This window comes from Salminus brasiliensis, chromosome 24 (genome assembly GCF_030463535.1).
Source record: "Salminus brasiliensis chromosome 24, fSalBra1.hap2, whole genome shotgun sequence".
Lineage (NCBI taxonomy): Eukaryota > Metazoa > Chordata > Actinopteri > Characiformes > Bryconidae > Salminus > Salminus brasiliensis.
The window spans coordinates 15,941,510-16,013,598 of NC_132901.1; the positions used below are offsets into that span (position 1 = coordinate 15,941,510).

General features: G+C 40.1%; 3 protein-coding genes across 3 annotated transcripts; all 3 read right to left on the reverse strand.

The window, feature by feature from the left end:
* Window positions 1-20,056: 20,056 nt before the first annotated feature.
* Window positions 20,057-26,774, reverse strand: LOC140546577 (caspase activity and apoptosis inhibitor 1). The gene is made up of 6 exons (XM_072669948.1): window positions 26,604-26,774; window positions 24,648-24,842; window positions 23,557-23,641; window positions 23,336-23,402; window positions 21,753-21,817; window positions 20,057-21,568 (listed from the first exon to the last, which is right to left on the reverse strand). Exons 1-6 carry the CDS (start codon window positions 26,715-26,717, stop codon window positions 21,171-21,173), a joined length of 924 nt encoding a protein of 307 aa, XP_072526049.1. The 5' UTR covers window positions 26,718-26,774; the 3' UTR covers window positions 20,057-21,170.
* Window positions 26,775-29,330: 2,556 nt separating this feature from the next.
* LOC140546653 (GTPase IMAP family member 9-like) lies at window positions 29,331-32,919 on the reverse strand. The gene is made up of 4 exons (XM_072670036.1): window positions 32,901-32,919; window positions 31,054-31,831; window positions 29,768-29,871; window positions 29,331-29,338 (listed from the first exon to the last, which is right to left on the reverse strand). The coding sequence occupies exons 1-4, from the start codon at window positions 32,917-32,919 to the stop codon at window positions 29,331-29,333; spliced, it is 909 nt and encodes a 302-aa protein (XP_072526137.1).
* A 176-nt stretch (window positions 32,920-33,095) lies between these two features.
* Window positions 33,096-37,866, reverse strand: LOC140546654 (GTPase IMAP family member 9-like). Its single transcript, XM_072670038.1, has 2 exons — window positions 37,815-37,866; window positions 33,096-33,910 (listed from the first exon to the last, which is right to left on the reverse strand). Exons 1-2 carry the CDS (start codon window positions 37,864-37,866, stop codon window positions 33,096-33,098), a joined length of 867 nt encoding a protein of 288 aa, XP_072526139.1.
* Between the last annotated feature and the right edge of the window lie 34,223 nt (window positions 37,867-72,089).

Here is a 72,089-nt window from a genome sequence, read left to right on the forward strand (position 1 = left end):
CTTATTTTCAGTATAATACTTTTCTTTGCAATGTTCATACAGTCTGATTTTTAAAGTGTAAATAAGTAAACTAATCCTCTACAGGAAATAACTGTAAATATGGTATTTCAATTCATTCACAATTTCACAGTTTAACATTTTGAAAAAGAATGATGACACATTAAATGTGCTATAATTTGTATGTGCCGGAAGTTGTTTTAATTTTTTACCACAAGATTTAATATTCACTTAAAACATCATCAGCACATCAACTTTTGTATACAGACGTATTTCACTTTTTTTAAGGTGTTAACTTTCCATTGAAAGCCTTCAGTTTTACTAATTCTTGGATAGCATTAAAGTGTGTAGCATGCATCAATATGTGATTTCACCAACAAAAGTTATGTCAAACAGTCCAACACAACAAATATACATTCAGTGTGAAGCGTGACACTGACAATATATATCAGTACTGTTTCCAGTATTTTTAAGTATTAAGGTACTAAAAAAATACTGTAAAAAAAAATAGGCCTTAGTTGAAGTGCTAAATGGTTTGGATAAGCTATTTTCTGAAAAACAGAACAAACCTATTGCAAAGTCTAAGGATATTACCAATGGATAATTGGTGTGTGTGTGATAGGGAGTGTGTAACATTAGAGCTAGGTCAACTCTAAAGCACAGGGTCACTAGAGGTTCCACAATCTGTTCTTTATCTATACATTACATGACTTTCTTCTGCTGACTAAAGCTTCAGAAGTCTTTATACACTTCTAACAAAGACATTACGGTCAGCTTTAAAGCCAGGCCCCTAAAGGTCTTAGCAATTCCGCGTCCCATTGTCCCAAATGGTTGCGGAAATTGAGCAAACATCCAGAGTCTAAATAGCTTTACCGCAAACCGCTGAATGTCACGACTGCAAAAATGAGAAGTCACACATGTTAATCCTGTGAACGTCCTCTCTGTTTCCATGGCTATCTCTTTGTTTCATCTCTGCTTTATCATTATACAGTCAAAAGGAGCGGGAGAAGGCACAGAATGTGGTACTGGAGAGACATCTCTTTAATTCCAGCCCTTATCTCTGACCGTCTTATCAGCTGACTTTTCAAAGGCACTGCAAAGACGGCAGAAAGCTTTTGTGCTGCTGGAAAATGAGTTTCACACCCAGTTCAGTCTGTGTAGGTCCCGGGTTTTAATTATTCATAACAGAGGCCCATAAACGCCCTACGTCTCTGCTGCTGAGGTGAACCCTGAGCTGACAGGCAGCAGATCTCTCTCACCTGCTTTAATTAGCTGAGACAGGTTGAAAGAGCATGTCTGAGGTAATGCAGGCAGGCGTGGATGACGTCCTAATGGCATGTTTCATTGAGGCGATTTAACAGTGAAGATGCTTTTGAAAATGAAAGTGACATTTCTATGTGATTTGCCATTCTGCTAGATTAGGCTACTACTTCCATCAAGGGTCTAAAGGTGTATGCTCTCTGTGATGTCTAGGTGTTCATGATTGAGGAATAATTGTGACTGATTGGTTTATTGATGGGCAGCACTGTGGCACCGCAGGTAGTGCATGTGGGCTGTGGGGGTTCCTCACTCCAGCCACTATCTGTGAGGAGTTTGGTGTGTTTTCCCTGTGTCCTTGTGGGTTTCAATTTCTAGGTGAATTGGCTATGCGAAACTGCCCCTAGGTGTGAGTGTGTGAGTAAATGGCTGTGCGGTGTAGCCTGCGATGGACTGGCACCCTGTCCAGGGTGTATTTCTGCCTTGTGCCCAATGATTCAAGGTTGTCCCCCCACCCTCCGACCCTGTCCAGGATTAAGCAGATAAGGAGATGGAGGGGTGTTTTATTATAAGTACGTCAATTTCCATTGATTGACTGATGTGTTGGTCTGTTGGTTGATCAGCTGATTGCTGGGTTAGTGGATTAATCAAATCTAATTTATTTATATAACCCTGTTGTCACAAAGCAGCTTTTTACAATCAGTAATTAGTCAAAGACAAGAAATATCTAAGACCGCCATTAAGCAAGCCAACGGCGACAGTGGCAAGGAAAAACTCCCTGAGAGCTTGAGGAAGAAACCTTGAGAGGAACCAAGCCTCCTCTGGTAAGAACTATTTATAAATGATGGCATGGGTGGTGGTGAAGGGGGCGGGCCTGGTGGACGGGCTGGTAGGTGGTAGCTGGTCTGATGCAGATAGAGGGGACCCCCAGGGGTCAGTCTTCCAGCAGGTCTTAGTTTGTTGACTGGTTGACTGGCAGATTTGGTAATTGGTTGGATGATTATTGAACTGTTGGTTGATTGATGGATTGGTCAGTTGATTGGTTACTTGGCTCCTTAGTTGCAGGGTGCAATTTGTAGGTTGGTTGATTAATCACTTAATTCATTGAATTGTAGCTTAGTTGAACATATTGTTTGCTTATTTAATTGATGATTTGGCTTGTTGGTTGAATGGGAACCATATCCAATAATAATCTAGTTGGTAGGTTAGTTGCTTACTTGATTGATTGGCTAATTAATTGATGTATTGATGTTTTAGTTGGTCGAGGGATTTATTTGTTGCTTGCCTAGTTGATGAAGTTGATGGTTGCTTGAGTGGTTGGTTTGATTAATTGGTAGTTTGGTTGACTCAGTAGTGGGTTAGATGGTGTAATTGACTGTTGGTTAGTTAATTAAATAATGTGTTGGTTGACTGATGTATTGACTGGTTAGTTGGTTAAGTTCTGATAATCAGCAAAGAACAAATTACATACACATTACTTAAAAGAAAAAATCAAGCCCACCTTCAGTAGAGAAAGTGCAACTGTGTGTGTGTGTCTGTGTGTCCGTTAATAAGCACTCTTTGCAGGTTTGAGCCTGGCCCACACTACTGGATTGTTATAATTTTTTTCAGACTTTGATTGTTGTTAGCCATCACCTGCTTCAACCTTCAAAACCTAGTGGGAGTTTCTCGCAAGAGCAGGTAGGAGTTTCTTGCAAAACGGATGTAAAGATTTTGCGAATGTCGGGAAGGGTTAATCAGCCCCAAAATGGGCCTGGTTATCCTGTAGCGTGGGCCAGGCATTAGTGTCGGTACCTGTGTGTAGGTGGAAGGGGATGCAGGACTGAGTTGATGTATGTCACTGTAGGGTCTATTATTGGAAGACCCTATTTGTAAATAGGTTTTGTGACAACTGTATAAAGCTAAAGCACTCGCTGCTGTCACACTCATCTCTGAGCACCCTGGCTGACCCCAGCCTCACATTGTTTGGAAATGAATGACTTTTTTACATCTGTTGATTTACATGCAGTGGGTTTATCTGTCATGTGTTTGGAAGGAGCTTATTTAGGGGAACAGCTATGAGCACTGGGAGACATTTATATATAAGGTCAGCAGAGATGAGAGAGTGTGTTTACCACACAGATGTACCCACGATTCCTAGCTCAACATAAACACACACACACGGACACACTGTCCTTTTACATTTGCTTTAAGGTAAAGAGAGAGAGAGATTGAGAGAGAGAGAGAGCGAGAGAGAGAGAGAGGGATGAAAGTTTCCTCTGTAAGTAGGTGTAGATAGCTGCATTAGATTTCTTGTTCAGCATGTACCCCCTACTTCCTACTCTGCACTTAAAAGAGAGAAAAAAATGGCAAACGGAAAGAGAGAGAAGAAGAGTGATAGCAGATTCTGGGCATTTATAGACTTTGTGACTCTGAAATCCCACTGAAAGCTTTTGCGAGTGACAAGCAACTCTTTCTCTCTCTGTAATGGCCTACGCTGAGGGACTGTTACTATGGGAACGAGGCACAAAAAGACACCGGCACGGCTAAAAGTGTCTCTTTCTAAAGAATCACAGGACCTGCTCAAGCTCAAGCTCAGTGTTGAGCTGTGAGTGTGTGAGCCAGAGACAGCAGAAATGGGTCTGGGTTGAGCTGGTGAACGGATGGAAGGATGGATGGAACGCTCAGGAATTCCTTAATGCAACAATTGGGATTCTTCACAGTAGCTTTGCTCCTGCCATTGGAAGTTCTATATCAGTATCCATCAGCAACACGCTGCTGCAGCATCAAACCATGAAACATGGCTGGAACTGAGGGAAATACACTCACCATTCACAAAACATATCGTCAGCATTAAAGCAGCATTATGTAACATTTTTACCCTAAAATAGCAGCTTCAAAATCACTCCACTGACTGCAATAGAGAGAATGGCATCTATCTTCTGGCTAATGCTAATTCTGGTGAAGCAGGCAGGACGATTCTTGCAAAACCTGCGTAACATGGAGTCACATTTGTTTACATTTCTTAAACTTCCTTTAAACCTTACACTATTATGTCAGTCTATAGGTTTCCTTCTCTTTCAGTGATGACTCTGCATCTCTCAGCTTGTCCATAAAAGCATGGGTACAGCATGTCCTTTAGGAGTGGCTGAAAGTGCAGTTGTTGTATTTGTTGTATTGAAAGGTTATATTTATACTTGCCACTTTGCTTGATTAAAGCCCTGGCACAGTTGCTCTGTTGTGCAGTTCGTTAGAGTAAGTGTGAACGCTGTCTTTCAAACTCTAGTGTGCACCTAACAAGCAGACCAAGACCATCTGAGCACCAAACCAAATGCAGAGTTGTGCACAAGCATGAGTCATTCCTATTTGCAAGATCTAGTATCAACCTTGGTCACTCTCTCCACCAACGTCATGCCATCCACATCTGCCATAAGAAGTCACATGTTCCCATAGGGTGCTTACACATCTACCTTATTTGGTCCAAACCTTCAGATCTTGCCTTGGGCCATGGATAGGACCAAAGGACCATCATTTAGCCCAGGCAGAGGAAGTGGGCAAAATAAAAGAAGAAAAAGAACAAGAAGAGAAGTAAAAATGAGCGACAGGAGCACACAGAGACCATTATATCTGCTGGTGATGATGTGGCTGTCGCAGAATTAAAAAGATCATTCGGTGAATTGGAACTAGTCTCGAGTTCTGTGCTTAAGGTTGGTCCTGCTAATATTAGCAGTTAAGTGGAAACCAGTTGAAGAATTTATTGCTTTTCCAGGAAAGGCGACTCTCTGACAGTCAACAGTCAATGTTGGTGTCAGGTACATGTCCCTATACAAACCAATCAATGTCAAGTATAGGAAGACCCATCCTATGTAGACAATGATAGCAGGACATAGGCAGGTTCAAGTCAAGTAAAGTCAAGTCAAGTGGGTTTTTATTGTCATTTTAACTATATACAGAGTACACAGTGAAACGAAACAATGTTCCTCCAGGACCATGGTGCAACATAGACACAGTGCAGACAGACAAAACAACACAGTACAGACAGAGAATAATAAATAATTATGGGTAGTGTGCAAATTATGCAGTGTGCAATAAATATTGAGTCCAGGGAAGTAGTAAAGTTATTAGTGCAAAATGCTTCCCATGTTGTCTGGGGTAAATGGTTGGTGAATGAGAGAGTGTGTGTGTGTGTGTGTGTGTGTGTGTGTGTGTGTGTGTGTGTGTGTGCATGGAACAGAAAAAAAGTCTGATGAGAAGTCTGATGGCTTGGGGGAAGAAGCTATTGCAGAGTCTGGTCGTGTTGGACCGGATGCTGCGGTACCTTCTTCCTGATGGCAGGAGGGAGAACAGTGTGTGTGAAGGGTGGGTGGAGTCATCCACAATGCTGGTTGCTTTGCGGATGCAGCAGGCAGTGTAAATGTCCATGACGGAGAGGAGATACCTCACACATCTGTATTCAAATCTGTTCCCCTGATTTCTTTACCTGTTTCAATGAACTTTGAGATCATACAAAATAATTAAATAATTAATAATTAAATTCTTAATATAAAATTCCATAGCATTTTTTTCTATTACAATAACTGAGGCACTATGGGCTAACCTCAGGTTTGGAACACACACATTTTTCATATTTTGGTGTTGACAGGCCACCTGTTCTTAACCTGCAGTTACAGTAAAACACAACCAAAGAGCATCATATTCACTCTGCAATCAGAGTGAAAGATGAGCAATCAGGCTAGACAGACAGAGAGACTGTCCCGTTAGTAAGTCCTCTCAGCTGAATGATCAGTCTGATTGCAGCGATGCAAAACAAAATGGGCCTCTTCAGTTTGCTGTTTGCTGAATGAAGGAACATGGCAGGTCTGCATAGACGAATACTGTAGATGTTTTGTCATATTTTAATAAGAAATGACTATCAGTGTTTCTCCCTGTCAAAACATTGTGTTAGCAGTGCAGTGCTACAGCAGGAGGTTAAATGTGCCCCTTTGTATTTTCTTATAGATGTAGGAGAGAAGAAGCATCTCAGAGGAGCTTTGTGTTTAAGCTAATGTTGACATTTAAACAGAGTGGCCAGGCGTCCTCTTTTTGGGATGTGAAAAATGTGTCTGGCTGGGATTTCTAAATTGTATAAAATGTCTGGGACTTTGCACTGATTTCACATCAGACCTGGTTCCTTTAGTCACCACATATTCAGTGTGGATTTTTACAGCTTTAAACACATCCATGCAAGCCCCGCCTTCTTACTGTCAATTTTCGTCTAAATTTACCTGCATCTACATCAACCATTGGTCAAACTCCTTAAGCCCTGCTTTTTCACCATCACCATTGGTCTACATTTACTCATATCTGCATCAACCATTGGCTAAACTGCTCAAGTCCTGCCTTCTTAACACCACTATTGGTCTACATGCATATGCATATACATCAACTATTGGTCAAACTGCTTAAGTCTTGCTGGTCTATATTGATCTATATTGGTCTATATTGATCTACATCAACCATTGGTCAAACTGCTTCCCACCACAGCCCATTGACCACAGCCTACAAATGCCTTAATGCAAATATAACTAAATACAAATCAGTTCAGTTCATTTTAAATTTCATTTATTTGAATATTGATCATTTGAAGAGCAGTGGTGGCTCAGTGGTTGTAGTGCTGGGTTATCTAACACAGGGTTGTAGGTTTGATACCCGGCTCCACAAAGCTGCCATTGTTGGGCCCTTGAGCAAAGCCTTGAATGCAATCTTCTTTAGGGGTGCTGCAGCATATCTGACCCCAGCTTTTCTGACAGTGGTGGCTCAGAGCACTGGTTTACTGATTAGAGGGTTGTAGGTTTGATACTCGTGTCTGCTAAACTACCACTGTTTGGCCTTTAAGCAAGGAACTTCAAGCCCTTTCTGCTCCTGTTCTAACTTAAGGCAGTTCAGTATGGGCATCTGTCAGTTTAAAAAGTGGTCCAGTGGGACCTAGGGTGCTACCCCAACAGTCTGAGAATCCCTGGTTCGAATGCCAGGTCATGCTGCTTGCCATCAGCAGCCAGACTCAGAGAGAGTACAACTGGCCTTGCTTTCAGGGGTAGGTTGATGGCACTTCACTCATACTGTGATTTTGTTCAGCACAGGCATCTGTTAGACGTTGTATCGGTGCTTGGGATTCAGTGCTTTCCTCAGAGCGTGCTGGCTACCTAGCAATTTGAAAAGAGGCAGTGGCTGGTTTACATGTGTTGGAGGAGATGTACTAGTCTTCACCTTTCATTGCTAGTGATAGGGAGAGTTCACAGGAACAAGGGATTGGGTAATCCAATTGGGTAAAATTAGAAATTGAACTGTAATTAGAAATTTAATTGTAAACGTGGTGCTTGGAGAAAACACGTTAGCCTTCACTAGGGCTGCAAGATATTGGAAAAAAATATATATAATATGAAATATATATAAATACAGGAATTTTCACCACATTGCACCAGAAGTCAATAATCCAGCATGTCTTGATAATAATAAGAATGCACTCCTTGTATGCAAGATTGGAGTACAATGAAGACATTTAGCAGACATAACCTGCATATGATAGATGTATCATGGGAAATGAGGAAAGTGTGGAATTTCATTTTGTATAAGCTGTTAAAAAGTGATACCATGCCAAGTTTCATATCATTTGACATTGCACCTGACATTGCACATCCTGCGATGTGACTATTGTGCATGCAGTCATTGTGATGTCAGTGCTAAAAGCATCGTGTCATGGGGGAGTCCTAGATGGTGGGTGGGAATTGGCAAATATCTCTCCAGTACAGCTTTTTTTATCGCATGAAAAAGCCTGTGGTGCTGAAATTCCTGTTGGTAATGTGCAACCAGATGATGAATTGCCTGCTGAACACCACTGTTTGCTAAGATGCTCTCCTTAACTTGTTTACTCTTCTCATATTCTCATATTCTCTGTATCTGGACTGTAAGCTGCCCTGACTGGAGAGGGATCCAAATCTGAGGCCATGATAGTATCTCGGAAAAGAAGGGTATGCTGCCTCCAGGTGTGTGTGTGTGGTGGTTGTGGGGGTTAAGTATCACAGGGTCTTGTTCATAAGTGATGGAAAGAGGGATCAGGAGAGCTATTGCATGCACATAAAGCTTAGTTACCATAAGACATATGCACTGTACATGAGCCACAACTCCAGCTCTACATGATGGAAATTTGAATGATGTCATGCTATTGGATGTGTTCTCCACATTTAACCCATCTGTGGTAGTGAACACACACACACACTAGTGAGCTAGGGGCAGTGAATACACACACACCCAGAGCAGTGGAGGGGAGCACGCCCAGGGAGCAGAGAGGGTAAAGGGCCTTGCTCAAGGGCCCAACAGTGGCAGGTTGCCGAGCGCTAACCGCTGAGCCACCACTGCCCCTATGTTAATTATACAATTACATTTTCATAGAATAGCTGGGTTAATTGCTTGATAGCTAAATTAGATATGAATTGGTGCTTAAAATCCAAATTAGGCTTATGGATCCCATGCAAAACTAAGAAACACCAAGACAAGATTGGTCAAGTGTTTGTTAGCAAAGTTAGCGTAGCATCTCCCATTCTAGACTAAAGAAGCACGGGTCAGACTACAAAGTTCTGGAAAGTTGCCGTATGTTGATTAGATATTTTGCCAAAATATTCCTTTAAGAGGCCCATCAAGATCTACATTTTGTAAAATTCTGCTTCTGATTGCCAGCAATGAGATTTATCATTCTTGCCTCATCCCTGCTCTGCCATTGCTGCCAAAGTGGTCATCACAATAGCTGTGTGTGTGTGTGTGTATGTGAGTATGTGTGTGTATGCAGGACTTTTCATCTGATTACACGCCTCTGATTGTGCAAGGTCATCTGCCGTCACTTCATATCCGTCAGAGGCGTCCGCCTTTACTGCCCGCCGTGGCCGGGGCTGAATATCAATGCAGCTTTATGGCATTACGGTCCATTTGAATGCAGCGCAACCCGCTGCAGGGGGAAAGCGGCAGACAGAGGAGGAATAAAACACACACTCGCAGACTGGTGGAGCCAAAAATAATATTTTACTACTACCGCAGTGATGCAGACCAGATAGGTCAAATAAACAGATGAACAACACACAACAGATTCTACAGTATCATTATTTATTTAACAAGAACAAGGCCATAATGCAGAAGTAGTGTGTGGTGTGCACCCTGCCATAGGAATTAAGAGGGTAACTAGCAGCCAGGTGCTGCTAAGCAAAGATTCTTTCTTCAACAAGGAAAGCTATAAGCAGTGATCTTAGAGAAACAGTTGTTGCTGTCCATCAATCTGGGAAGGGTTTAAGGCCCAAACAACGTGAAGCCCATCATTTTACAGTGTCAAAAGATCCAATCCTGCCAAGAGTGGACCTTTGAAGCAAATTCACACCAAGGTCAGACTATGCAATGCTCATGCATTAGCATGTTTATGACAGTACAATTAGGTAAAGGTTGAACAAGTATGGCTTGTTTGGAAGGGTTGCCAGGTGAAAGCCTATTCTTTTTCTTAAAAGAACATGGCAGCACAGCTCAAGTTTAAAAAAAGCTGCATCTGAACAAATCACAAGACTTTCCGTTGGACAGGCGAGACCACAGTGGAGATGTTAGGCCATATTTCCCAGCACCACGTTTGGTATATCATATCAGCATCAGCAACACCTCATATCAGCTGTCAAGCACAGTGGTGGGGTAGTGATGATTTTGGGCTTGTTTTGCAGCCACAGGACTTGGGCACCTTGCATTCATTTAGTCGACCATGAACTTCTCTGTATACCAAAGTATTCTGGAATTAAAAGTAAGGCCATCTATTCAACAGCTAAATTGGGCCATGCAACAGGACAATGATCCAAACCTACAACAGAATGGCAGACAAAGAAAAGAATTAAGGTGTTGCAAAAGCCTAGTCATAGTCCAGTCTAGACCATAATCTAATTGAAATGCGGTGGCGGGACAATAAGAGCGCTGTGCATAAACAAATGCCCACAAACCTCTATGAACTGAAGCAACATTGTGGGCCAACCACAATGTGTGAGTGTGATGTGAGAGACTGATAATGGGTTATACAGAAAGACTTTACATTATTATTATTGTTAAAGGTTCTTCTACAAGCAATTGATTTATGGGGTTTACGTATCTTCTCATTTTAAAACTTGCTTGGGTGTGTTTTTGCTTTTCCCATGACTGTATATAATGCTGATCCCGGGTATGGAACCCATAACCCTGTCATCAATAGCCCGGAGCTCGAACCACTGAGCCATCACTGCCCCAGATATAATCCAGATTCATTAAACTCAAGATGCATTAAGTGACCAGGCTTAAATGGAGTCAAACAGTTCAAACCAAAGATGTTTTTCCAGACCACACATGAAAATGCAGTTAGTATTAAATATGGTTTCTCCATTAGGGAAATGAAAAGAGTGTGTTATGCGGGTTAATTGAATGTTTTAGGGCATTGTGGATGGAACAGTGCAGTAGATGGACTAGCAGAGTCTAATGAAAACCAAACCCAGGCCATGATTCACTGCTCAGCAAAATCAATTCATTTAGTCACTCACCAGGGCTACATTATTTAATGCTTGTCAAAGCGTACTGGCCAGGCTATTTCATTTCTCCTAGTGAGAAGGAGGAGGGGGAGGGGGGGCAAGGTTCAGTATTAAATTGTACCAAACTTGCTCTGTTTGATTGTTATGTTGCGAAAGATTGGATTTATTACATAGTTTTGTAAATAAAGTATAATTATACTTAAATAAAATGTAAATAAAATAATTGATTATTTATTTGTGGTCAACTAAATAAAAATATTTAATAATCTATTTAATACTAATAAAAATATGATATTATTTGTATTTTCCACAATATTGACAGTTGTTTGTGATTATGAAATCTGTGTTTAATTAGCCTGTGTAATGATTACAAATACAATACAAAACGTAGAAGCAGCAGTGGAGGAATCCTGCTGGTTTATTTCGGTGGTAAATAAAAAATTTTGGTAAGTGGAATGTTTTCTGTTGTTACAACGTTTGGTTCTTAGAACATTTAATCTGTCAAGTTTTCTTGATGTCTCCAGAATGTTGTTTTTTTTTGTTTGTTTTTTTTAACATTCCTGTAATGTTTATTCCTTTATTCTCACAATGGAATATGGTATTTTTAATGTTTGATATGCATATTTTTAAAAAGTAGTTTAAAAAGTAAAAAGTACTTTCATTTTAACATTTTAACAGTTACTAATTCAATCGTAATCAGATTTCTACAGTAATCTGATTTTTCAAGTGGTCAAATGTAAAGAGAATACTGAAATTTCTTAGATCAGTAAAAAGGCCAAAAAATCTGATGAAGAAATCAGATAAACTGAGCTGGATTTTAGTGCAGTAATCGTATTTCTCAGTGCATGTAAACATCTAATTTCTCAGTCTGCACATGTTTGAAAACAGGCCATAGTGTTGGAAATAAGCAAGCAAAGTTTAACACAACACCCTTAAGATGGCATCAAAAAACTTCTAAGGTGACGCTGAAACTAACAATAAGATTGATGGAATAAAGAAATGAAATGTAACTTGAAGTTTGGTTTTACATCACTCCTTATTCTTGTTCAGTTTTTGTCTGGTTTCAAAGCAGAATTTAGATTCCTGCTTGACTCATGTAGACCCGGAGATTCCCTTTATATGATTACTCAAATGCATGTAAACTTGTTAATCGGATTGCTGACTAAATCTAATGTTCTGCAATTAGTGGATTATTTTTGTGATTATTTATCAGTTGTATCAAAGTTTTTTTTTCCTTATTCAGAATGTTACTTTATGAATCACATTTTCATAATGTTAGTGTTTGTCTATTTTTTGTAACATTACAGGCTAATCCTTCTGGATCCTGCAGAAATCTTATTTTCTGGGATCTTTGTTTACTTCAGGTGCTACAGTGGATCCGTTGATATACAGTACAACCACAGTGATAATAAACATAGTGTTAGTATATGAGTGAGTAGTACAATAGGCCCCAGAAGAAAATTCCACGTAAACAACACTGTTACAAACACAACGCACAAAGATCGGAGTGCTGTGGAGCACCATATAACTTACATCCACCACCTTCCAAGGACGAGAACATGCATCTGTGTAGGAAACCAAACATCAGAACTTTCTTACCCAGAGAAATGGTTTGGTTATGAAGGTCTAGTAAAGCTAATACATCTGACGCTTGTGAGTCTCTTAGGTTAACTCTTAGGCTAACATCTTACCTGAAAGCCTCACAAGCACCGACACGTCCCCTTCACTGGAGCTTCATAACATAAAATATAACATTAAATAGTCTGTCGAAATGTTGGGTTAACTAGCTACTTTATAATCAATGTCTGCAGCAATAGCCGACTGAATAATCAGAAATTCTAACACAAAGGCTGAGGAAACAAACTCTAGAAAGTGGGCGTGGTGAACTGAGAAACAACCAATCAAACTTTGGTTTCCAAAGGGTGGAATTAATGTAGCAAGAAAAAAACATCAGTCTAGTCCTTCTGTTGAAAATGGAAAACAGTGGGGCCCTGAGTGGTCCAGTGGAATAGGAAAAGGGGATGGCACTAAGGGGATGGTAGATGGCACTAAGGGGTGGGTAGATTCACCATGTAGGCTGGCTCCTTCAAGCATGGTGGTTGTCCGGTGATGTTGCATTGGCAGTAGCTCAGAAAAAAAGGCGAAGGCTGGCCGCACATGTCATAGCAGGCGTGCTTCGGTCTCCTCCCAGTATCAGGAGCATTCAATATAATGGGGAGAATATATATGGGTTGGGTAATTCGCAATCCAACTTGGAGGAAATGGGTACATACAAACTTAAATATATGCTAATATCTGTTACATATGATCTGATACTTTTAGCCTGTAGTGCCTCTGGCCTGGCTCTAACAGCCACAGTTGACCACTGAGATACAGGTGTAGAATTACAGAATTAACATAGAAGATGTGCTAAAAATAAATCTTGGGTTTTGACCCGAATCACTGTGTGGTCGAAATTGGTCAAATAAACCATTTCAACACTACATCTTTGAACTATATGTATCTTACAAGTTCTAAAATTCTACCCACAGCTTAGTGCTCTCAGTCATCAAATGTAATGGAAAAGACTTTAGAACTAGGCTGCGGCATCCCCTGTGTCATGAATTTCCTCTGAGGGAAACTTTCTAGACGTTCTGTGTCATTTAACACATTCAGACAGCTTCTGTTTTAAAAAAACACGCCATCACGTCTACTCTGTACTACCTCTGTGGAATCACACCAACAAACCAAACCAAACCTGCTGTTGTAGCAGTGAGTCAGCACTGCTGTATCTGTCTGACCCCTCTAATCAAATCTAAGGCCTTAATCTCTGCTCTAATATATATATACATTTCAGGATACTGCCATTTTGGCCTTCCATCCACAGCAGGTTTGGAGAATGAGAATTTAAGACAAACTACAGAATTATTAAGATACCCAATATTATTAGGATCCATACCCAGGATCCACACTTTCAGTATTTAGTTCTTTATATGCATTTGTTTGGAAAACAAGTAGCAGTTTGTGACTCAAATTAACATCATAAATGTTCTTTCAATGTTTGTGTCTTTAACGAATGCTAAAGTCAGGCATTATTCTTAAGTCTGTGTTATTTCCACAGTAGGAACTCCAGAACTAAGCTAAATGTCTATACAACTGGATTTCATGGGATTGTTATTGTTGCTGTCATTTTACGTGGACCAATGACAAGAGAAAGTTTCCCTTATCATCCCTTCTGAAAAATTCAGCCTGGTTGGCTCAAGCTAGTTAAGCCTTTTACCTCACTACATATTTTGGATGAGTTTAATACTTTTACTCTGTTAAATGTTTTATGTGCTGCATCGTTACTTGTTACAATTATAAAAATAGTACCAATCATTTCAAACCTACATTATCACCAGGCCAGAGCACTAGATGGCACTGTCACCAGGTTTGATGAAGCTGCCTCAACATTGAGCAGAACAAGCGATTAAGCCGTGAGCGTGAATGCTGCCATTCTTCCTTTCACTCCACTGCTGCAGTGAGAGCACTGACACTAGAGCTTATTTTCCAGTTTATTTCCAGATGGAAGAACCACCAGAAGAAACACCATCTTCACCACCTTCAAATACTTGTATGTGACCTAATGGCCTGAGATCTTTTAGTTATAGTTTTGTTTACAGAGAGTTAAGCTCAGTGTTTTAAGGTGCCACAAAATCCTCTGCCCTCACCTGGTTCAGATCATATCTGAAAGATCGCCATCAGTATGTTTATGTAAATAACAAATGCTCCTATCACACTAGAGTAAAATATGGTGTTCCACAAGGATCAATACTGGGCCCATTACTCTTTACTCTTTATATTGTACCGCTGGGTTAAATAATCCGTAAACACGGTATTAACGTTCACTGTTATGCCGATGATACCCAAATTTACATATCAGCTAAACTTCTTAGTTTTTTCTTGCCACTGTCGCTACCACTTCTATTGTGGTGCTTGTTCATAAGAGGCATGGACCTGGATCTCTGTAAAGCACTTTGTGACAGCATTTGTTGTGAAAAGCACTATATAAATAAACTTCTGTAATAACTACACAACACACCACATGTATTTTTACTTTCAGTACTTAAGTAGTACATTTTAGAATAAACTACTTGAAATACTTAAGTACAAAAAATGCTGAATACTTTAGTACTTACACTTATTACAGTATTGTGCTTAAAGAACACTTCTACTCCTCCCCAATCACTTTTTTTGATAGAGCACTTGTACTTTTACTATAGTCTGAGTCACTAGTACATTATACATGTCTGAAGCTGGTAGACCAGGCTAGTCAACCCATATGGTCAGGCTGGCTGAACACCATGACCAGCATGACCTAGATGTTTGACCAGAATGACTGTGCTAGCTGAGCAGTCTGACCTTGTTGGTCCACCAGTATGACCAGCTCAGCCAGTTTAAACAGTGTACCAATGACAAAAGTGGGTGGGCCATTATCATCCCTGCTGTATAATTCAGCCTGCCCAGCTTGGCTCTTGACCAGCATATCACATTTGTTTGAGTTTGATGGCTTAACTGGGCTAAAACCATGACCAACCTGGCCAGGCTAGTCAACCCATATGGCCAGGCTGGCTGAACACCATGACCAGCATGACAATGCTAGTAAACCAGCATGACCCAGATGTTTGACCAGAATGATCATGCTAGCCAACCAGCCTGACCTTGTTGGTCCACCAGTATGAGCAGCTGAGCCAGTTTAAACAGTGTACCATTGCAAAAGTGGGGGGCCCATTATTATCCCTGCTGAAAAATCCAGCCTGGCTTGCTCAAGCTGGTTACCCCATTGTTTTACTATAGTTTTGACCTAAAATCCATTCATGGTGGAAGGGTACATGTAGGGTGTTGTGAAAGTAGTCCCCAATGAATGAATATGGAAGTGAGGCTAAAAAGGTTAAAAGCCAGTGAAGGGGGCTACGTTAAAAGCTAACCATGACAGACTACATAACCTATTACAATCTCTTCAGCTAGCTAACTGCACACCATGCAGAGAGGTCACCCAGACAGCCTTATCTATCATCCATGCTGAAAAACCCAGTCTGGCTGGCTCAAGCTGGTCAACCCTGTTTTACTATAGTTTTCTGCTAAGTTTTGACCTAAAATCCATTCATGGTGGAATGGTGGTACATATAGGGTGTTGCGAAAGTAGTCCTGGAAACGGAAAAGTAAGTTTTCAGATTTGTTATATAACATATAAAACTTAGAAGACGTGCAGGTTAACTGGTGGCAGAGGTCAAAGTGCAGTCTGTGGACATCCCAGATGCAGAGTGTGGAAAACAATTTAAATGAATTTGGCGTGAACAGTAGCCTTATCTCAAGAAAACAGTTAATAAATGTTCTAAACAGTGTTTTTGCATTCATTAAGCAGCAAAAAAATGGGCCTAAGTCAATTTCCACTGCGGTTGCCAGAAATAATTAAACTAAGGATTTCCATCACAATCCTTCGCTGCTAGACACTGATGAGGCAAAAAGGCAAATTAAACAAAACTAATCAACGGGGGTGTCGTAAGCATCTCTCCCCCCCTCTCTCTCTCGTTCCCTTTCATATTTAAGTGGTCATTTTCCCATCGAAATCAGCAGTGCATTCTCAACGTCGCCCCTTTGGTGCAGAGAATAGCGCAATTATTTTCGCATTTATTATTAAAGAAAAAATAGTCCTTTTAAATGCAAATACCCACTGGGCCTGTGCTCTTCTCCGCTTGTACCATCGATTCCCATGGGAGGTCGCAGTGCTAAGAATCATGGGTAATTGCCTGAGACTTAGACCCTGCCGTTTACCGGAACAAAGCCAAAGATCCCTGTGAAATTACGGCAAACATGGCGCGAGTGTAAGGTGATAGCATGCTGTTTTGGTGCAGTCCCATTAAGAGCGAAAAAAGTCGCTTCAGGACAATCTAAGTCGTTTTAATGGGCGCTGGTGGGCGGATGGACGTGCAAACCTCTTGATAATTATCTCCATCAAACATTAGACCTGCTTTCTCACTCCCTAATCTCTCTCTTTCTCTTTTTCACCCCCAGGGGATCCATTTGGGTTTGAATCTCAAGGTAAATGGCAAAGGCTTTTAACAAGCGGCTCACTTTTAATACATATCCACTAAGCTTCCACTTTTGCTACCGTGACGTGGAGATTATATGATACAAAAGCACTCGAAAGGGCCAATAAACATTATTTCAAAAGTATCAGAAAGGGTAAATGGCTAGATTTTCATTGCCAGGATTGTAAGTTCTAACTTATTTAGAAGTTTATTAGCTCATCTACCTGGCTACAGAAGCAAAGAAGTGTATGAGCTTATTATCCTGGCTACAGAAATCCAAAAGCTGTACAAAAGCTAATTATTAATAAATGAATAAACTTAAAAATAAGTTGAAGAGCATACAGATATACTTTAAAAGATACCCCAGACCGGACAACTGTGTTTTTCTTGGCATACTTAAATAATGAGAGTTTGGTACATAAAACTGACATACCATGTCCTCTTTCAAAAGCAAAGCCCACATAAGTAAAAAAGAGCTGAAAGCAATTCCAAACCCCCTAAACTGTAACATAACAGTCTTGGCTCAGTTATATTCATATGCTTCCAAAATTTACATACACGCAACCCACAAGAGAAAGCCTTTTGAGGCTTAACACAACGGTAATTCAGGAGAATATGGAAGAGAGGCTGAAAGGCTAAAAGCTAACTCTAGTCAACTTGGTAAAGCACCACTCGGGGCCTACTGGAGCAAGTGCCATGGCCGGCCGGTAAAGCCAGTGGAGCGGGCTTAAGGTTAAAAGCTAACCATAACAGACTAACAGCAATACTATCTGCTAAGGCTATTTGCAAAAAGGTCATGCTACAAAGCTAGGTAAGGTTCGGCTATGCTATCGTGGGCTGTTGCAGTGACGTAAACCAGTCAATACAAGCAGAGCTTTGTTTTTCTCAAGTCCTCCATGACAGAAAATCAGCATGTGAAGTTCTGAGGCAAAATAACATGATAACAGGGTTGTAAATAGACGTGTAAAAGTGCATCTCAGCCCCTTTTTGTCTCAACTTATGTCACATATTTACTATTTGTACATCTGAGAGAAAAATACTGACTAAATGCGTTCTTTAAAAGTAACTTTAAAAGCCTGGGAAATCCAAAGGCAGCCCAGCTAATTACCTAGGAAGCTAATAAACACATCTAGGGCCCTATTTTACTGATATTTTGGCGAGCCGTCAACCGGGCACTGCGCAGCTTGATTTAGGGGCGTGTCAGTGTGTCTTTGCTATCGTAATGATGGGAAAAGTATGCCTTGCATGGCTCGAAATGCGCAAAAGCCATGTACTAAGCCTCTTAATTAATCATGGGTGTGTTTTGGGCGTAACGTACAATGAATCAATCAGTGTGTAACTTGCCATTCCCTTTAAGAGCCAGGTGCAGTCTGACTTTGGCGGATTGCTATTTCAATGGTGCAAAGCTGGGATGTACACATGTTGGGCACTCGCCTGTGTTGACAATTCACTGCCAAGATAGCAACGAATGTCTGACTGTTGACGTCTACCTAGGTTGTCTTCAGTCAGTGGAGCACCTGTGTTTTCCGTTGCCAAGATAGTGATACACCAGAAATTGACCTGAACGCAAGTCATTACGAGACCATCGTTGTAGATATATTCGCAAGCACCGTTGCTATTTAAACGACGCAGGAGGAAGGTGTGAACATAGAATGCTGGCGGGGGTAAGATAGCAATGAGCATCACAACGCACCTTGCACAGGGTGTAAGATAGGACCCCTAGACATTTTTCATAAATACACATGGATTGGAAATGTATTTTAACACTACTTCAGCCATGAAGTCCTAGTGCCCTAGTGTTGAATAGTCTCCCAGCTTCCAAAACAACTGTCTGGGGGACCCTGCACTGTTTTGATGTGGATTGTGTGATTGTGTTTGTTCCTTGGCTCTTGGACTGACAGCAGCATTAATAGATGAAATGGCAGCTGAATGCTTCTTGGGACTACAGTGCAGTGGTGACCTCTAGTGGCAAATGCAGTCAATACACCACGTCTGGGGTTGCATTTTTGTTCCATTCTTTATCTTCTAACAAATGGGAGCACCAGAACAAATAGAAGTGCATTGGATTAAGTGTTTTTACATGTATGTCTTGCTGGAATGCCACATTAGTAACTGTCTGATATCAACATGAATGGCCATTAGCCTTGGACTGATAATTGATATTATAGAATATTGAGTTTTAATGCTGGTCTTATTATTTTATGCTATGATCTACTTGATCTAACAAAACAACACATCAACTAATGAACGTACTCTCAGAAAGATAATAATAACATAGACATTCTGTCCGAAAAGGAATGCTGGGATGCAACTCAAGCAGAGAAACTGCAGTTTGTGAGTTTGGAGGTAGTCCTCCTTCTTCATTATTCCATCAAAACAGCCGCAGAGTGCCCACACTGACACTGGTGGGCATCCATATCTGGGCCAACATGGAACTGGAGGACAAAATGTTCTGGTTCCCAGTTCAGCTTCCCATACAGGCCACACACATACATGTTAGCTTCATTGAATCATCTTCATTTGTTCAAGCATCATGGCCTGTGATGACACTTTAGGATCGTTGAAGCCTACTTTACTCATCTTGTGATCTGCTCTTTGGCTGAACTTGCTAGGACGGCCTGATCTGGCCATGTTCACAGTTGTTTCACTGATTTCCAAGGCTATGTTCAAACTGCAGACAAACTGTATTTGTCTCGCAAAGCAGATCAGATGAGATGACATCGTTGTTGTCTGTCATGTTGTGAGCGATGCAAAATTCGATTTGAGCATCTATATAAGTCTGATTGTAGTTGGATTTCAAACCACCTCCAAACTATCAAACCTCTGGATTCAATCTTGAGCCAAACTGGGATTTGGACTGGCAGTCCGAGTCTAAAAGTCTAAAAGTGGTATAAGTAAGACTTCAGAATCTTCTCTCACCATTTTCAAATCATCTGCAGTTAATTGTCTGCACCTGATTCTAATTGTTGGCATTTTAACTAGTAATAAATGTGGGGGTTTCCTACCTTTGTCCTCATAGGAAAATAGTATTTTTCTATTTTAGAAATGCTTTTTAAAAGAGTTTGTAAATGTGTTTAGTTATATTACCTCTATCTCTCAGTATTGTTCTAACGAAGATCGAATATCCAAATACTTAAATATGTTTAAAAAAGGCAAAAGGTTGTTATTGGGTGTCCTAATAATCTTTTCATATGAATAACAAATCAGAACGCAATCACATAGACAAAGAGAACACACATTTATTTAAGCCGGGATAAATCAGAGGAAAATTTGTACATGTTCAGATTGTATTCATAAACAACAACAAAAAAATACGAAACCAACCAGGAAGGTATTTCATAAAGCAGGATTTCTCAGTTAAGCAGGTAACGTATAGGATTAGTCCAGTTATTTTAAACCTATTGTTCTGCAACAGCACCAGCACGTCTCTCTCCATCTGCTGTGAATCTGATTCTGAATCTGCTATTAAAAGTATATTTTGGACTGACAGGTTTTCTGTCAGGTTTTATAGGTACAGGGGAAAGACATCTTAGCTTAGTTTGAAAAACACTAGACTATTCCTTTCACCTCAAAGTCATGTTCTTCTAATAGTAGACGCTGTAAGAAACATGTCTATTGTGCAATCCTCACACTAAGGTACCCAACAAATCCTGTTTTGTGAAATATGTCCCATTTATTACCCAAACAAAAGAAGATTAGCCAATATGGCTGTATTTTTTCACTGGATATAAATGTACAAATGTAAAAGCCAATATGGCCACAGAAGTTCCTTACGCCACCTGGAGCAAAAATCAACTTTTAAGTTTTGACTTGACTTTGAAATGAATATATCCATCCTCCGTTCACAAATGCCTTCTTTCATAGATACTGTCGTTAGATTGGACAAGCTAGCAAGAATGCTGGCAAAATAACACTCTAAATGTAGGTATTGTGATATACACTCAGGTGGGGCTACAGTCTCTCATTAGGGGTGAATATTAATAACACTCTAAATGTAGGTCTTGTGATATACACTCAGGAGGGGCTACAGTCTCTTATTAGGGTTGAATATTAATATCACTCTAAATGTAGGTATTGTGATATACACTGAGGTGGAGCTACAGTCTCTCATTAGGGTGAATATTGTTAACACTCTAAATGTAGGTATTGTGATATACACTGAGGTGGAGCTACAGTTTCTCATTAGGGTTAAATATCAACAACACTCTAAATGTAGATACTGTGATATAAGGATGAGGTTTATATCATTAGGTTAAGATTGTCCACCCTAGGAACAGTTACAGCTACAAAAGAACGCATCTGTGGGCAGAGCATGGACAGGTCAATTGCTAGCTTATTTCTTGAGCTCATTGGCCTTCATTAGCGCTTTGATGGCTCTTGCTCTCATCTCCAACTCCAGCAGGGCCAGCTGCTGTGCTGAGGGGGTGGCTGCGGGACGTGAGGCAGGAGGAGTTTCCATGGCAACCGGTAGCTCTGGCTCCGCCTTGCTTGAAGGGGGCGTGGTCAAGGCCAGGATTTCACTCACACTCTTGTCAATGTCTTGCTGAAGCTCCAGTTTTGGCTCAGCTGATTGTATGTCTGGTTCCGGAAGTGGAGCAGATACTGCAGGTGCCATGGCAGGGGTAGCGGGGACCTCCTCTTCCACAGGTTTGTCATCCTTGTGGCCCTCAATGTCACTGTCGTCCATGTCTGCATTGATGCTCAGAACGTCACTCTCGTCTCCAGATCCACCTGCATGCACAGAATGTAAAAAGGTGGTTTCAACACCTTGTGTGCCTGGACCCCTAATAATGTACTCAGGGCACAAAACCTGTCCTGATCACAAAATAAGGTCATCATTTTCATGTATATTGTAACTTCTTTGATTAGCAACATCCTGCTTCATCGTTACAGTGCTTGTGTGGATCATCATTACCTTGTTTGTCCTCTGTCTCAGCGGTCTCTTTCATCGAGGAGGTAGAATCCACATTATTGTCCTGCCTTAAAGCCACAGTGAATCACATATTTAAAAGCAGATAAAAAGAAACATCAGATGCACTGTCATACGCCATCCCATAGTATTTAAGATTGAAGGAATATGAACTAAAATATACATGCATAACATACATGACATATATGCATGGGACAGATATGATGTTAAGAATCGGTCAAAATTTCTCTGTATTTTAAATTGGTATTAATATAATTGATCTTGTTGGCTAGGCAGGTCACAAGAACTTTACTGTCATTTTAAGACCATTTTATCTTACTTATATAATACTAATCTAATAATCCTAATAATGTAATTACATCATTTTAAAGAGCAATGAACTCAAAATAAAACATGATTATTTATTTTATTTTATTTTTTTTAAACAAAGTCGACATACTGGCTCGTTCACTTTAATGGGCTCTCTCGGTCAAAGCCAAAGGTTAAAGCCAAAATGTTCCTACACTGGAGCTGTGGAATCTTCCCAACATTCTGGCTGGAATTATGCAGTATTTGGGGAAAAAACAGCTGTCAGCTTCAAGTAACACATCTTCACCTGTTGCTACGGGTGGAAGGAATCACAAAACGTATGGTTCAGATCGGACCACGCTGGATCATGTTTTTGGCGTCACAGGTTGGATCTTTTTAGGATCAGCAAAAAAAAAAAAAAAAGACACAAATTTCGCTCTCCACTGGAACACCAGAGTGATGTCACTTCAAATGTGTGACCATGTTTTATGTATCAATATTGTCATATAAAGACAATCACCTTTTGTTCTGTTAGTGGCTGCGTTTTCACTATACTAAGTGATGGTTAGTAGTGTTAAAAATCCCCAAGAGGCTCTCTAGTTTTACACAATTTACTGCAGCTTTGAATTTGAGGTACAGCTTTATTAGAAAAAAAAAAATAAAAACACCTTTTCTTTTGGAAAGTGAAGGGAAATACAACACCATTTCTGCAGCCATGTGCGAGAACCTTACCACACACATGCATCACAAGGCAAAAGCAGTTTCTGTTTGTCTTGCGTTGATATACAAGCTATGCCTATGTATGTCCTGACTAAACGGTGTGCCATAAAATTCCACACTATTTTGGTTAAACTTTGGCAGTTAACCCGTGTGCTGATGAGGGGGGCGATCCGTTACCACTGTCGCAGTCCTCTCTGTGTGTAGGGAGGCGCCATTTTTCATGCATAGGTCATTACGTCCTTTTCCTACATGATAGATGTGGCCTCCGACTGAGAGCGGACGAGAGAACAGAATAGCGTGACTGGCTAAAACACAAGCAGGTAAACATAATGTGCAATGTTGTGGTCAGCTAAAATGATCAAGGTCACGTCTATATATTGTGTCGATAACGTAATTATTGTGACAGGCCTATTGTTGGCAATATATTTTCTCCATCTTCCCATGATTTTAGTATTCGAATGCTGTGAAATCCAGAGGCCCATCTGTGCCAGATAGATAGACAGATGATAGATAGATGGACTGATTGACGGACTGATTGACGGGCAGAAGTTTGAACTTACTGACTGTCCACGGAATGTCTTTTAGCTTCATTCTCCTCAGCTTCCGAGTTAGCCATCAACTCTTTACCTTCAAAAACAAATAAGATGAAAATAATAATTTAATTTAACATTTTAGAAGGCATGTTTTTGGTAAGTGTCAAATAAAACACACACACACACACTGAACTTAAGATGTGTGGAATTCCTCACAGTTAAGCGTTTCATGTGTAAATCTAATTTACCCTCCAGTATCTGCAGCAGATTGCTCTCGGACAGCTGTTGTAGTTGATCCCAACACAGCGTCTTTATCTCCACAAAGGAGCAGTCCTGCACAGAAAAATTACAGTAGAACACAGCAGTCGAGAGTAAGTGGGACATAAACCATTTAAGGCTTTGGTTGCTCTAAATTAGACTAATAAAAATATTAGTTAAATAGACTATATTAGATTAGTCTAAATAGACAAATAATTAGACTTATAAAAACATCTTTTCCAGCATGCTGTCTTTTAAGTAATGACCTTGACTTAGTGGCTCCAAATAGGGTTCATTAAATCTTAGCGTGACAAAGGTGATGGATGGGAATGGGAATAGTATGACTATAGGCACAGGTATGCATGTGTATTGGTATTAGTCTGGTTATGGAAAAGGAAGACTATGGAAGGGTATAGTTGTGTGTACAGGTACACTATATATCCAAATGTTTGTGGACACCCCTTCTATGGAATGCATTCAGCTACTTTAAATTGCACCCATTGCTGACACAGATGTGAAAATGCACACGCATAGCTTGTCTAGTCCCTGTAGAGAAGTGCTGCCAATAGAATAGGACTCTCTGGAGCAGATAAACTCCAGCAAAGGCAGGATTAACTCTTCTTTTTAATACTTTTGATTTCAGGAGAAACAATGAATGAGCAGGTGTTCCAATATTTTGTCCATACAGTGTATGTATGGCTATTAGTATTGGTATGGGTATGGAAATGGAAATGGAAGGGTATGACAATGGCCACAGGTATGTATGTGTGTGGACACAGGAATGGACTGGTATGGGTATGGTTGGTAAGGATATGGAAAGCGTGGGTATTGATAAGTTTAGGTGTGACATGTTTAGGTGCAGGAATGCATGCGTATAGTCATGATTTGTATGCATAAGGATGGTGATGAGGATGAAGAAATAAATGAAGAAATACAATAAATAAATTAAAAAGTATAAAAGTATAGGCTGATAAAAGTGACACTGTGCCATCTCTATTATTATTGCTATAGCTATTATAAATACCGATACACCAACTAGTTGCCACTGATGCTGAATCAAACATTATGCATTAAAAAATACCTTTAGCTCATCCGGCAGCATCTTTCTCAGTTTATTTTCACCAAGCACTTGGAAGCACTGCTCCAGCATCTCCTGTCTGTCTGTCACGTAGGCGCTTATTGGTCTGAAAGGCACGTTCAGGTCCAGTCCGCCTTCCTCAATGTCACTCGGCTCTTCTGCTGCTTCCACCGGATGATCCGTCTCCTCTTTAGGATCCTTCAACATACACACATTTACTTCCAGTAAGGAACATTTAGGAGTCTAGAACATCTAGAACAAAACATTAGGTCCAAACTCAGATATGTCTTTTTCCCATTTCTAGTCTCAATTTAATGTTTGATAAGGGCACCGTTATTGAACATATTTAGTTACTGATACTGAAGAGCAAGAGATGTATCCACTGGCGAGTTCTAATGTGAGGTGTGTGTTAATACTGCTAGCTTTGAATTGCAATTAAAAAATATGAAATATGTGAAATGTTCATGTACTTCTGCTATAAAGTAGATTTGGTGTGAACTGTGCCTACTGTGGTGGAGCCCTTGTCCCAACACTAGAGAGCTACTTGGGTTCATTTAGGACATGGCCCTGCATGTATATATAATATGTGAATTGCCCACAATTCATAAAACAGCAAATATTAATAGTAAAAAAATTCCTATGCAATATAATTAACACTGTGTATTTTAATACACTTCTCTACAAATAAGTGTTTCTGCAATCTAATGGACTTGTAACAATAGCAATTATTATTATTATTATTATTATTAAGTAGTAGTAGTATTAGTCATATGTTTATTATTACTATTACTTTGTTATTTCTACATACTCCCAATATCCACACCCACCCTGCTTACTTTTATTTCTTGTCTGTTGTCTTCTGTAACTTAGGACGTATTTATTCTTATAATGTATGTCTTGTACAATATGTGCAGTACTGTGACACTGCAATGTCCTTCAGGATCAATAAAGTGCTCTCGTCTTAATGCATTCTGTACAGTCTAAGATATAAGATTTTCTACAGATTCTAATTACAATCTAATGGACTTGTAGGAGCAGCAAACAGGGATGGGCCATGGTAAAACACTACATAACAATATTTAAAGGCATTTTGATGATACACAATACTTATGATACATGTAATCACAGACAAAACACATCAGTAGCTACAGATTCTTAATAAACTACCATTGGGGGCAGTGGTGGCTCAGCAGTTAGAGCGCCGGGATATCGATAACAGGGTTGTGGGTTCGATTCCCGGGCTCGGCAAGCTGCCACAGTTGGGCCCTTGAGCAAGGCCCTTTACCCTCTCTGCTCCCCGGGCGCTGGAGTTGGCTGCCCACCGCTCTGGGTGTGTGTGTGTGTACTCACTGCCCCTAACACATGTGTGTGTGTGTGTGTGTGAGTGTGTGTTCACTACCAGATGGGTTAAATGCGGAGGACACATTTCGCTGTACAGTGTACAGTGACAAATACGTGCACCTTTACCTTTTCAGATACTTTAGCATTCTGAATACAGTGAGTTTTATTCAACACCTGCTGCACTTCATCTGATTACAGCTGTCTGATCATTAAACAGTCAGTTGATCAGTGTGTTTTTTTTTATTATTCTTTTTAACACTGTATACAGCTACATTTTCTGTTGTATGTTATGCTGTATGCTGCTAGTGATACCTACACTCCCTACCTGGGATTAATAAAGACTTCTAGTAGCTACTATTTACAGTAATTGCAAAAGCACTGAGCATTTGAACTCGAAAACTCGCACCTTAACTCACTAGTTTTACAGAAATCGTCCAAAATCACACACACACACACACACACACACACACACACACACACACACACACACACACACACACACACACACACACACACACACACAGCCAATACAGAAGCACATGTAAACAATTAGCTATAGATTAGCATCAACCAAGCTAGCTAAGCATAATGTTCAGCCGCCTTATCGGGCTTCCACACCTCCACGCTGGACTCTGTGCTCCTTCTCTTCCTCTCTCCATCATTAGGCTCTCGATGGGAGTGCTTCCTTTTCTTTTCTTTGGAGGATTTCTTTTCCCGCATCTGTATAAACATTGGATGACAAACACCAGTAGCTGAGCGATTCAGCAACACAGCACCATTACTGTACCCTGCCGGCGCTGGTTGATGATCTCCCAACGTGTTCGCCACAGAGCAGCCAATCGCATGCTGCAGTGGGCGGGGACTCTGGGCTCATCCACCAATAATTAGCCACAATGCGGCGGGACTTTGGATAAATCAGCCAATCACATCTCACGCTGGGCTGGACCAGGAGCCACACGTTAGAATACGTGATATTAGGATTTTATTAAATAAATAAATATTAAATAAACGTAGTTTTACGCTGTTTTTTTGTTGTTATATACGCATAAGAGCATTTAAGTATTATTGTGGGTGAAAATAATGAATTAATAAATTATTGAATTATGTATGCATATGTGGCTGTAATGCGCTGTTCATGTCTCTATACGATGAATTTGTCCAGCCCGGTGAAGAGGAGTACTGGTCACCCCCAGCAGGTTTTCTTATAGTATGTAGTTTTAAGTTAGTTTTTTATTTTATTATTAAATACATTGTTTCATAATAGTTTTGTGACAAAAGAAATATATATTTTTTTTACATAAAATAAAAATAAAAAACATTGAAAAACATTATTCGTTGTGGAGGGGTACATGAAGGTCGTTATGAGGACAAATAACTAAACAAATAATAAAGGTTTGACCACACATGAAATGCAGTGTTTTTTCATTTTTTTTAAATGTTCTGCATTGTAGATAAATCCTAAATTCACCCAAATCATGAATATTTGACATTCTAGGCACCTCTTGCTTAGATGACGGCTTTGCATATCTTGGCATTTTCTCAGTCAGCTTTATGAGGTAGTCTTCTGAAATGGCTTTCTGTTAACAGCTGTGCCTTGTCAAGAGTTAATTACTTGAATTTCTTGCCCTCTTAATGTGTTTGAGAGCATCAAAAAGAGGACATTCACAGATCAGCCATAACATTAAGACCAACCAGCCAACCAGCCTAACATTGTGTAGGTCCCCTCATGCTCAGACTCGTGCCAAGGCATGGTCTCCCTGAAGGGGTCCTGTGTTATCTGGCACCAAAAAAAAATTAGCAGCAGATCCTGTAAATTGTGAGGGTGCCCATGACAGCGTTTACACCTGGTCACTTCACACGTCGCGAGTATCATGACTGAACGTGGATCAGGCCAAGTCACATAAAGATGCAAGTGTAAACGCACCCAGAACTTCTCCCAGTACAACCGAAACACCAGTAATAATTGCTGCCCAATGAGCACAGGTGCATATTCTGTCCCACACAGCAATTGGATTTCTGTCTGACTAGCATGTGGCTCAAATCTGATCAGGATACAATACAGATACTAGTCACATGAAGTTATCTGGTGTAAATGGGATCCATGACCCTGTTGCTGGTTCACTGGTTGTTCTTCCTTGGAGCACTTTTGAAAGGTACTTGGTACTGGGAATGAATAAAACCCTCTTCTAATCATTAAAACTAAGCAGAATGCTACACTGAAAGGATTTTCTTTGGTTTTATGTACATGTACCAGCCTAATCAGAAGCTGTTTAGAGACCAGAGCCCAAGTTGGCCACCCCCAACACAAAACATTAAGGTAAAATAATAAATCCTTGTAATAAAATGAAATCATGATTACCATTTGAAACCCAAAATGAACGTTATTTCAATAAATCACTGATAAAAAAATGGATAAAATAAGACTTAATTAATAAAAAACAACAGAATTGCTCTGAATGTCTTCTCTTCTGAAGCAAAACTCTTCCAAATCTACAGTTATGAACTTGAAAAAAACTAATTGTCCAGCACATTGCACAGGTTTACTATAGTATGTTTTAAGCTTTCTTCAGTTTCAAAAATGAAAGCTGTTTCAGTCATCATCAGAACAACTTGCCCAAATAGAGCTATAGGCCATAATCCACACCCAAAAATGAGACCACCTTTGAGCACAAGATGGCAGCACCGCAACTCCAGACACAGAGAAGCAAAAAGAACAGCAATTGGCTAATGATGTGCTATTGGCTTATTTCAGTGGATCTGTGGCCTACCTACAGACAAATGTAGAAGGCCGTAAGTAAAGTAAACTAATTGACAGTTTTAGCACTAACTGCCAGAGTTGCATCATACAGCTGAAGGATCTTCCACATGTTGCATTCATTCATTAATAATTCAGAGAACTGGGTTCAACTGTGAAAGCAGGGGGAAAAATATATATTTTCATTGACATAGTTGAAAAATGTACCATAGTTCAGTACATGGAACTGACATACCATGAAAATCAAACACGGTCATTTCCTCCTTCAAAAGAAAATCTGGCATAATCAATAATATTTGTTTCTTGACTCGTTCAAACACAGCAGGAGAATATGGTGCTGATGATACTGGAGAAATACTGGAGATAACCCATCACCTCCAGACTCTCCTAGTTATGGGATTTCAGGTTACAAACAAAGATCTGCATTAGGCTAAAAGCTAAATCTAGACAACAGGATTTTACTATCTCTGGACTGGACTAGCTCAGCTGAACCACACTGCAGCTACACACATTAGAAGGGAAAACACTGGCTTATTAGTTTTACCGGTAAGACTCGAGCAAAGCTAAACGCTAACCCGGCTACAATTTCATCAGCTTGCTAACAGCATTGAGAGGACACAATGAGAGGACAGCAATGGTATTCGACTCAGTAATAATAATTGTTACAGTGTTTTTGTTACAGTATCAAACAGTATCTAATGCTATAATAGGTGGATTCTGTGAGCCCATCGTAGTGCCAAAAACCAGCCAATAGAAGTAAAGTGTCTCTTAAGCCCTCCGTAAAAGAAAAAGCAGAGAATTAAATTCTGAGGCAAGATAACAGGGTTGTCAAGATTACAGGGTTGTCAAGATAACAGGGTTGTTGGAGCCATGCCGATTTGCCATCAGCGGCTGGAGTAAGGGCAAGCACAATTGGCTGTGCTCTCTTCGGGGGGATAGATGGCGCTCTCTCCCCTCATCACTCTTATGTGATGTTGGCTAGCACAGGGGTTTGTTAGCGGGTTCAGTGAAGCTAGGGACTTGGTACTTTCCTCTGAGCTTGTCTGCTTCCCGGCAATGTCGAAAAGAGGTGGTGGCTGGCTTCCAATATATCCCACCTTTACCCACCTCGTGTCGGGAGCATTGGTAGTGCTAGGGGGAGTTTACAAAAATTACAAACATTATAAAATTGATTATAAAATTGTATTTTTGACACTTTGCAAGATATGCATAGTCAGTTAGTACACATTGTTTTGCTCGTCTCAACATCATTCACATCTTGATAGCAATGACAGCAGGACATGCTATCAAAAAAAGCCATCACACGTTGCCCCCCATCATGCCAAGCAGCTGCAATAGAGCGAAGGTGCATTTCCAAGTTTCTGCCAAACCTGACTTAGATAAACTGTCTCTAATCCCTGAAGGTGTAAAAGTGAGTTGTGCTGGGTTTGAGGACACGTTTTATATTGGCTTCAGTGGAACAAAAGCCAGATTAACAGTCCTGGGCGTTAGCTGATGTTGGTGTAATTATCTGATTGTGGAACAAGGTCCACCATGAATTACTGTGACTGAGTGCAATGATAAGAGTTAATTGGGTTGACAGCACTGCGGAAGGTGGCGAAGGTCCTTGTAAAATCAAAGAAAGCAGCCTTTATGCAGAGCTTACTGCTATAGAATAGTAGCAGAATAGATTTTTGCTAGCCTGAGTAACCTGTAAATGTCACATACACTATATGGACTCTATGGAAAAGTATTGGGACACCTTCTCATTCATTGTTTCTTCTGATATCATGAGTATTAAAAAGGAGTTCATCCTGCTTTTGTTGGAGGAACTGAGATTTTGGAGCTTCACAAGGATTTACTGTGAGGATTTGAATATTATAACTCTATCTCATCCCTAACTACACAAATACTTTCTCATACTATCTCATTATTTTGAATAACTTACTCATTATTTTAAGATACTGTCCCATTTTGAGATACTGTCTCATTACTTTGAGAAGCTAGTCTGGTTTCTTTATTACTTGAAGTTGCAAAAGTGAGCTTCCATTTAAACGTGGTCAGTTCATACATGCTGTTAACATTTTATTCCATTAAACATGTATACAGGTACAGGATAAACTGAACTTGGACATGATGCTTTCTGTGTACCCTGCTATGCAATGCTGTGTGCGGTAAGCTTAGGTAAGATTAGTCACACTAATCTAAGTTTTTAGGAAGCAAACAACAAATCACAGCTAATGATGCCTGGTCTTCCTTCTACAGTTAATCAAGCTTTTAGTCAGACACATCATCGTCTTCACTAACATCTGAATCAAAATTATTGTCCCTGACCACATTCCCATGGCCAGAGAGCTTAGATTTGCTCTAGTGACGGCCAGGACTGCTTGGTCTGTAAAAAACTGTGCTGGATCCTCTAGAATGTTGTTTATCCATCGAATGAACCAGAGGTTCTTTTCTTCTTCCTCTTTTTTCCTCCTGTCCTGTTCTTCATTTATTCGTCTCTGAGCCTGCTCGTACATTGCGTTGGTGTAGTGCCGGCCGCCGTTCCTCTTCACCAAGGCTAATGTCTTCTCCAGCAGCTCCTTCACCTGGTTGCTATTCTTCGTCGCAGTGTTGTCCAGTGCATGAAACCTCCCTCCACAGCTGTTAATCAGCCTAACGAGGTCTCTGCTCTCTTTAATGAAGGCATCTACAGACTTGGCCTTAATCTGGTCAACATGGGTGAAGAGAACAATCATGTAGCATAAGGCATCTTCTCCAAAGTTCTCCTGAACCCACTTCACAGCGTTCCTCTCCTCACCAGTGTACCTTCCAAGTCGGATCACCAGCAGGAACACATGAGGACCAGGAATGGACATAAGGACACACTTTTCTAGCTCCCCTTTCAGCTGGTCTTTAGTCATGGATGTCTCAAAAATCCCTGGAGTGTCAACGACTGTGATTTGTCTTCCACCAACCTTGGTAGTTTCTGCCTCACAATGCTGAGTCACAGAGGCTTGTGAGGCATCTTCCTTAAATACCTTTTTCCTCAGGATGGTGTTTCCTAAGGCACTTTTCCCAGATCCGGTCTTACCCAGGAGAACAATCCGCAGGTCAGACAATTCTGCCTCTGTCAAATAACACAGAGTTCACAATGATTAAAGGGCCCATATCATAGAAAACCAAACTTTCCTGGCTTTGAAATTTTAGTGTATTCCATAAACATTTCACAAACACATTGCACTTTTTACACAGCCCATAAAAGAAAATTAAGCTTTGGGCTTTTCAGCCCAAGAAGTGTTTCCAAAATAAGCATATAAAAAGAAGAATAAAATCAATCAATAAATAAGGCTTCTAAAATAAAGTGCTATAAAATACAGTACACAGGATGGCCAATTTTTACAGAATGATTTCAGCGCCTTTTAGCTTCTGTAAAACAAGCCATAAAAATAACCTGAGGTTGTAATAATCCCATGTGAATCAACATGCGAGAAAATATTCCATCACATTCGGTGGAAATTAGTTTTTGGCGTTTTTCTCAAGTATGGAGGCGCCTGAAGGCATTTAGATTCATTGTGCACGGCACAGATAACTCGGATAGTTCAAATCTGTGGCAAATCTGTTGAATCCAGAAAATCGACCAACAAACCAAAGGACTCGCCAGAGGCGCAACACTGCTGGCAGCTTTAGACAAGTGACTGTGTAGCGTAACCTTTAGCCTACGTATTATGTAGCTGCTAATTTTCAAACTAAAATTTCATTTTTATTATTATTATTATAAGTGGGTTATAAGATCATTATTTTTGGAGGCTATGGAAGTGCATAAAGCAAGTAACCAACCCTTATTTATGGTGTGATTTCTTATTCCGTGTGAATCGATCATAAATTTTACAGATGTCTAGCACTTTATTACTCAACCTCCCCACGTGAAACTCATCCAGTTTAAATAGGCCGTTAACCAAACCAAACTCGAACCAGCCTGTTTAATTCTAGGGGATAAAGAGGGGTTGGAATATGATCATGTAAAAATTTATTAATTAAGCAGAAATGCTTTAAATGGGCCTCAGCACAAAAACACCTTTTATGGCATTGCTCAGCAAAGCCTTTGTAGCACCTTTGTTTTTAAGTGTACACTGTTATTGTATTTATAGGTAGAATTGGAGATCATTATAAGCTGAATTTGATGTCATGTTATGTACTGTTTAGTGGAAGGAACATGCTTTACAATTTTTTTAACATTTATTAACATTAAAACAAACACAACAAAGTCAAAAGTGAAGATTTAAACCTGGTAAGTAATCACATACAGTAATTACACTTTCAGGGTATTGCAAAACTAAACTTTTTATTTCATCAAGGGTTATAAAGTAGTTTCTGGCTCCACATTAGGGAGTTTACTTCTTAAATTTTTCCACTAAAAATGCCACCCCAGTTCCAATTGCCAATGCAGCGCCCCCTCCCACTAAAAGTGCCGGTACCAGAGTCACCTCCATAGCTACCAAAGCAATGCCTCCAGCAACCGCTCCAGTGGTTCCAAGAGCTGACCCCACTCCTAGGCCTATCTCCCTGATCTTTTTGGTTTTCATCTCATGCTGGGCCTTCTCATACATCTCATTAGTGTAGTGTTCTCCACCATTCATCTCAACCATGGCAGATATGTTCTCCAGCAGCATTGTGACCTGTCTGTTCTTCTCTTTGTCATCGCCGTCGTTATTAAATCCGAGGTATCTTCCACCACAGCTATTAGTAAGTTGCAAAAGATCATGACTCTGACTGACAAACGCCTCCAGTTGTTTGCCCTTAATCTGGTCAGTGTGGGTGAAGAGAACGACTGTGTAGCATAAGGCATCGTCTCCGAAGTTCTGCTGAATCCACTTCACCGCGCTCCTCTCCTCCTGCGTGTACCTCCCAAGTCTGATCACCAGCAGGAACACATGAGGACCAGGAATGGACATATGGACGCACTTTTCCAGCTCTTTTTGCAAATGTTCATTAGATATCGATGTATCGAAGATCCCTGGAGTGTCAGTGACCGTGACCTTTCTACCTCCAATCCAGCCACTTTCGGTTTCACAGTGCTGTGTCACAGATACTGGAGAAGCATCTTCTTTGAATGCTTTTCTCCCCAGGATGGTGTTTCCTGTAGCACTCTTCCCTGATCCAGTCTTACCCACCAGAACAATCCTCAGATCAGAGCACAACTTAACTCCTGTGAATCAACAAATACATGTGAGATTGATGGAAGTTGTAAAAACGGTTGTTTTAGCTAAGCTTACAGTCTTAAACATATAGGTGACGAAAAGTTTTTTATTAGATGGCAATAAAGGAGATAATAATGAAGGATGTTTGAATAATAACAAATTAAATAAGAATTCAATAATAACACCACTAAAACCACTAAAACACATGCTTTTGATCTCCGTAGTCTTGGCTGGCTTCTGGGATGACACACTTTTGCTTTTGGCAATTTCATTCAGATATTTAAAAAAAATGTTCATCCATCCAGAAATAAATAATAGTAATTTTAACATTTAATTTTTACATTTGTTATCTTACATGCTTTAATGCTGGCATGTAGATGTTGTTATGTCTTTATAGCTGCACAAAAATGTAAATTAAAATTATAATAAAAATGTCTAATTATTATCTTTTTATACATATAATATATCATTATATTATAATTAATAAGTCAAGTCAAGTCAAATTTATTTGTATAGCACTTTTTACAACTGTTGTCGCCACAAAGCACCTTAGTAATTAGTAATAATTAGTAATTAGTAATTACTTTTACTTTTTGTTTTAACTTTTACTAATTAGTAATTAGTAAAAGTAAAACGGATCAAAGACCCCCAGTGAGCAAGCCACATAAAACAAACAAACAAACAAACAAACAAATAAATGCATTTACTTCCAGGGTTACCCAATAGGTTGTAATACCTTTCTATTAAAAGTATAACACGTATCATGTATCAATTACTTTAGTTAGGGTGAAAAAGGCTAAGAAGCTGTTTTAATTCAGTTCAATTCGATTTTATTTCTATAGCACAAATTCACAAGGTATGTAGTCACAAATCAGCTTTACAGAGATACCAGCCTGAGCCTCTTTTAAGCAAGCCAGTGGAGACAGTGGCAAGAAAAACTCCCTCAGAGAAAGAGGCAAAAACCTTATATACTCAAATACGTGAACTTATTTACAACCCTGTTATTTTGCTTTAGAATGAAACACACTGTTTTTGCTCCTTTTTTTTGGGTTGGTTTACATCGCGATAGCTTAATTCATTAAACATTGTAATAATTATTCGTATTGTTATAAATCCTGTGTCCTCTTAGCACAGTGTTTAGTTAACAAGCTGAAGACAAGCTTCCTTGCTCGCCAAGCTTCTGACCCAGGCACAGGGAAAGTCACAGTCGCGAGCTGGTTCATGTATTCCTTTAACTAGCACCATGTTCTCTTGAAGTGATCATAGAATTTGATTAACTTTAGGTGTCAAAAGGCTTTCGCTAGTGCGCTGGGTGTATGTATAAGAATAGGTACAAGGACATTTTGGAGGTTTTGGATTTGGCCTGTTTCACTGCTCTGTTGTGGTTATGTGTTTGATGTTCATGGTGTGTCACTTAACTGTACCAAACTGCATTCCATTCTAGGGCAACGTCAGAAGAATAGTTTGAATGTTTTAAATATGTTTGTTTTGTGAAATGTCGTTATGTGCTTTAGGCCTCCGGGAAAACTGTAACGTACTGATAATACAGTTGAACGCTTCTTTACATCTTATGGAAGAAGCCTGATAGGAAAAGACACACAGTACAAGATGTGACATGCATGGGTTAATGAAAGCCCTAGCGAAAGCTCTACCAGGAAACGCTAATTCAGCCAATCACTAGCCTCTACCTGTGCTACACACCTTTTTTTGCCGCTTTCTGAAGTGACGTCACATCTCCCCCTCCTTCCTCCCTACCACCACCAGTTTGGTCGGGATGGCTGCCCAGGGGAAGGCTTCAGCCCCTGCCTCTGAATCCGTCAGGATCTGCGAAAGTCCCGACGTTGCAAGACCTTGGCTATTGATGAGGCCTATGCCAGCAATCTTAGCTATCAACAAACAGTTTAAACTTGCTAATATTGTTCCTTATTCAGTATTTGTTAAGATTAAAATTACAATTTACTGCCCTTATGTCTTAGAACTGTCTTAGAATTGGTAGCTGTACAGTTAGAACTAAAGCTGTACAGTTTGAGAACTGGCTATTAACCCCTTAACACAGAAAGGGTTATTACACACTAAGGTGTATTACTCAGTAACTACAGAGCCTTCTGTACAAACTGGTGGGACTAGTCTTTAGTAATAGAAGTTTTGGCCTGCCGATGGGTCGTATGTGTTTTAAGGGGTTGAGCTAATAAGCAAATCTTCTTATTAAAAAAGGGGTTTAAACTGGTGTTAACTCTGTAAATCTAAGCCTTATTACACACTGTAACTACACAGACTTCTTGTAAAAACACTTTCAGCTCGCCGGTCAAGCTCATAATTAATAATCATGATAATCATAATTGAGTAGTACATAAATATGTAATCTCTAAAAATCAATCAGAAAACAAATATTCTGAAAATAGTAATTAATTATTTTTATTATTATTTTTTTAATTTTAGAATTCACTGCTACTTTATTTTGTAAAACTACAAACAATCTGGGAAATGCTTGAAATTCACCAGTGTGATTTAAACACGACAAATCAAAACACTGGAAAACTTTTTTTAATAGCAACAATTCATGAAAAATAGCATTTATTGCAATTTGGAAACCAAGCGCTTCAAATATTGTATATTGATTCAGATGACTTACTTCATCTAAAGCATTTCAACCCAGTGTATTATTAAAATATGGGTCCGTACATGTTCTTACAACAACTTTACAAGAGAAAAAAATTTACAAAAAATGTGTTCTCACCTTTGTCATCCATATTTCGTGTTTGCCGTCAGCTTGTCTATAGATTGTTTAAGGATATATATAAACAAAATCCTGCCAGTAAAGAAGAGTAGCCAGCATGTTTTCTGTAGAGCTCCTCACAAGGGCTTGGTTCAGAGCTAAAATGAAAGCAGGTTATGAAGAAAGTTGTGTTTGGGTGTTTTTTTTTTTTTGCTCTGAATGTTTAGTAGTATTTGTTGTTGATTGACAACTCAATGAAACAGGGAGGACAGGTCTCTTAACGTATCTGCATATCTATACATCTACATGTTTTGTAGTTAGTTATAGCTATGCCTAGTAGGACAGGTCTTTCAGCTGTCGCACCAGAACTGAAAGACCTAGAGTAACCTGTAACCTGTAGAAAGTGCCATTTTCCTTTGGGCCTTTCAAGATATGCTCTATGGAAAAATGTATTGGGACACCTGTCTCAATCATTAGATTTAGGTATTTAATTCAATTTCCATAGCTGTATGGAAATATATTGGTGTAATGTGTAGGTGTCCCAATACTTGTGTCCATATAGTGTATCATCCCTTTTGTTTCCAACCAAGACTTAACAATGAAAGTAATGTAGTACAAAACTAAAGTAATTCATAACATGTTTTTATTTGTGCTGTTTGTGAGCTATATCATGTGCTAGATGTCTGAAAGAAGCTCAACCCTCGCCCAATCTTGTTTTTTCATGTTTTTTGTTTGTCATGTGTGCTCTTCAAACAATGCTCTCTGCCTTTCTTTTTAAAAATAGTTTTTTTAATGTATGAATAGAAAGTATATGACTTTGATTGGGGTGAGAAATGCCTAGATGTCAACCAACAAGCCTATTTACAACCCTGTTATTTTGCCTCAGAATGAAACATGCTGCTTTGCCTCTTATTTAGGGCTCTTGAAAAAAACAAAAAGATAAAAGCTCTGCTAGACAGCCCAGAGTACTAGCCTAGCCTAGCATAGCATAGCTTAGAACTGTAACAAGAACAACAACAACAAAAAAAAGTAATTATACAGAAGTTTTATTGGGTAGTGTTGCTGTACTCTTGCTGTTGGTTGTCTCACTGTACGAGATTGGGTCTCATTAGTATGTGGGGTAGGGGTGGTCAGCCTGGAGTTAGCTCTTAGACTGCTCCAGACACTGTGAAATGCTTGGAAAACAGCATTCGTACCTTGCTTCGGTTTCTTGGTGGTGGCTTTTAGCTGGGACAGGAGCTCAAGCATGCCATATAACAGCATGGGCCCTCACTTTGCTCACCTGGCATTATCTTTTACCACCAAATAACAGCATTCGTTCTTGCTTCGATTATCTAAAATGAGCTTTTAGCTGCTGCAAAGGTTCTAGTGTGCCGGATAAAAGCCCCTGTCCTTGCTTCGGCTATTCTAGCATTAGCTTTTAGCCTTTTTAGCCAATGTTATATATTTTTCTCAACATAGCTGTTGCATTTAGCCTCGGGCCAACTAGTGGGCTTGGTTTATGTACACCATGGGGGCATAAATAAATGAAATGGGCCTGTTTTACAGTTCCATTTTACTTGTGTGGGTTTCGCTATTGAAGGAGGACACAACAGTGTTTGAGGTTCATGGTTTGTCACCGCCATGTACCGAGCTTTCATTATTATAACTATAGCAAGGCAAATGCAGAGTTCCCTTTTAGGCCCCACTTGACCAAGTGATGGGATTCTAGCAATACAACACATTTATGTAAAGACAATCTCAATAACAACTTATATAAGAACTTATGTAAGCCTTTAAAATGGCCAGACTGTTTTGATGGTAGTTTATTGGGTTTCCAAGGGACCACATTTTGCTTGCAGTAAAAAAGGAGACACTGTCTCTTTACTAAGGGCTAGAGTGAAACACCCGTGTATAGCCACACTCATTTTTTTAATAACTCTGCCATGCCAGTGTAGAACAGAACAAAAGGAATAGCACAAAGCCACACAAACCAACACGCAGTTGTGAATAGTAAACTTGATGACTCATAGTTTCGTAACACAGCCCTGCAAAAGAATGTGAACGAACCAGGAATTGGGAAAGCCATCATAAGCTTATGAATGATTGCTATTTAGGTCATTTAGCTATATGGAGCATTTATTTGTGCCAAAATGAAATGCAATGAAACACCATGAAATACGATGCATGAAGTGGATGCTTTTTCATAACAGTATGCATTTACAGTGTATTACAAAAGTGAGTACACTCCTCACATTTCTGCAGATATTTAAGGATATCTTTTCATGGGACAACACTGACAAAATGACACTTTGACACAATGAAAAGTAGTCTGTGTGCAGCGTATAGAAGTGTAAATTTATTCTTCCCTCAAAATAAAACTCAATATACAGCATTAGTGTCATTTTGTCAGTGTTGTCCCATAAAAGGATATACACAAATATCTGCAGAAATGTAAGGGGTGTACTCACTTTTGTGATACACTGTATTGGTGCCTGATTAAAGAGTCATTTAATCATATTATCTTGCAAATGCAATCATGTGCAGAATCTGAGAAAAGGTTTTTTAATATGCAAAAATGTCCATAAAGATGTATAAAGGTGTTTTCTTAATGACTTAAAGACTTGTATGTGTCAGATAGCCTTGAGAATGTTGTTCTAAAGTATATACTGTGATATAAAGTAGTATTTGCCCCCCTTTACACCACATGCAACAGGACCTGTAACTTTCAGAAAGTTCGACCGTCAGAATATTTTTCCAAAAATCAGTAGCCAGAGTATATACAGTGTATCACAAGAGTGAGTACACCCCTCACATTTTTGCAGATATTTAAGTATATCTTTTCATGGGACAACACTGACAAAATGACACTTTGACCCAATGAAAAGTAGTCTGTGTGCAGCTTATATAACAGTGTAAATTTAGGCTGAGAGTAAAGGTGATGGACTGGCCAAGCATGTCTCCAGACCTAAATCCAATAGAACATCTTTGGGGCATCCTCAAGCGGAAGGTGGAGGAGCGCTCTGCCAGCTCCGTAATGTCGTCATGGAGGAGTGGAAAAGCATTCCAGTGGCAACCTGTGAAGCTCTGGTAAACTCCATGCCCAGGAGAGTTAAGGCAGTTCTGGAAAATAATGGTGGCCACACAAAATATTGACACTTCAGGAACTTTCACTAAGGGGTGTACTCACTTTCGTTGCTGGTGGTTTAGACATTAATGGCTAAGGGATGAATAAATGTACACTGTTATATAAGCTGCACACAGACTACTTTTCATTGTGTCAAAGTGTCATTTTGTCAATGTTGTCCCATGAAAAGATATATTTAAATATCTGCAGAAATGTGAGGGGTGTATATATATATATATATATATATATATATATATATATGCATTGCATTAAACTTTGATGGCGAAAGGACCAATAGAAATACTCCCAAATGAATTGGAATAAAATCTTTTTACGTTTACGTCCATTAAAGGCTAAAAATATTCTTTCCTACTCCTGTAAAGTTGCCATTTTGGAAATACCAGGAGTAGCAGTGATGACATACATGCATAAACATACCTGCTGTCTATGTCTTTCTATGATGTTTTACAGACAAATTCATAACATGTATTTTTTAATGAAATTTTAACAGAAATGAAACTTTTTAACCTTGAAATAAATCTGACGGGAGAGTAGCTGGCCACAGAAACTGCAAAACTGTATCCATTGTTAGATTTTGCCACCACTAGGGGTCAGTAAAGCATCATCTGTTGAAAATACTTGCGTGACTCCACCCAAACAGGAAAAAAAAGTTTTGCAGTGTTAAATGTACATTTTCTTTTTCACTCTGTCTTGGTCTCTCTCTCTGTCTCCTCCCTTCCTCATAAAAGACAAAACCAAAAATCATCGTTATCATGCTGCATGACACTGTGACACATGGATAGGATGAGGCTGAGGAAGAGAGTGTGAGCGGGGGAGCGAGAGAGGGATGGAGAAGCGAAGCAGAAAAACATTTGGCCAGACATGGGGAGAGGAAAAACAGGGCAGGGAAAAGGCAGAAATAGAATTCTAGACATGGTTTCTGTGCTCTTATAGAGTTTAATGGCATCTAAAGATCACAGCTGTGAAAAGAAAAGAGCGAGAATAAGAATTTCTCTGCTTTCTGACAGAAATGGCAGTTACGGGTTACGAGGATTTGGTACAGTCTTAGCCAACAAGCTTTCTACACAGTACCAAGAAGAGGTTCAATGGTTTCATAATCATAGTAGAACCCTTTTGGTGTTTTAAAAAGGTTCTTTACAGAACAGAACGTACAGGCATGTGAAAAACTAGGACACCCCATGAAAACCTTTTCTTTTCTCTTGTCTTATTTAAACATTATTTTGCGGACCATGGAGCGGCTCAGATCTTTTTACATCTCTTTCCAGTCTATACTGCTAAAAGTATAAGATTCCTGGGGAGATTTTTGAATTTTACTTTGAAACTGTGGAGGAACCTTTTAAGTTGCTTTCAAGGAAAATATTTTTTAGAAGAAAAATGTTGCTTGAAGGTTCCTCAAAACACCTTCAAACTGAAGAACCTACAAAGATCCTCAAAAATCTTATACATTTAACCGTGTACAAAATTCTTTTTTAAGGCCTCAGAGTGCTTTTTGGGTCTGCCCATGGTGATCCCACTCACTTTTTTACAATAAAAAAAATGGATGTAACTGATTACATTACTGAGAATGAATAGATAATTTGCTCTATACAAACGTAAATGCAGATACCAACAGGAAGAGCACAGGAGGTCCCAGTTTTGGATAGGAGCTTACTTCTGTCTTGCTGTTGAGCATCTGTAGTGCAAGACTTCAGTACATCTACAGGCAGAGCTGACTAACAAATGGATCCACATGACTACCAGTTCAGCAGAATCTGGAATTAGCGGTTTGCTCCAGTAGCCTGACCTAAACACTTCCTCACTGACCTAAATAAAACCATATTTCTACAAAAACTGACCTCAATACAAACAAAAAAAGTGGATTCACATATCTACTACTGCCTGAGTCACTATAAATATACTGGTCTATTGAAGCCCCACCCACTGAATGGCATAAAGACTGATTGAGTGGCAGCGTTAGCATTCAGTGTAAATACTGGGAATGACGGGACAGAGCTGCTGTGCGATTGAGTATAAATGAGTTTAGCAAGAATTCTGAGCTCTCCTTTTACAGACTGCCAAAAGCTTAAGAGAAGAGAAACAGATGGATTGCGGCAATTCGCAGAAACAACTGGAATCCAGGCACCATTCTGAAAACAGGCCCACCACCGTTGTGAATTTATCGGCATGCTAAGTTCGATTAAAAGAAGGTAGTAAACCCAGGTGAGCCAGTCACTCAACTTTATCCTCTAGATGTGTGTGTGTGTGTGATCTAAGCCTCAGGTACCTGGCTACACATCGCTGTCTGTGGACCGTTGGTTTTTTAGTAATTTGGGTGGATCGCTAACGAGTCCAACTGCCTTTAACTGGAGCAGATAGTCACTCGTTATATTCCTGGTTTGGCCGTTTCCCTTATAAAAGCAGCCGTGTTTTGCCACACGGTCCGACTAAGAGGGTGGTGGTCCAACTAATAGGGGGGCGTGTTTCAATGGGAATGTGACGTCAATGCACACCCACTATATAACACTAAAAGGGGCTTTTTTAGAAGCAATAGTGGAACCCTTTTTCTAAATAAACTGTGAACCAGGAAAATTACCATTTAAGCATCCATTCAGTTCTTTGAGTTGGTTCTACATAGAACCCCCTTTTCAGTGAACTAGAATGCCATGCAAATGGTATACACATGATACAAATGGTTGCATTTCTAACCATTGCTTTTACTAAGGAAGCCCTCAAGGACCTCTTTTTAACAGTGTGGTTGGTTAAGAAAATGTGGAATTTATTCGTTGAGGGCTTTTAATCCGAGCAGCGTTGCTTTTCTTTTTTTTTTCAGATCCCTCTCTCTCTTTGCTTTCTTTGCTTGTCATGATTGCAGCATCCTTCTGCAAATGACTGAGCTCTCCGCACAGCTCTGACCTCGACCAGAGAAAAACTCTGAAGACGTCCGGCCAATTTAAAAGCCCTCTCGCCGGAGGACTATTGTGCACTAGTCTGGTTCTGGCCTTTCGTTTGAAAAGATTTAACTTCTTTAGATTTGCCTCGGAGTGACACAGACTAAATGCCTCCGCTCAGAAAGAAGGGATGAGGGGAAGAAAGAGGGAGAAGGAGGGATTTTTGCTGTGGGGAGTGGGGTGTCAGATTAGCAGGATGTTGCCTACAGATTATTTCTCTGCTACACCACTGCTTAACAGCCTGTGGGTGGCCGTGAGAGAGCAAGAGAGAGAGTGTCAGAGAGAGAGAGAGAGAGAGAGAGAGAGAGAGAGAAGGAGGGAGAAAATGAAAGAACGAGAGACAGACAGAACAAATGTGTGCATTTGTGTTTTGAAAACTGCCTTGTTTACTTTTTGTACCGTAACTGTAGGATTACTGTATTTCTGATTAAATGGATCTTGATGGATTAGTTTGTGTGCTAGCCTGGCCTAGTCTCTTGTAGCTCTATAGTTCCTCGCTAAATCCCCGCTAACATCCCTTAGCCTGGATGAACTGGACTTACAAGCTGCTGTCATCTAGAGCCATGCCTCGCCCCTGCCTTAAACCCATCCTCAGCTCAGACCCACGTTCTAAAATTAGACCAGCATTATAGCTTCTCAACACCCCGTACTGACAACTTCACCTAGCCCTCAATTCTATGCAGTATCACATCACATGGAGCCACTGCAGGAAATACAATGCGGGAAATCATTCGGAATGGTAATTGGAATAATTTGGCACTGCTGAGAGTGGGGCACCTGACATGCACTATGTATGTCCAAATGTTTGTGGACACCCCATTCTAATGAATGCTTTCAACTGCACTGTACAACTGCACACACACACACAGCGCAGTCTAGTCCCTGTAGAGAAGTACTGCTAATACAGGAACCCATTGGCACCCTGCCTCAATGCCAGGTGTGGACTAGAGAAGCTGCGTTCTCTGGAATGATGGTGGTTCTCCATCTAATATTTTTGGGATGATTTGGGAAGTAGGGATGAGGTTAGGTGGTGATCATCCAACATCCTGACCTCAACCTCACTAATGCTCTTGTACAGTATGATGGATACTTTAGATGGTCTACCAGCATGACCAAAATAGCGATGTAAACAGCTCTATATTTCACAACTTATATATTAAACCAATGCATTATAAACAGTGCAATAATGTATAAGTATGTTTTGTCACTGTCCAACAAAAACATGTATCTCCAAAATGGTGGTTTTACAGGAGAAGGCACTTAACCTAATGCTCTTAACTTTGAATGGAAAAGTTAATAAATAAAATAAAAGCGATCTAGAGCATTTCTATTGGTCTATTCATACCTGGACTACCTAGGCTACAGCTTCAAACCATGAAGAGACTTGACTATTGCCTTCAGGCCCTGGCAACTTATCCCAAAAATGCAGCGGCACGGGTCGTCTTCAACGTTCCTAAGTTCAGTCATGTCACTCCACTGCTGCGTTCTCTTTACTGGCTTCCTGTAGCTGCTGGCAGCTTCAGATTCAAAACCCTGATGCTGGCCTACAAAGCCAAGAACGGACCAGCCCCTCCGTACTTGATGGCAATGGTCAAAAGCCGATCCGCACCAAGAGCCCTTCGAGCTTCAAGTACGGCCTGGCTCGACCTGCCATCCCTCAAAATCCGCGGAAGACAAGCGCCCAGGCTTTTTTTCTGTCCTGCACCAAAGTGGTGGAACGAGCTTCCCCTGGGTGTCCGAACAGCAGAGTCGCTCGCTGTCTTTAAATGCAGACTGAAGACCCGCCTCTTCTGAGAATACTTGGACGAATAGCAGAGTGGTCTCCTTACTGACTTGTGTTTAGTAGAGTCTAAACTTAGAGGTATCTTTGAATTTTTAGTCTATTCAAACTAGCTGAGGTTTTTCTTGGGTAAATAATGAAGCACTTTTGTAAGTCATTCTGGATAAGAACATCTGCTAAATGCTGTAAATGTAAATGAAGAAAACATACATGTTTTTAATTGGACAGTAGTGACATAGTTAATAGTTAATGTATAGTGTTAACCCCTTAAACAACCCCTTACACTTCTGTCACCAAAGAATAGCCCCACCGGTTTGTACAGAAGTCTCTGTAGCTACTGAATAATACACCTTAGTGTAATACGGTTTGCTGTATTAAGGTGGTTAATATGTATATATTCTGCATTTATATATATATATATATATATATATATATATATATATATATATATATATATAACTATTATATATATAAATATATATATATAACTCTATATATATAGAGAGAGAGTTGAATTTTTCAGCAGAGTGTCAACCCCACAAGGCTTATTAAACTCTATGTATTATTCAGTAACTACAGGAACGTTTGTAAAAACTATTGGGGCTATTTCGGCCTACCGGAAGTCCATAGTCTTTTTAAGGGGTTAACACCGTCACTCCATCATTTCTTACATTTATCAGTAGCATGAAAGACGAGTGCTTCCTGCAGCTCATCTGCAATAGATATTTCAAGAATTACGTAAGAGAGGACGACATGTAGTGCTTTTTGAAAGCTTAATTTAGTGGGTGAAGAGTGCTGAGAGGAGTACAGGTCTGAGTGGAAAGTGTGTAAAAGGATTTTAAAGCCCACATGGTGTGTGTTGTAAGCTCACGTGCGGCGGAAGCTTCCAGAAGAGCCACCAGCGCTACTGCTGCTGAAGCATCTGAACAAATGACACCAGTGCTGTTTAACTGCTCAACATCAACAGCAGTGTGCGTGTATGTGTGTGTGTGTGTGTCGTGTGAGCAGGAAAATGAACACTTGTTCCCTGCCATGGATGGAGCTTGGCCATTTCCACGGAAACCGTCTCCTTGAAACTGAACAGTCAGGTGAGACTGCATGCTCTGCATACACCAATCAGAAGGCGGGGAAGTAAATACTATCATGACATAACTGAAACGCCACCATTTCCAGCCCTACAGTTCTAACCTGGTGAAATTGAATAGAGTGTAAATACACTATATGTCCAAATGTTTGTGGACACCGCTTCCAATGAATGCGTTCAGCTCAGACTATCTGCAAACCATCTACTAGCAAAAGCTGTTCTCACAGCTGGAGGTACAGAAACATTCAAACCAGAACCAGAAATCAGGTTTATTCAACTTAAGTTGCACCCATTGCTGACAAAGATGTGCAAATGCACATGCACAGCTTGTCTGATCCCTGTAAAGAAGTACTGCCAATACAATATAACTCCCTGGAGCAGTTAACCATGAACCTATTGGCACCATGCCTAATGCCAGGCATGGGCTAGATGGGTATAAAGCCTCCCAGCATCGAGCTTGGATGGAGCAGTGGATGATGGATAGTGCTCCATCCAATACTTTTGGGTTGGTGTGGTGGTCATCATCTAACATCCTGATCCTACCCCCTGTCTGACAACTGACATACGCCCACAACAAACCACAGCACTCTCCTCATTCATTCATTTACTTGCTTCGAACTAAATTCTGGACTGACTTGGACGGGACAGCTTGAATTCAGCGTGTTGTGGCTCAGTGACTGTATGCCAGTCTGAAAAGCTCAGTGATGAGCAGAGATAACATCTGCTTGCTAGCATTTAGCATAAAAAACAATGCTTCAACAACCATTTCCCATTGGACTGACAAAAGCGGTGCGTGGAAGCATAGATAGCCCGAGCCAGTTTAATTTCGCTATGAGAGGCATAGATTCTGAGATTCTGAGAGCTGTGGCGATTTAAGCATGATGGTTTCAGCATACAGTGTTTGTCCGTCTGTGGGCTGAGGCTGAAGCTCATTAGAAATACAACAAAGACTCTACTCCAGTGCAGACCTCCCACCTCAAACCACAGCGTACGCTATTATGTTAGCTCCTTTTTCTAACTACTATCAAAATACTTTTCACCGATGCCTGGAATACATCAAGACGAAATGGTGCAACCCCTATTAAATAAGTGTAAAAGTGTGTCTTCCGTCACTGCACAACATTAGCAAGCATTTAGAGGGATTATGGAGATGCAGGGAAGGGAAAAAGAAAGAAAGAAAAGAAATAAAAAGAAATAAATAAATCCACCAAGCTCCTCCTGATGGCTCGAGCTGAGGCACTGGCTCATTGCCCTAATGCTTTTCAACGTCTTCAGAATGTCATCATTCAGAGCCTACACAAATCACACACACTCACACACACTTTCAACAAGGGTGGGGAAATGCTGGGCCAGACCCTTGCAATCATCTGCTTCATAAACAGCTTCCTTTTCATTAGCTGCAAATAAAAAACTTTTTGGCCACACACACACACACACACACACACACACACACACACTTCTGCACAGAAATGCACAGCTCCGAATGGGCAGATTGAAGAAGTAGAAATGGGCTTTACAGAAAGAAGAGAAAGAAAGAAGGCCAGAAAAGGCTGGAATATTTTGTCAGCGTTTAATTTATTTATTTATTTATTTATTTATTTCCATTTGAAGTGGCTCCTCGGCTTGCAGACAGAAGGATAATTCTCTCTAATTGGAGCTAATTGGCTGGATTGGTCACATTTATAATTAGTCAGAGTGGCGCTTTGGAATGCGTCCTGAGGAGCACTCTTCATAAATAACATAAAAACCATCATTAAACACCCCCAGCATAGCCACAGCATTATGCACATAAAGCATCCATTCGTGCATGCTGATGAAAAATTTGCATAAATCTCTACAGAGATCAATGTCCTCAGAATGGAAGAGGAGCATCTGCTGCCATAAGAATATATACAACATAAATCATATAGAAAATATATAAAGGGTTTCTGAGCATTTCCATTGGTCCATTTATTGGTCCATTTGTCATGAAATTCTGCACACAATGTCACAGCTGACATAACATAGCAACCACACAGCAACATCTGAAGAACCACCCAGAGCATCAGTGTGGCAAGCAGGCAGCAACCTAGCAACCACTAGAGATTCCATAAGAACCACCTAACAACATACTTAGTAGTGGCATACCTACTGTTTAAAGTGGTTGTTCAGGCTGTTGCTAATATGTGGCTATGGTAACCCAGGTGGTTGCTAGGATGTAACACCTGTAACACCTGTCAACATTCTAGCAACCAGCTGGCATAACACAGCAACCACAAATCAACAACTTGGCAACCAACTGGAGTATCATAGCAGCCAGCAAACAGCAACCTAGCACCCCTTAGAGTTCCCATAGGAACCCCTTATCAACCGTAGAACAACCACTTTGAACAGTATAGCAAAACAACAGTAACTATAGGGCTGCTAGGGTGGTCATTGTGTGGTTTTTAACCTGTTGCCATGGTACCTCTACACTAGGATTCTACACCCAACAATCTAAGCAACAGCATTACAACCACTTTTACCAGTATAGCAAAACAACTGTAACTGTGGGGCTGCTAGGTGTTTGCAAAGCGGATGTTGTGGTGCAACACGGGTGGTTGCTAGGATGTTGCCAGGTGGATTCTATTGGATCTGTTATGGTTGATAGGTTTAAGTTGCAATGCCTTGTCTGGTTGTGCCCTCTTTGTGGACTCCAACACACCTCTTCCTCACCTCACACACATCTCCATCTGCAGCTTTGGGTATGGAGAGAGACTCTCTCTGATGTTTCCTTCTAACTTGACATTGACCATCTGCTCAGACTGTCCAATTCCTGCTGATAACACACGCACGCACACACACACACACACACACACCACATTAAATCACTTTCCTGATATGATATGGCAGTATGTCAGTAAATGTGATGGACACACAGCTCCCTTTGCTTCATTATCTCGTCATTATCATCTTCCCCCACCACCCTGTTTGTAATTGGCTGGCTGAGAGATGGGCAAGGCGTCAAAGCTAAAATCATCAGCAGCATTCACTCTTCTAACTCTCTCTCCTTCCTTCAGTTCTACTCTTCTCTCCACTGTAACTCCACATAAACACCCATCTGCACATCCCTATCCCTTCATTAGCTCACTGCTGTATGAGGTGTGTGTTGTGTTTATCCTCGCCACGCTCAACATTAGCAGTCATTTTCATTTTCAATCAGAATCATTTTCTGCAGCCAATTAGCCTGCAGTGATTTTGCTCTACTCATTTAGCCTATAGGGATTTAGCACCACCTATTCAGCCTACACTGATTTGGCCCTACAGGACTTTAACCCCGCCCCTACAGTGTATATTCCATTGACAGAGATTTAGCCTCACTCATTCAGTTAACAGCAGTTTAGTTTCCCCCATTTAGCCTACAGTGGTTTAGCTCCACCCTTTCAGCCTATAGTTCCTTAGCTCTACCTATGAAACTATATGGATTTAGAATCACTCATTCAGCCTACAGTGATTTCGCCCTGTCAATTTAGCCCTCAGTAGTTTAGCTCCACTTACTCAGCCTACAGTGATTTGGCCCCTCACATTCAGTCAACAGTAGTTTAAGCCCACCCATAGGGCATACAGAGGTTTAGCCCCACTCATTTAGTCCAGCGGTTTGTGCTCTCCGATTCCATGTACAGTGATTTAGCTCCACCCATTTACCCTAGAGTTAGTTAGCGCCACCCATTCAAACTACAGGGGCTTAGGCCTCATTCATGCCAACAACAGTTTAGCCCACCCACAGGGCACACAGCCCTGCCACTACATCCCATGGACATTTAGCTCAACTCATTAAGCCTACAGTAGTTTAGCCCCTCCTATTCAGCCAGTAGTTTAGTCCTGCCCACAAACCCTACAGTGGTTTAGTCCTGTCCACGAACCCTACAGTGGTTTAGTCCAGTCCACGAACCCTACAGTGGTTTAGTCCAGCTCACGAACCCTACAGTGGTTTAGTCCTGTTCACAAACCCTACAGTGGTTTAGTCCTGCCCACAAACCCTACAGTGGTTTAGTCCAGCCCACAACCCTACAGTGGTTTAGTCCAGCCCACAACCCTATAGTGGTTTAGTCCTGTCCACAAACCCTACCATGGTTTAGTCCTGTCCATGAACCCTACAGTAGTTTAGTCCTGTCCACAAACCCTACAGTAGTTTAGTCCTGTCCACAAACCCTACAGTGGTTTAGTCCTGATAAACAGAAAATATTGAATATGGGCCCTTTAAAAAGCACTCTCCCTTTCACCCGGTGGACGAGAAGTTTCCACAGCCGCTGCGCTGTTTCTCCAGGCGATGCTTACGTCTGCAGATGGAGGGTGAAAGGAGCAGGTGATCTGGAGTGTGTTTGGAGGATCACATAGCACCAAACACATTATCGATTGAACCTGCCCTAAGCCTCAGCCTCTAATGTACTGAATTTATCACTCTCACAAACACACATATACACACACACATGCACACACAGTCAGTCAATGCGTGCCCTAGCCTGACTGTCCAAGAACCTCTCCTGTCAGAACACACTGATGAATGAGTGGGTTTGAGAAAAGACAAAATAGACAGACCCACAGTACATCAGAAATCAGGAAATGAAAAGAGATGCAGGGGACAGAGCAAGGAATGTGTCAGATCCCAGGTTTCAGGTTCAGTTTGTTCTTTTTGTGTGAAGACTTCTGTGACTTTGCCAAGGGCTAAATCGTTATGGCTAAAAGACTGAATCAATGCTAAAGGGCAAGGCTTGTGGTGCGCTTCCAGTCAGCAGTGGTGAGTACCTACCAACAGTGATCCTAAGGGGGAGAAACAACGAACCAGTGACCAGGTGTGGGGGCCCAAGACTCACTGGTTTGTGAGAGCAACAAAGACTATCTGGTGCTGTGCAAACCAACAGAAGGGCTACTGTGGCACGAATCACAGACATGTTTAAAAGACACACACACACACACACACACACACACACACACACACACACACACACTTTATATATATAGTAGATAGCAGTTCCAAATACAAAACAAAAAAAGACCCTTGGGATTCAAATAAAGTGGAAAACAAGCTCAATCAAAGCGGTCAAGCTCCTGGAGGGACCGTCTTTGAAGTCAGACAATGCCAATTTCATTTCTAACACACCACAAAATTATGCTAAGAGGAACAAGAAAGATAAAAATCAAATCAATGAGAGACATTTCATTTTCTAGTCTTCTACAATCCTTGTCCACCGTCTCAGAAACCTCTTTTCCAACTCACTGTCTATTTTCTTTACTAACTTTAACTCATGTGCCTCCACTCACTGACCACTGTATTAGAAACACCTACCTTGTGCTTCCACTCACTGGCCACTTTATTAGAAACACCAACCTTGTGCTTCCACTCACTGGCCACTTTATTAGAAACACCAACCTTGTGCTTCCACCCACTGACCACTGTATTAGAAACACCTACCTTGTACTTCCACTCACAGGCCACATTATTAGAAACACCTACCTTGTGTCTCCACCCACTGGCCGCTTTACTGGAACCCCCTATCTTGTGCTTCTACTCACAGGCCACATTATTAGAAACACCTACCTTGTACTTCTACTCACAGGCCACTTTATTAGAAACCCCTATATTGTGCTTCCATTCACCGGCCACATTATAAGAAACACCTACCTTGTGCTTCCACTCACTGGCCACTTTATTAGAAACACCAACCTTGTGCTTCCACTCACTGGCCACATTATAAGAAACACCTACCTTGTGCTTCCACTCACTGGCCACATTATAAGAAACACCTACCTTGTCCTTCCACTCAGAGGCCACATTATTAGAAACACCTACCTTGTCCTTCCACTCACAGGCCACATTATTAGAAACACCTACCCTGTGCTGTCATTCACTGGCCACTTTATTAGAAACTTTGTACTTCCACTCTCTTGTTACCTTGAACTTTCACTATCTGTCTATTTCATTAGAAACCCCTACTTGTACTTCCACCATTAAAAAACACCTAATTCAACAGGTATAGGTGTTATAGAACATAGTGACGTGTTAATGCCACTAGGAATTCAGTCAGTGTCACTGTTGGATTGAGAGTCGACCACCACCCCAAAAATTCAGTCCAGAGCAGCTCTGAGGTCAGATAAAGGTGATGAAGGTCCAGAGAAGCACAAACTGTGCAGCAACAGCTACAACCTCTCTACACCCTGAGCGACAATAAAGGGGTTTCTGATAAAGTGGCCGAGGAGTGTACACTTGAAGAAACATTTTAACAGGAAGTTGGAAAAATGTGCAAACAAAAGCTTAAACTGAGGACATCCATCAGCCCGGATGTGACCGGGTTAAGCACCATCTCGTGGGTCATTATGGCAATATGAGCGCAGGGCAGATGGGAAATGCTAAACATTTCATTAAGACGTTAGCACTTTTCCACTTCGACTAGCGGCCTAAAGAGCCAATACATCAAAACATAACGCGCCGGCGAAAAAAAAAGAAAGTTAACGAGAAAACTAATTATAACGGAGTGGAATCTCGGCTCCAGGGGCTTTACCTATAATGGTCATAATCTAAGCTGTTTAATCTGCTGCTGAAAAAAAGGCACTTAGGAGGCATTTATCATGGCTGATGGCTCAAGGCTGTGCGAGATGCATACTGTAATACAACGGGAATTCAAAAGCTAGGAATTTAAGCACTATAATAATGGTGTTTATGGAAATTATGAGTTTGTCTATGATGGAATGGGGAGTTGTGCAAATGCTAATGACCATAGAGGGGCTTCTATAAATCACACACACTCTAATACCCTTACAGGGGGCACTTACAAGAAAAAAAAAAAAAAAAAGAAACATGCAGAAAATGTGTCCAACACTCACACAGACACAAACACACCGGCTTGCTTTTACACATTGTCAGGATGTAGGGTCACATATACAGTAATAGTCTATTACATGTAGTAATAATAATAATAATAATAATAATATGTCTCAGTGCTGGGGGTGAGGAAGGGGTTGATGGTTGCCTTACAGAGACATTACTCATTAACAGAACGCACTGCTTGATTAGGTCCATCTTCAAATGAGAGACTATGAGGACCACTGCGTCTCCTTAAGTAGTCCATGGTAAATTCTGAGGTATGTTTTGGATTATTATCCTGTTGTATAAGTCATCCTCTTTTCAGCTTCGTCCTTGTGACAAATGGTTCGAATTCAGAATTTTCTGGCCTTTTATGGAATTCTAACAACCCTAAAATCAAGATGGATACACCTGTGCTTCTTCACAGTTGGCAGTTCTGTTTTTTCTCCAAACATACCTTTGCTGATTGTGGCCTAATACTACCACTTTGACAAGCAATGCTGCACAGTGGAACGGTGCACCACCACTCTTTATAGAACATTATAACAATTCTGGAATAACCACGGCCCTTTATATCTGCTCCACTTCCCATACAGCACTCTGTAGTTATAATTGCAGACTGTATCCATCTGTTTCTCTGCGTACTTTGTTAGCCTCCTTTCACCCTGTTCTTCACTGTGGTGGTCCTGTAGGGACAATCTTAGCAATGCAGTGACACTGATGTGACGGAGGCGTGTTAAGGCCAATTTCTGTTTCTGCATTGAATCTATGCCGTAGTCTATGCGTAGCCACATACCCTACGCCATACCCTACGCCGTAGTCTGACGCGCACCTCCCCAGAAAAGGAACTATGCGCCATGCTATGCGATGCAGACCCCAACAACTGTGATTGGTCCACTTGGCAGAGGCTGTACACACTCTCCTCTCCTCTGACGTGTTCAGCAATTTTAGTAAAAATTAAATAACAGCTCTTTTGCTCCAATTCCGACATAATCAGCTCAGTTTCAGTCGCTGTCGTTAGAAATACTCCAATAGAGTCTACACAGTGGCATTTAGAATCACACCCTCGCCAGACTAGTGTGATTGCTCTGTGCAGCTACACACAGATATAAATGTTCACAGTGACGTAGGCCACTTGCGCAGTCTCTATGCAGAAGCATTAATGGGCCTTTAGTCTGTGTTGTGCTGGTACGAGTGGATCACACCCAGCAGGGACTGTTTAGATACCATACGTATAATATCCATTAAAGTATCTATGGACTTTACAAAGTCAAGAGAATTGTGTTTGTCCTGTAGGCTAGGACTGGTTTTCTCTGGTTACTGTAATGGCAACACATTTTTGTATGCAGTTGTATGCAAATACACACATACACACACACACGTCTGTTCACAGACAAAGGTGTTGCTAACAATAGCAGATGATACAGATGGCTGTGGCACCACCTTTTACACTCTGAACCTACCAACACACGCATACTAGAAAGGTGTCTCGAAGATACACTCTCGCTCACTCACCTACACACACACACACACACATTTTTCCTCTAAAAATAATGGCATGCACATTTTGTTCTCTCTCATGTATAAACACACAAACACAAACACACACACCACATCAGGATCCTGTAGAGTCTGTGTTTAAGTGCTGGGACAGCTGAGACATCTGTCTGTCAGAGTAAATCTCCTCACCATGTGGAGTGTCTGTGTGTGTGTGTGTGTGTGTGTGTGTGTGTGTGTGTGTGTGTGTGTGCTTCATGCTCCAAAGTTATGTCTCTCAAGGCAAGGTTAATGCTGTAATTAATTTCTCCTTCAACACACACACATACACGCACACACACACACACAGATCCCTTCAGATAAACAGATACACACTTGAATTGAACATTTATATAATTTATAAAGAGCAGGTTAAGCTAATATTCCAATAACCAGCATTACCCATAAATACAGACTATAATAAGATTCATACAGAAAAACCCCTGTTGTGTACCCCGTCATCGTTGCTGTCACGCTCAATGTCCATGTCATTTTGGAGCATTCCTATTGGTCCATTTAGCATGGCATTTTGCCATACCATAAAGATGAACTTAGCCAGACAGTTCATCTTTATGGACACCGTCAAACAGTAAAAAAAACAAAAGGATATACATTGATGCAATTTGATTGAATCAGACATTGCCGATTCTAAATCAATTCACAAATGCTAAAACTGGATTTTCTAAATCCTAACTGATAACATAAGGCTGAGGGAACACAAAATGCGGATAGTCTGTGGGATGCACATTACAGAGACAAGATGGATGAGCGAGAAATCCAACCGTTACTCGCTGCATTAAAATCTGCCGCATGGGGCCCTGAGTGGTCCAGCAGAATAAAATGCTGTTACTATGACCACTATGACCAGAGGATGGCTAGTTCGAAGCCCGGTTAAGCTGCTAGCCGGGGCCCCGATAGAGCACAAATAGCCTTGCTTTTTCTTAGAGTGGGTAGATTGCACTTTCTCTCCACATCACTCCAGTGCAGTGCTGGCCAACACTGGGGTCTGTTGGCTGATGCATCAGAGCGGGGTACACAGCGCCAGTGTTGCCAACGTATATCTAGTGGCTTTTTCAGACCCCTCTAGTGAAAAATTTTTTAAGTGACTAGTGACAAATTTAGCGACTTTTTCTGATGTTATTTGGAGACTTTTAGAGACTCTGAGGTGAACACACATGTTCATCAGTTACAGTCTTCAGCAGCGGGTGCTGCCGCAAGACCCGTCCCACAACACACATCTCTGTGCTCAATCTCACCTTCAGAGCAGACCCACACCGCTCCACGTCCACACTGCAAAGGAACAAATGAAAGCCACCATGGACCCCACCCCCTATTTACAGAGCACGATGTAAATATAAACGTGTATTCAGTGTGACACGAAAATAAATCTCTGCATTTAAATCGCTACATAAAAAATGAAAGAAAACAAAACAACTATGTAAGTTTCTTTTAAGGTCACTTTGCCAGTCCCAAGCCCGGATAAAGGAGGAGGGTTGAGCGTACAGTAATAGTTTCCCCCCACATAACAGTCTACATTTGATATGCTAACATTTAAAAACACAAGACAAAATTTATTTATGGATTTTATGGAATTAATGGAATTAATGGAATTTATGTAATGTGGGTCCAGACAAGGCATTAAAGTCATGTTATTTTGAGTAGTGATGGCTTATTTTAAAGGCAAAAAAGGAATCAACAGGAGCAGTTTATTTATTCATAGTTCATTTGTAGTTCTAACATATTTAGACAATTATGCAAATTAGGAGATGATGTCATTTAGCGACTTTAAAGACAGATAATAGCTATTTTCCTTACTGAGGAGCTGGAAACACTGCACAGCGCTATTCTCAGTTCGGGATAAGAGGCTCTGGTTGGAGGTGTGCGTCTATCACAGGTTTTATTGCCAAGAATTTGTGTCCGTATTCAGTCGTTGAGAACCAATGTTGTGCACTTTGGCTATTTTACTGAAACAGTGATCCCCATCGCTCTACAAAGAGACCAAACCTATAGTTATGGAATCTTTGAAGAAAATGGTTAGGATAGCTGCAATGTGATGCCCGGACATCCATTACCATACAATCTTATTGCGCATTTTCTCTGTGATGAGTGTCAGCTAGCGTCTCATGTTCTTAAAACAAGCAGTCAACCAGAGACCCACAGCCAGCAGCACAGCAGAACAGCAGCTCACTAAGAAAGGCCTAGTTCCTGAAAACGCTCCAACATGGCTGTTGCTGCTGAAATGTGAATGAAATGGCCACATGCTAAACCTATTACTATTACTACATTTTTCTACCACAGCCCCACTGCCGAACCTTCCAGTTGACTCACCACATCGCTTCCATTTGTTTTATTGATAAAAGATATTGAATGTAATTTTTTATAATCACAGATGCTCTAGTGAGCTCTTTTGTAGAGTGTTATATGGTTTAGTTTAAATAGCAGTAGTAATAATAGCTTTAACTCTTTTGCACCAAGAAAAGAAAGTTTTTTTCTATCTTTGCTTCAGCGGAAAGTCCTGCCACCTACCGCTCCTCTTCCATGCTCCGCCTCAATTGCTCCTCTAAACTGTGACATGCAAACAATAAATGGTAAATAGAAAGGGAAAACAAATCAATGACAGATGCTTGGTGAGTATGAGAGGACGATGCAAGAATCAGAGAACATTGATTTATCTGAGAAACACATTCTGCTGCAATCAGAAGCCTCTTGTCTCACCCCTGTGATCAGTGACTGTGTAAAAGACTCAAAAGGTGGTGAGAAAATGACCAAATGTCTGTGCTGACCATATAAGGCATGTGTATAAAAGTGGTGTTAATCTAGAACCAAGAGAATCAAACTGTTATGAACTGAACTTTCTCAGAATGAACTGGACTGATTTGAACTGGTCTGAACCAATTGATCTTGGAATGGTTCGAATCGAACTGAACTGGGAAAAAGTCAAGTAAAGTCAAGTGGGTTTTTATTGTCATTTCAACTACATACAGAGTACACAGTGAAACGAAACAACGTTCCTCCAGGACCATGGTGCAACAGAGACACAGCGCATACAAAACACAAGTACAAGTGTGCATGGAACAGAAAAAAACATCAGTTCAGTCTCTGGAGTTGAGAAGTCTGATGGCTTGGGGGAAGAAGCTATTGCAGAGTCTGGTCGTGTTGGACCGGATGCTGCGGTACCTTCTTCCTGATGGCAAGAGGGAGAACAGTGTGTGTGAAGGGTGGGTGGAGTCATCCACAGTGCTGGTTGCTTTGCGGATGCGGATGGAGTGTAAATGTCCATGACGGAGGGGAGAGAGGCTCCAATGATCCTCTCAGCTGTCCTCACAATACGTTAGAGGGTCAGAGGCTGTGCAGGGCCCAAACCAGGCAGTGATGCAGCTGCTCAGGATGCTCTCTATGAATCTTGTTGAACTGTTTTAGTTAGATGAATCCAGTTCGGTTAGTACGTATGTTCTTCTGGGCTCTTTTTTGAGAGCTTAGGTAAAGTTTTTCAAATCTACTATTCCCCTTAATAAAGTTATGTTTTGGGCAATAATACACAATCCTTAAAAGAAATATTTAGTGTTACATTTAATGCCAAATAGTATCAGAACAAAAGTAATCAACTCAAAGTGGCCAACTCAACATAGCAATCTCAACAAACTCAAGGCAAATTTAGCGATCCCGGATTAACTAACTCAAAGCAGAGTCAACTAACTCAGAGAGGAGTCAGCAATCCTGCGGTAAATAACTTAGTGCAGAGTCAGCAATCCTGAGGGCAGCTAACTACTGGCACATTCAGAAATTCTGGAGCAACAAATGCAGGGCAGAGTCACCAATCCAGATTTAATCGAACTGAACTGGAAATTTTTGACTAGAACTGGATTAAATGTTATTGAACTAAACTGAATTCGAACCAAAGTGAACTGAACTGTTTTTACTTGAACTGAATCAATCTGAACTCGACTGAACCGGTCAGAAGTGGTATATACCAAATTGAACAGTACTACATTGAACTGAACTGAAGAGACTGAACTGAAATGAACTAACTGGATTCATCTGACTGAACTGATTTGAACTCATTTTACACTGAACTTCAGTCAGATTTATAACTATATTTATATGTTTTATATGTCTATGCACTGCTGTCTATAGTGCACACACACACACACACACACATTTTCCCCAGTCTCAGGGATGCTGGCTCGTTGTGTCATAGTGTCAATGGGCACACCTGCATGGTGTAACTGACACCACACATACAGACACACACACAGGTCCACTTCACTAATGAGTTTCTCAAGCTATTGATCAACGTCAAACTCTCTCTCCAACCCAGAATTCTGCAATTAACTTCCTTCCCACTTCCCTCTCTCTCTTTCTCTATCTCGTTCCCTCTCTCTCTCCTTCTCTCTAGGATGTTATGTTAGGAGGAGATAAATAAGACATTTACATCACTACTTCCCACTAAAGAATTCAAGAAGAAATATCATTTGACATGTGGAAGTAAATTCCTTATGAATCATTACAATCCTTTACTATGTGACAACCAGAGTGAGAACAAATAAATCCTGTCTAGAAAAAAAAAAGATGCATCAAGATACATCAATAATCTTGTTATAATCTCATCACAGCCCTCTGAATCATAATCGATTCAAATCATTAGGCGCCTAGAAATCCCTACCCCAATTTATTAATGTGAATATTATTACTTTTTAAATAACAGATGCACTAGAGAGCTCTTTTATATGGCTTAGTTTAAACAGCAGAAATATCATTAGTAATAATACTATTGTTTATGTTCAGCCATGTAACTCCTCTGCTGCCTTTTCCTCACTGGCTTCCTGTAGCTGTTGCCTGCATCACATTCAAAACTCTGACGCTGGCCTACAAAGCCATGGACCAGCCTCCAGACTTGATGGCAATGGTCAAAAGACGATAGTACAGGTTTGGCTCACCATCCTTTAGGATACATGGAAGACAAGCACCTAGGCTATGTATTAGTAGTAACAGAAGTAGTGACAGTAGTGCGTTGGGACATGTTCTTCTGGGCTCTTTTTTGAGAGCTTAGGTAAAGGGTTTCAAATCTACTACTCCCCTCATTAAAGTTATGTGGAGATTGGGCAATAATACACAGTTTCTTAAAAGACATATTCAGAACAGAATAGCCAGTGGTACATTTAATGCAAAACAGTATCACACAAGTCAATAAATGCAGTAAACACAGGAGATAAACTACTCAGTACGCTATATCAGGGTATCAAGGTGCAATGCTTGTGGTGGGTAATCCTGGGGTAAATAACATATCTTAGGGGAAAGTAACTTTCTTTAATCTTGGATAAATTAGCCAATTCAATAATCTTGGAAAAATGAACTCAGAACAAATGTAATCAACTCAAAGTTTTACTTTTGTAATCAACACAGCAACTGGAGTAACTAACTCAAAGGAGAGTCAACTAACTCAGGGAGAAGTCAGCATTCCTGAGGTAACTAACTCACAGCAGAGTCAGCAATCCTGAGGGCAGCTAACTACAGGCATATTCAGAAATTCTGGAGGAACAAATGCAGAGCAGAGTCACCAATCCAGAGGTAAGTAATTCAGGGCAGAGGCAGTAATCCTGAGGTAACTGATTCAGGGAGGAGTCAGCAATCCTGAGATAACTAACTCACAGCAGAGTCAACAATCCTGAGGCAACTAACTCCGGACGGAGTCAGCAACCCAGAGGTAACTAACTCAGAAAGGAGTTAGCAATCTTGATGGCAACGAACTACAGGCACATTACGAAATTCTGGAGTAGCAAAGACAGTGCAGAGCCACCAATCCAGAGGTAATTAACCCAGGGCAGAGTCAGTAATCCTGAGATAACTAATTCAGGGCAGAGGCAGCAATCATGAGGTAACTAACTCAGGGCAGAGGCAGTCCTCCTGAGATAACTAACTCAGGTAGGAGTCAGCAATCCTGAGATAACTAACTCAGGGCAGAGGCAGCAATCCTGAGATAACTAACTCAGGGCAGAGGCAGCAATCCTGAGATAACTAACTAACGGTAGATTCAACAATGCATGTAACAATCCTGACGGCAGCTAACTACAGGCACTTTCAGAAATCCTGGGGTAATTAACCCAGGGCAGAGTCAGCAATCCTGAGATAACTAACCCAGGGCAGAGTCAGCAATCCTGAAATAACTAACCCAGGCAAAATTCAGGTTAATCTTGGGTAAATTTACTTGAAACAAATTATGCAATCCTGGGGAAGTCAATAATTCAGGAATTCTGGTGCAAAAAACACTAACATAGCAACTGAAAGCATTGGCTTTATCATCGAGAGATTTTTGGTTTGATCCTCTGTGATGCCTAGAGAGCATAACTCCCTCCTTCTCCCCCATCACTGAGCGCAATGTTAGTCAGTGTGGGTGTCTGGTAGCTAATGTAACAGAACCAGCACTGCTGTAGACATGTTATCACATGCATCATGTTTCCTAACTGAGAGAGCAAATATCCTGTCATAAGTACATGTGTATTTTTTATTGTAATAAAATCGTTGCATAAAATTTACAGCTACTTTGTCAAACCAATATTGTCTGCAATATTTAAACAGGTCGCCAGTACAGATCTGTCTTGTTCTTTTTTTCCTGCTCTCTCTCCCTCTCTGTCTCTCTCTCTCTCTCTCTTCCTCTCTCTGTCAGTGTATTTTAACGCAGAACTGCTCTGATGATAAGACGATGTATGTACATCTCCCTCTCATTACAGAGTGTCAATCAGAGATATGAGAGAGAGAGAGAGAGAGAGAGAGAGAGAGGGAGGCTACAGAGTAAAGCGAATCAGTGGAGACAAAGAGAAAAAGGGTGTGATGCATATATAGAGAAGGAGAGCAAAAAGAAACAGAAAAACAAAAAGAGAGACGTACAAAGAAAAAATAAATAGAAATAAAAATGATGAGTCGAGACCAGAGAGAGTAAGTGAAGATCAGCACTTGAACCCAACCTAAACTAGGCTCTGTTTCCAGTTTATTCCAGTTAGTATTTCATTTCTGGCTGCTGGTCTTGTTCAAGATCAGATACTAATTCTGGCATAAACAATGAATAACAACTGCTAATTAGACTAAAACAAGAGTACAAATACAAATGAGACCAAAACAAAACACAAATACTATTGAGAGTGAAACAAGTTTGAGTACAAATACTAATATAACCAAAACAAACTAGAGTACAAATAATAATGAAACTAAAACAAATACTAATTACACCAAAACAAATTACAGTACAAATTCTATTGAGAGCGAAACAAAATTGGGTACAAATTCTTTTGATACCAAAACAAATAAAAATACAAATGCTAACAAGACCAAAACAAGTTTGGGTACAAATACCAAAGAACCCAAAAACTAATAGGAGAACAAATACTAATGGGACAGAAACAAGTCTGAGTACAAATACTAATGAGACCAAAATAAACTAGAGTACAAATACTAATGAGACCAAAATAAACTAGAGTACAAATACTAATGAGACCAAAATAAACTAGAGTACAAATAATAATGAAACCAAAATAAACTAGAGTACAAATACTAATGAAACCAAAATAAACTAGAGTACAAATACTAATGAAACTAAAAATAAACTAGAGTACAAATACTAATGAAAACAAAATAAACTAGAGTACAAATACTAATGAAAACAAAATAAACTAGAGTACAAATAACAATGAAACCAAAATAAACTAGAGTACAAATACTAATGAAACCAAAATAAACTAGAGTACAAATAATAATGAAACCAAAATAAACTAGAGTACAAATAATAATGAAACTAAAAATAAACTAGAGTACAAATACTAATGAAAACAAAATAAACTAGAGTACAAATAATAATGAAACTAAAAATAAACTAGAGTACAAATACTAATGAAAACAAAATAAACTAGAGTACAAATACTAATGAAAACAAAATAAACTAGAGTACAAATACTAATGAGACCAAAATAAACTAGAGTACAAATACTAATGAAAACAAAATAAACTAGAGTACAAATACTAATGAGACCAAAATAAACTAGAGTACAAATAATAATGAAACTAAAATAAACTAGAGTACAAATACTAATGAAACTAAAATAAACTAGAGTACAAATACTAATGAAAACAAAATAAACTAGAGTACAAATACTAATGAAACTAAAATAAACTAGAGTACAAATACTAATGAAACCAAAATAAACTAGAGTACAAATACTAATGAAACCAAAATAAACTAAAGTACAAATAATAATGAAACCAAAATAAACTAGAGTACAAATACTAATGAAACCAAAACAAGAAACAACAGAGAGGTATGTGGAGTTCAGACACACACCCCTTACAAAACATACATATATGTAAAGTCTGGACGTAAACCTCGGTGTCCTGCTTTTCCTCTAAATGATTGCCGTCGTTCTGATTGAATTGCTTAGCCACGCTCTGCTCCTGCTCCTGTACCTGCTGGCTCTGTGTGGTCGGGAGATTTCTCTGATTAAATTGGCAAACGCTCTGTAAAACATGAGGACACCTTACTATTTTTCTCATCAGGCACTACGCCACCTCAGGCTATGATTACTATCGTCTGGTGAAGACATGCTAATTCATTCATTTGTCTTCATGGTTACTATAGTGATGATGATGTGTATAAGCTGGTGAACAGCAGTGGGTGGGAACGATGAGCTTTTGTATCTCAGAAGACAGATGTTTGATACAGGCGTTCATAAGAACATTCATAAGAACTTCATGCACTGATGTGGACACATAAGCATCTTAGGATCTTGGAGAAGAGACAACACTGTGTCATTGGTCTCCGACCCTGCTCCTGGGGAACTTCCTTCTCGCAGACCTTGGATCCAACCCTAATCCAACCCACCTCATCCATCTAATTACTGTCTTCAGGAGACCTTGATTGGTTTAATACGGTGTATTAGATTTGGGTTTGAGCTGAAGGAAGCTCTCTTTGTTTTCGTTTTCTTGTTTGTTTTGTTATCTTATTAAATGTTACTTGCATTTACATCCGCATTCACCTCCAAGCTCACACCAGCATGCCATCTTTTATTATTCTTATTTTGTCCTTTTTAAAATCAGAATGATTTAATTTAATAGTATCCTTGAAAAAAGTTCAAAGTAAAAAAAAAAAATGTTTAAGGATTTATTTTAAAGGGATATATTAAGAAAACGAATGTTATCAATTAGCTTTTAAACATATCATACAGCTTATTACCAAATGTAGAATGCATAAAATAATATTAACACATTCATCAATTTTAAACAATGTCAATCAGAGATGAGAGAGAGAGAAAGAGAGAGAGAGAGAGAGAGAGAGAGAGAGAGAGAGAGGGAGGGAGGGAGGGAGGGAGGGAGGCTACAGAGTAAAGCGAATCAGTGGAGACAAAGAGAAACAGGGTGAGATGCATATATAGAGAAGGAGAGCAAAAAGAAACAGAAAAACAAAAAGAGAGACGTAGAGAGAAAAATAAATAAATAGTGGGTGGGAACGATGAGTTTTTGTATCTCAGAAGACAGACATTTGATTCAGTTAATAGAATCCTTGAAAAAATTCAAAGTAAAAAAAAAAAAAAAATAAGCAAAAAAATTAATAAATAAAAAAATAAAAAACAATAAAAAAATTAAACTGTTAAATGTCATATTTTAAAAGGTTAATATTTTAAAAACTAATGTTATCAATTAGCTTTGAGTTTGAGGTTTGAGTTGAAACTTATCTTATTAAATGTTACTTGCATTTACATCATACATATTTTGCCCTGTTTAAAATCAGAATGATTTAATTTAATAGTATCCTTAAAAAAATTTCAAAGTAAAAAAAAAATTAAAATAGTTTAAGCAAAAAAATATATAATAATAAAAATAATAATTGAACAATGAAAAATTAAATGAAAACTAAAATCTGCCAAAGTTTAAATTAAAAATTTTAAAAATGGATTTCATGATTCAGGTTCTTTTTAATTTACTTTAATGTATTCAGATATCCATGTATGACTGCCTGTATAACTAAAAAATAAATAACTAAAAAATAAAAAAACTCATGTAATTCAGTGATGTGGTAATTTATTGTTTGAGGTATGAGGTAATTTATGATTTAAATGTGCATTGCATTTCAACACACAGTGTAAGAATACAGCAGGCAGCGATGCCCATATGGTAGAGGTATTGTAGAACCCAGGATGAAAACCTTCTACAGAATATTATGACGTGCAGATTAAATCTGTACAAATCGGTGAGCTAAAATCAATGTTTTTCTCAAACTCAACCCACCCTACTAGCGGCCTGGTGCACCACTAGAAGCTTTTGACCTTGATTACGAGAGGTCAAGTCCATCTCTAGTTTCTGAAACTGGAACTTCAGCCATCACCATTATCTCCTACACACCACTCTGGAAGCGCCAAATTGGACTGGACCAAGCCGGGGGACGGAGCCGAGGGGGTTTGGGGTGGGTTTAGGTGTGTATGTGGCTGATAAGAGGCCGAGAGGTGGAAAGATGGAGGGATGCATTGTGACAGAATGACAGCGGCGGACGAGTGTGGGGGTTTACAGAGGCATGGTCGGCTCGGGAGGAATTGGCTGGTTGATGTAGTTCATTGCTATCTGCTGGCAACAGGGCATAGGGCTATTGAAGCAGAGGACGTTTCTGGACTGGACCTTAAGGAGCTGGAGACCTAGGGAAACACATCAACACACCAACACTAAAACTGAGCGGGGGAAAGTCAATAAATAAAGTATTGGCCAAAACACTACAAGTTGAACTTTACTCCATGGATTTTTTTTGGGTTTTATTTTTTGTGGAGAACTTGAAATGAAATCATAGAAACAGGAACTTAATTGCTAAAAACGTCCTAAAGAATCTCTGGGGTCAATTAACATTATTTAAAAAAAATAATAATAAATAATAATAAAATAAAATAAAATTTGACAGTGCATAACTTTAATAGGTGTGAAAAGCCTTGTCACGGATACAGATTATCATAAACCACAAAAATCACAATCTATTATCAGTGTGATGTCAGATTTACCTTCAGAAAATGTCTAGGTTTTAATTTACACCAAAATTCACATCAAAATCTGAATGATAGTTTCCAATAATGAATAATTATATTCTAAAGTTTTCTTCTTTAATTAGGAGCAACATGTTAAATGTAAAATCAAAGATGTGGGGGAGAGTATGGTGGTATGGATAAAGGTATGAACAACAATTTCCATGTTTTTAAATCAGGACAATGAATGATCTGTGTTAGAAACCACATAAGCAAGTCAATTTTCAAAAGTTTTGTTAAAAAAAACGTCTAATTGAGTTACTGAGATCAATGTAATCAACATCACCCTGAATGGCTTGAAAATGGTTCATTGCAGAGGGTTAGTCTGAGGGTTACTCAGGTTTCTTTACAGTGGCAGGAACCAGCGGTCTCCATGACTAGAACACAAAAACATCCATTTTATTTAGTACCCAAAAGCGTTAGTTAACCTACAGGTGTCTTCTAAGTTAATAATGAATGTTGATAATGGAAACATGGTGACACATCTGGGAAATAAATGAATAGATAAATAAATAAAGTAAGTTATAAAATAAGTAAATAAATGTATTGTATTTATAATAAATACAAATCTGCCGGGCTGTTATGCACCGCATGTATCCACCAGGTTTCAAAACTATGGTAAAACAATGTCCCAGATATCCAACATTTGTTACAGCAACTTGCTGTGTAGGACCTATTAGAGGCTTCAGAGGCAACTCTTTAGACGACGTGGCTCCATTCACCACCACTGTAACCAGGTTTCAAACATGTTTCGGTAGAACAGCATTTCAAACCAAACCCAGTCTGATTGACTTTATTTACATCTTAACCATATAATTTTGTAAAAATGTTGAGAATTTAAAGCAACTGTGTGATGCTTAAGGTATGCAGTTAGCACAGCAACTGTTGGGGTGTACACTTCTATTACTTATTAAATAAATTAGCCTCACAGATTTAGTGCAAGACATTTCTTGGTGAGATAAAATTACTTCTTTCTATTTGAACTAGTTATTTGATGTGTAAATAGCAACTAAATGCTAATTGCTTACCCTGTTATTTTACTTCAGAATGAAACAGTCTGATTTACCTTTAAAGGAGGGCTTGTGAGAAACAAAAAAAAAAACATAAGCTATGTTTTTAATAGCAAGTTTATGTCAATGAGGTGCCCCACAACTGTGTAGACTAGCCTAGCCTTACCTTAGAACGGTAACAAGAACTATTTCCTGAGTCCTTCTGGATAGTATTGCTGTCCTTTTAGGGTCCTCTTGATGTCCAGTCAGCATAATGTGCTGTTGGCTAGCTGAAGACATTGTAGCTGGTGTGCCAAGCGTTAATTCTTTAAGCCCCAGAGGCGTCCTAATGCCAGATAACCACTGCGCTCAGCCTAGTATTAGCATTTAGCTACTCCAAGGGCGCCCTTGCAATAGCAACAGTGTCTGCTCTGGTGGGCAAACATTTGCTTTTAGCCTATTTGGCCCTGTTTCCATATTCTCCCAACATAGCCATGGCGTTTAGTCTCAAAGAGCTTTTATTGGTGGGCTGGGTTTCACTAGTTGGCTGGGTTTATGTACATTTTGCTGTAACAAAAACGATAGCTTGGGGAAAAATGGCCAGGTTTTCATTTACACCATTTAAAGGTGCACGTATTTGTCACTGTGTAGTGTACACTGCACAGTGAAATGTGTCCTCTGCATTTAACCCATCTGTGGTAGTGAACACACACTCACACACACTAGTGCACTAGGGGCAGTGAGTACACACACACACACACACACAGAGCGGTGGGCAGTCAACTCCAGCGCCCGGGGTGCAGAGAAGGTAAAGGGCCTTGCTCAAGGGCCCAACAATGGCAGCTTGCCAAGCCCGGGAATCGAACCCACAACCCTGTTATCGATATCCCGGTGCTTTAACCGCCACTGCCCCTGCCCCTGCACCACTGCCACTGTAGCCGGTGTGCCAAGCGTTAGCTTTTCAGGCTCCAAATGCGCCCTAACGCCAGCTAACGTCTGCGCTCGGCCTAGTATTAGCTTTAGCCATTCCAAAGGCTCCCTTGCAACAGAAGAAACAGCAAAAGTGTCTGCTCTGGTGGGCAAACATTTGCTTTTAGGCTGTTTAGCTTTGCTTCCATATTCTCCTAAAGTACCCGTGGCGTTTAGTCTCAAAGAGCTTTCATTAGTGGGCTGGGTTTTGCTAGTTGGCTGGGTTTATGTTCATTTCGGGGATGTTTCACTCTGTTTTACTCTGTTTTACTTACGTCTTCTGAGTTTTGCCATTGAAAGAGGACACAAAAGAGTTTGGGGTTCACAATGTTAGTTCCATGTATCAAACTCACAGAAGAATACAGTTTTCCATGTGAAAAAAGAGGAGGATGAATTTCCCAAAAGTACAAATTTCATGCCATATACTTGCAGAACCATGGGGGGTGGGGGTGGGGGGTACGATGGTGCTCATTTGACAGACGTCTAAATGACCTGTTATGCGCTCCCAATGCGTTCTGTCACATCTATCTAATGTAATGTCATTTAAATGTCACTAACAGCAGTAGTCTCGCTCCATCTCTCCCTCATTCACACAGATGCCCGCACGCACACACTCATATTCATGCAAAATGAATGACAAGATTGCAGGTTGTCACGGCGATTGTGTCTTGGGCTGTCAATCTGAGAGCCATTTAGGCTGACAGAGATACAGCTGCTTTCTCTTCACCTCCAGAAGCGTAAAAGTTGGGAGTTTTTATTAGCAACTCTTTAGTTTCCACTCATTTCTTTCGCAGTCCCGGGACTTAATGAGAGTCTTTGAGGCCGACGTTGGACGCCAGAGCGTTCCGGAAGTCGTTCTTTTCTAATCCCCATCGTTTTTCCTCTTTCTCTGTCTCTCTCTCTGTCTTTTTTTCTTTCCTTTTTTTTTGTAACACCAGACCAGAAATGTGTTTTGGAGATAATTAATAGGGAAATTGTTGTTCCTCGTCTGGCCGCTTTGTTAATCCTCCTCACTCTCTTTCCTTTGAACGACTCGAATAGACAGGCTGAGCGCGTCACGCCTCATTTGTGCAGTATTAAGTTGGGGGAACTCGTTTTGTTCAAATTAATGCTTCTTCTTTCCTCCTTTCTCTGGCAAATTGTCAAATTTAGGCACTTTTGTGTTGTTTTTTTTTCTTTTTCCTCTGAAAAGCTCTTTGTTATGAAGCTCTTGGATCTGAACGTGGTTCTTCTGCAGCTTGCTTGTTTATTAAAGTATGCTGTGAGCTTAACTTTGATGGAATACAGATATTTAATACCTTTTAGTTTCTGGATTGTAGTCTACACACTACTAATCCGCCAACCCCCAACCAACTACTTTTTTCTTTCATTTATTATGTTTTATGTATTTTAAGATATATTTTTTACTCAACTTGCTTCAGCTGCCATTTGCTTTTTTTTTTTTACATTAGTACGTTATTTGCTTCCCTTTGACAGAATGGATATATTTAACATTTTACAGTTTATGGATTGCGTTATACAGACTATTTTTTAATTCTTTTGTGAAATTAGTTGGAAAATGTATGACTTATTCACTGGATTCACTTTCCGAATGCTTCATAATGCTTCATGCCTGTTTATAAAGTAGGTTACATCCTTTATATTGATACTGGAATATTTTACCACATATATCTACCATACTTCCCCTGAATCAGCTATTATGGAGATTTTAGCCAAGTTCACACAGCAGGTTATAGTGGCCAAACTCATATGCGACACACATGCATTTTCTGTGAGATAGTGTGAACGGCAAGGATTTCATTTTTTTCTGATTTTTCCCACTTTCATATCTGGTATTGAAATCTGACACATATTCAATTTGCGGCAATGCAACACAGTCTGAACAGTCAGATTAGAATTTGTGCAACTTTTGCGTCAATCCTGCTCGACATTCCTTATAAACAAGCTGAGAAGAAGGGAAAATGGACGACACTGAGGGAAATAACAGACCTCATAAATATTTGGGTGATGTCTCTGTTCAAACGGTCAAACAGTCAAACGTTCATTGTTAGTGAATTGTCAACACAGGCGCGTGCCCAACATTGCACCACTGAAATAGTAATTTGCTAAAGTCAGACTGCACCTGGCTCTTAAAGGGAATTACAAATGACACTGATTGGTTTATTGCACGTGACGGCCAAAACACACCCATGATTTATTAAGAGACTTTTGCGTGGTTTGAGCCGTCCAATGTGCACTTTTCCTGCTGTTATAACAGCTAAATCAAGCTGCATGGTGCACAGTTGATGGCTCACTTAAAGATATCCCTCCATGTTTGAAGAAATGGCTAAATAAATGGCTGAACGTGGCCAAAGGAGGGCACTACTGCAGTGTCACAGAAAAAATAAATAACTTAAAAGAGATCAAGGACACAAAACAAAGAAGTGTCCCTGCCCAAAATACTGCCACCTTAATACAACAAGCTCAAGCACATTTTTGGTGATTAGCCCCGCTGTCAGTCACTGGAGCTCCTTGATTGCTGGCGAAGTGAAGCACTGCTCTTTTGTGCATACTGTTTAGGAGTGTGAACTGTTCAGATGAATTTCAGATATGGGTCACATTAAAAAGACAAAAAACTAAAGAACAAATAAATCGGATTTGGCCACTTTACCTGTTGTGTGAATGTAGCCTTAGACTCTGAATGTGGTTCAAGTATAGCATTGCCAGCTTATGAGGCATGCTAAAAAAAATCCTAATATTAAATATCTTTTCTTAGACTTAATCACACAATTCATAAAGTCTGCTGCTACGGTCAGTCTGTGGCTGCAGTCTCCAATTATGATTGGAGTAAAATAATCTGTTCCTTTTTAAGATCCTGATGACATGATTTTGTTTTGCAGCCTTTTTGTCTGTATACTGTTGCCCCTTGGAGTTGCCGTCCAGACAGAAGATTTACAGTCTACAGCAATTACAGAGAATGCCTAATACCGCCCATGGAGCTTTAATGTGTTATCCATCTTGCAGGTATGTGTGACAATATGAGTTATGGAGTGTAAGATTAAATATCTTTAATGGCTCTTTTATGTGTATGGGAATGGCCACAGTCAAAGCCAGCACTGAGCTTTACTGGCATAACTAATAACAGACTTAAACAGAACACACACACACACACACGCACACACACACATTCACTCATCTCAGACACACATGGCATTTCAACAATGGGGAGTTTGAGACCAAAATATCTGCTTTGTATACGTATCTGTTATGTTTTATGTAGTATGTCCTGTTATCCTGCCTGGTAAAGAACTTAAGCCTTGCCCTTAGAGACTTAAAATGTAGAGCACATATTTACTCATTTTTAGATGTGAAGGACCTAGGACCTCATGAACATGTCTTGCGCCATGGTAGTGAGTGGGTGGTAACAATGCTAATGCCGCAAAAGTGAAAAAAGCACCATGGTACTGATGCTAGACATTGTTGAGGCTCGGCTATGTGGTTGTGAGCCATCAGTAAAAAAATATGAATGCCCACCAAGGTAAGTGATGGGCTCAGGACCTCAAGAATATGGCTTGCGCCTAACGCCGCAGTAGTGATGCTGGGCGAGACCAGCTGGCTGGCGTGGTAACAATGCTAATGTCGCAAAAGTAAAGAATTGAGGCCATGATAGCAATTCTAACACTGCGTTAGTGATGCTGATGCTGACCGAGGCTGCCGGCCGGCACACTAACACTGCATTAGCTGGCGTAGCGTAGCTGGTGTGACGCTAATGCTGCATAAGTCTATCACATATACTTGTTAGCTTTGTGGCAAAATGTAGTCCTCCGACCGTCAGTACTGTAAAATACCTTTTCAAGGCAAACAAGGCAGTCTTTGCACATGCACGTTTTAACAAGGTTCATCAGTCTGTCACTCACTCAGCCAGCCAGTAAGCAAAATTGCCTGGGGCAATTGGGTGATATAATCACATATCAGCGAAGTAACTTAATGAGAACACTTCAAAGGTGAGCTCGGCTGGGTACGAGAACTGATAGAGAACTACAAGGATTCAACGCAACAGCAAACAGTGTTGCGGTTACACATTTACTCACAAGAACTGCTCAAGGGTTTTACCGTTCATGTGAAAGGTAAAGCGAGGTAAAATTCAGGAATTATAGAACAGTGTGTTTCTGGTAGAATAACGGTTGTAAATCAGCCCAAGTGGAAACAAGAACGTTTTGTCCTCGGGTTCCACATTGGCCCCGCATATGAGGCCTAGAGTGGCCCATGTAAGCTTAAGGTGGGCTTTAACAATGGGGCCTATTTGGGAAGCCCAACTGGGTCCCAGTAAAATGAGATGTACAAACCAACTCAGTGCCCATGCCCACCTGGAACCCTCCTAGCCCACGCTTAAACACCCATGTAAGCCCCACATGAGCATGTTGGCTGGGACATCTGAGCATCTTTCACCCCAACCAAAGTTACATACGTACATTTATACATCAAATAACTTACAATACTGAATCCATGCAGGAGAGATACACTGACTGCTCTACCGTGATCTAACAGGAGAATTAATGTTATTAACTAGAGCACTGAAGCTGCTATGCTTTTTCCTTTCACTCTGTGGGCAAAATTTACTATAATATAATCAATAATTCAATTTTTTAACAAGACATTATCATCCAGGCCTAAGACACACACTCATATTTTCATTATGGTCAGGCCAGTAAACACACACACACAAACACACACACACACACACACACACACACACACACACCTGGCTAATGGAACGACTCATCAAGTTAAAATAACTATAAAAGTCCTCCCACTCTTGGCTGAGCGTACATGGCTGTATCAGCAGAAATCTCTCCTTCACTCTGTAATAATAAAATCCATCTTTGATGGATTATTTTTCCCTGTTCTTTACACACATCTGAATCCAGTAGAGTAGTCCCTATACACACATGGACAAAATTGTTGGTGCCCCTCGGTTAATGAAAGAAAAACCCACAATGGTCACAGAAATGACTTGAATCTGACAAAAGTAATAATAAATAAAAAATCTATGAAAATGAACAAATGAAAATCCGACATTGATTTTGAACCATGCTTCAACAGAATTATTTTAAAAAAGTAAACTCATTAAACAGGCCTGGACAAAAATGATGGTACCCCTGAAAATAACGTGACCAAAGGGACATGTTAAATCAAGGTATGTCCACTAATTACC

What these genes read in the sequence shown, in the direction of transcription:
- LOC140546577 (XM_072669948.1), bottom strand. Translation starts at nt 26,717, where the DNA reads ATGTTTATACAGATGCGGGAAAAGAAATCCTCCAAAGAAAAGAAAAGG. An exon ending in GCACAGAGTCCAGCGTGGAG is followed by an intron (nt 24,843 to 26,603) that starts GTGTGGAAGCCC and finishes TGTATGTTGAAG; the next exon opens with GATCCTAAAGAGGAGACGGA. An exon ending in AGACATTCCGTGGACAGTCA is followed by an intron (nt 21,818 to 23,335) that starts GTAAGTTCAAAC and finishes TGTGGCTTTAAG; the next exon opens with GCAGGACAATAATGTGGATT.
- LOC140546653 (XM_072670036.1), bottom strand. An exon ending in TCTCTGGCCATGGGAATGTG is followed by an intron (nt 29,872 to 31,053) that starts GTCAGGGACAAT and finishes AACTCCCCCTAG; the next exon opens with CACTACCAATGCTCCCGACA.
- LOC140546654 (XM_072670038.1), bottom strand. Translation starts at nt 37,866, where the DNA reads ATGCTTGAGCTCCTGTCCCAGCTAAAAGCCACCACCAAGAAACCGAAG. An exon ending in CACCAAGAAACCGAAGCAAG is followed by an intron (nt 33,911 to 37,814) that starts GTACGAATGCTG and finishes GTTGATTCACAG; the next exon opens with GAGTTAAGTTGTGCTCTGAT.